The sequence below is a fragment of the Malus domestica genome, chromosome 06 (assembly GCF_042453785.1).
Source record: "Malus domestica chromosome 06, GDT2T_hap1".
Classification (NCBI taxonomy): Eukaryota; Viridiplantae; Streptophyta; class Magnoliopsida; order Rosales; family Rosaceae; genus Malus; species Malus domestica.
In genome coordinates, this window is record NC_091666.1 from 19327040 (window position 1) to 19397366 (window position 70327).

Genomic DNA, 70327 nt, shown 5'->3' on the forward strand with positions numbered 1-70327 from the left:
TCTTCCCTACCCAAGCCACCCCTTCATCCCTTCCACGACTCCACCATTTTCCCCCATCACTTATACACCTTTCTTTAACCATAAATCCCCTTCATCTTCCTTCTTTTATCATTAATCATTTGCTCCAAAATTTTCTCACCCCAGGTCGCAGGCCGATCCACCCCTTCCCCTATCACTTCTACACCCTTATCTAATCATAAGTCCCCTTCTTCATCTTCCTTCTACCATCACCAACCCTTAGCCCCAAATTTTTCCCACCCCAAGTAACACGCTGCAGCCACCCCTTACCTATCACGAAGGAATTGCATAAGGCAGGTATGATATCAGGCAGCAGCGACGATGCTGGAAGTCACGATTTGAGGAGGCTCGATGTTGCTGCAATCGAACATGAGCTTGGTGGGTGGATAAAGGTGGTCGAAGGAAAAGGTCGAACCGCTTGAAAACCAGATGGGGGCGGAGGTTAGGGGGAGTTGGTGTTTGATAGGGGATGAGAGAAGAGGCGGGTGATGGGGGATGAGAGAAGGGGGTGGGCTTGGGTGGGGAAGATGAAGGGGATTTTTGGTTTTTTTTTTTTTTAACTTTCCTTTAATTAATTTTTTTAATATGTTAAATTTTTTATTAAGTGTTTAGCCACGTTAGCACAAATGAGAACCCCATATTTGCCACGTCATCACTTAACGGTTAACTTAACAGATTTTTTTAACAGTTGTATGAAATTGAAATAAAATAATACTAAATGTATGAGATTGAAATGTTTTAAAGATGTTTAATGAGGTTGTAATTGCACTGAAACCTGAGGGGATAAAATGTAATTTACCCAAAAAAAAAGCTAGGGTTTGAAACCTGCTCTGTATACAATGTAGAAAAAGATATATGGGCTGATAAGTATGTTTCATTGATACGTGAATAAGTATATATACAATTACATTCCTTGCATAGCAAGAACTATTCCTACTAGTTAGGAATACAATCATAATTTAATTCTAATTATTTTCCTACTTGTCTAACACCACCTCTCACCCTACCTATTAAAAGAAACACTAGGGCAGGTAGGCACTGCAATATTAAGACAGAAACCTCCATGCAATTGTGAGGTGTGAAAGATAAAATCTTATATTGGACAAGGACCAAACTTTGAAGGATTTTATTTATTGTAAGAGTTTTTTTACATTAATTCACATTAAAGGAAAATAGTTTGAACTCGAAACACAATGAAAGACAAATCATTATTGACAATCGTGCAAGAGTTTATAAGAAGTTTTGAGTCACTCCTCACACTGTTAATTAGTTTATAGTAAAAACTCAATTTTCTTGTTCAATATGTTTTCTATGGTTAATTCTCTCTAGCGAGATGATTATTAAAAGATGAGAAAAACGTTGTTGGAAAAAAAAATGAGTATATAATATGTAGGCATGTTTTAGTGCAATAAGTAATTTTTTGGGTAAATTACACAAAATTATCTCAATTATGGGTCGAATCACAATCTCATATCTCAGGTTTTAAACATTGCAATGTCATACATCAACTTATGAATTCGTTGCAATGTCAGACCTCCGTTAAATTTTCTGTCAATTTGGTTGTTAAATGATGACATGGTAAGAACGGGATCGCTCTTTTGCCAAGTGGAATAAATTAATAATTTTTTATTTAACAATTTAAATTAATTAAAAAACAAAAAAAAATCTCTCCTTCTTCCTTTTTCCCATAACATGTTCGTCCTCCCCTCCTTTCTCCCCAGAACCCCTTCATAACTGGGGCTGAAATCTTCAAATTTCCCAATTTATTAGCAATTTTTGGAAGGAAAAAAATTGTTGGTGAATGATTTGGGAGCCCGTTCAGTTTGAGTGGGAGGAGGACAGAGGACCCCGTACTAGGTAGTTCTGCTTGACGGTGACAAGCATACTCGGGAGTTCTTAACGATCTAGTTGTTATTGTAATGAGTGGTTGTTTGCGAAGATGAAGAGGTTGTCGTCAGGCAAAAGGTGCAAGAATGGGTGAAGATTGTTCTCCTGGCCATGGTCGTTGGTCTCCACCAAACATAGGCAAAGCTACAGAGGGACATGGAGGGGCGGCCGCCCCTCCCCTCCCCAGAAATAAAGCCTAGGAGAGACTAAAATCAAGCCTAAAAACGAGATTCTGCCCCTCTACTTACTGCTGCTGCTCTGTTGTGGCGTTGTTAAGGCGCTGCGATAGGCAAGGAATTCCCTTTTTTCTTCAGAAACCCAAGCCAAAACAATGTCGTTTGGACCTGGGATGGAAAACATAATTTAAGTGAAACAATTCGTTTGGTTAAAACGAAGAACAAAGTAGCAGGGGACCCCTATACACACCCATCGACGCACTTTGTGATGAGGTGGCGATCTGCCATGAGATGAGATGGCAGGTTCTGGCATTCCAAAATCCAAATATGGTATATTTTTCTTGCTAAGTTTTTGGTGATCTATTTGTTATAGTTTCGATAACTAGCTAAGTTTTTAAATCCGATTAACAGGTTAATTAGATGCCATATATGGCCTATACTTATCAAATTTTATTACCACTAATCAAAATATTTGCAAGGAGCCTTTTATGGGTAATTCTATTAACACCCCCACAATCTTATGAAGACACCCCACACCTTAATTTTTTCACTAAAATTTCGCCCTTTACCCCTATTTAACTCAAGCTAGTAGATATTGAAAACCTCGGCCACCTAACTATTCCTTGCCAACGGCTACACCTCCTGCAAAGAGGCAAAAAGGCCCAACCAATCGTAATTTCTCTCTCTCTCACTCTCTATTGCATTTGCATCTGATACTCTAGAGGAAATGTCTGGCTTTTTATTTTTTTATTTTTTATGTTTCTTTGATAGTGAGAGACAAAGAGGGGCCACGATGGGGTGGCATGTGCAGGACGACGACTTCAACGACGAAGGTGATAAATGTATAAAGGAGCATCCGGGTTGGTGAGTCGAAGTGTTGGATTGTAACCAATGAAATGGGAGTTTCCAGCCGATGTTGATGGAGGTAATCATATATATTTGGTTGTCGAATTAGGGCTGCCAGGCATGCTTTTTGTTTTTTGGGGTGGGGATGTGGGGTGGCTTCAGAAGAACGAGGGACAAAGTAGGAATTTTTGAGAAAGTTTTTTAATGTGGAGTGTTGTCATAAAACTGTAGTGTGTGTATAAAACAACCCCTAACTAAAAGAGTTTGTATTTGTATAGATAATATGCATTTTTATTGAAATACATACAATATTATCTACATTAAAAAGTGTGGGGAATGTAAATGCACGTGAAAAAAAAAATGTTTCCTCTTGTAATATGATTCGACATGTTGTACTATTAGATTGTTAATCATATATGAACTATTAATTATAATGTAATCTTTATTTGAGCAAGAATTTGTCTAAAATAATAACACAACGTTCCTAATGGATATCGCCACTAACCTGTAGTGGTCTCATGGAGCTCATTCCTTTCATTTGTAAAACAACCATCTCAAAGAAGTTGTGAATTTAAGCTTGTGGGAGTTGCAACTTCTTATTTGAAGAGGTTGTGACTACAAAAATAACAGGAAAATAGTGGCTTCTTAATAAAAGTCACTCATTAAGTTGGGATATATTAAATAATCCCCTCACTCATGAATGTTGGAGAATCCGTACACTCCATCATTCATCAAAGGAATGATGAAATGGTACATCAATGATCGCGTGATGGCATGGTTGTTTATATTAAGAGATGTGTCTTTGTTTGTATTGATAATAAGTCTATTATGTGATGTTTTCATGACATAAAATATCACCGTCAACAATTGTAATTTGTTTGTATTGATAAATTAAGAATGACATTCATATTGTCTACTATTTAAAAGGATTTGATTGTCTACATTTTCTTGGGACCATTTACCCTTCGAAAGTTTGCCCCACCTCCCGACAAATCCTGGCTTCTCCACTGCCGCCAAGAACTGGAAGTAGAACATTTTTCGTACGATTCGTCATTTTTCTTGGGGTACAACTCGTAGAAGGATTTTCTTCCTCCTCTGACAATGACGCATCTGTCGGGGAGTATCTGGTTGGATAACTTGGATGCGTACTAAGGGCGATCGAAGATGAGGGGAAGACGAACGGGTTCTGGGGGAAAACGAAGAAGAGTGTTTTTTTTTTAATTAATTATTATTTTATTCCACTTACACGAATGAGCCTCATTCCTGCCACGTCATCATTTAAAAACCAAATTGACATAAAATTTAACAGAGGTTTGACATTACAACGAATTTATAAGTTGAGGTATGACATTACATTATTCAAAATATGAGGTATGAAATTGTGATTCGACCCATAGTTAAGGTAATTTTGTGTAATTTACCCAAAATTTTTGTCGATATTCACAAATATAGGAGGAAAAAAACATACACTAGTGGCGGATCCAGGATTTTAACTTAGGGTGGTCCTAATATAAAAGTTCAAAAAAAAAAAAAAAAAACAAGACGAAAATATCATTGAACAAATAAATGGCAAACTACAAATTTCATTCATAATCTTTGTGCTAAACAAGCTAGAAATACTAAATTTGTCCACGACGGGATCTCATACTAAATTATATGAACACTATGGCAATGCTAGAGATGCATATAGCAAAAATGCAGACACAAAGGCAATGCTAGAGAGGTGAACGAAAACATACCTTGCACTTGTGAGAAACGCACATATTGTAGAATATATAGTTTACGCCTTCCAAAGGTTGCAGCTTGATCAACTCACTATACTCTACAAAATAGTCCCTGCAATTCCACTACCACCTCAAGTTCATAAAACAAGCATGGAAACAATATCGAAAGAAAGCACAAATTTTTACACACCCTTTTAGCATCACAAACTAGTTGGACACTCCAATTCACAATACATATAGCCAACACATTACACACCATTTTCTAGACAATTTCTGCCTAATGAACACTATGCTTGTACATGAACCCTGCCCTTATTCCTTTATTATGATCCCAATAAGGCAGTGATAACAAAACATAAGTATGCTATCAAGTTCAAAATAATTTACACTATCGGGGCAGTTGGATGTTAAAGGAAACCAATCCCTAGTCCTCTCTTGATCAAACCATATTATCAAATCAACCAATTACCATCTTTAACAGTCCAATTAGACCACTTAAATAGTAAAATAAATACGATACAACCTCATTACATTATTGAAGAAAATAAAAGAATAATTGACACAGTTAAGTTTTAGTTCCTAATAAACCTTGCATTTCAAATTTGACCTCCTGACAATGGCCTTTGGATCAAACGGAAATTTTAAAATAGCTACAAATCAAATAGAAATATGTATAAAGAACACTCCTTGTGATCAATCACATACCTGAATTTCAGAAGACCAATCCTTCTTCACTAGAAGAAACTCAGTGTTTGCCAAATTTCGCACATCTCCGTTTTTAATCTGCAGAAATTAAACAAAATCATCCTATAAACTCTTTCAATTTGAAACTTTAAGAATGTGATTAAATAATTTGCATTAAATAATTTTGGTTGCTTTTGTGAAATGGATATTGGATGAAAACTATGAAATGCAAATAATTTAATATCAAATTACTAGACCCCCAACTTCACATCCACAAGTCACGACCCTTCCAATCATAATCCATTGAACATATCAATATGTTCCAACTAACACAACCATACAGGCATCATCTGTTTCTCCACCTAACTGCAAGCTTCTTTTTCAATTTTTTTTTCTCCAAATCATGGTTCAATTTCATGATTCAATTTCATGGTTCAATTTCAGTTTCAGTTGTTCTAGAACCAAATCATGGTTCAATTTCAGTTGATTGACTTATGAGTTGCTTGGAAAAAGTTATTCTAGGCTTATTTCTTCTTTTTTGGGAGGGGATGCAGAAAGGTTTTGAATGAAGTTTGAGTTATGTGAAACTATTTCGTATAACGGACAGCAATAAATCATGGACTGAGTGAAATTATCTTGGTTACTATCAGACACGGTAGATTCAGATAGTGGATTTAATGGACAGAGTTAATGATGCAGTGTAAGACAAATTGGAAGGCTAGCTTAATATGATACAATGCATTATATGTGAATTAAGGTTTTCAAACAGATTATAATAATAACACATTCTGCAGGCTAGAGAGTATCTCTCTCCTGCAGTGAATTTTCGGTTACGAGGGGAATCCAACATTTCCATCTCGTCTTCCTAAGCCACTTGAGCTAAGACTCGTGCACAGGTTTTATTCCACTTAGTCGTATAAAAAAGAAAACTAACATAACAATGAAGCAAATGAAATTTGACAACATCTTCATGAGTACTGAGACATGTACAAACCTGAAGGAACGAGAGCAAGAAGAGAGTGAAGTTCTGAATTGCTGTGCAGTGCAGATTCAGATTCAGAAACTAGAGTGCAGTGTAATCAAAATTACAATATCAGATTCAGAAACTAGAGTGCAGTGCAGAAGAGAGTTGATCGATGCCGACGCCGTAAGGAACGAGAGCGGACCTTGTTGTGTGAAGGATTTGGTAACGAGAACGAAGAGAGTTGAACGATTTGGTAAAGTGAAGTTCTGAACTTCTTGTGATTGCTGTGTGAAGGAGCTGAGTCTGAGGGTTCTCACGTGAGTGGGCAGTGAGGTTTTAAATTTTTTTTAATGACTTGGCTCAAAACGACGTCGTTTTGGCCAAGTCATTTTAAAAAAAAATTGGCTTTCTTCTTCCCCATTCTGAAATGCACACGACCAGAGCAGCCATGGCTGCTGTTCTTCTTCCATCACTGCCCAGACTTGGGTGGTCCTTGAAGATCCTCACAACCATTTTTCCGAGCTTCGGGTGGTCCCGAGACCACCCTGGTCCCTTAATAGATCCGCCACTGTACACTACTCACCATTCAACCTCTTAGTTATAGATGATTAGAATACTGCTACATTGTAGGCAAATGAGAATTGATTTGTATACTAAATAATGTTGTATGGTGTAAATGTTCATTGTAAAATGTGATCTACCAAGTATGAAAAATTGTCAAAGAAAGTTTCCTAGTACGTTTATTAGGTTGAAAGGCACTTTGCCTACAAAACAATCATCCAAGTAAGAGAGGAGAGCACACGGACGAGAAGAGGAAAGAAACACATCCAAGTTTACCTCTAAAGCTTCACCCCTGCATCTTCAAGTTTGTTTTTGAATCGTGTTTTTACTTTTTATATACTACTTACAAAAGATTTAAATTTTTAACCAACGAGTAGTCCAACACATAGGCATTATTTGTCTTGGCTAAAATCCAGCTTTGTCATTTTTAGTTGCAAACTCGTTATTTTTTAGATTCGAATCTAAAATCTCTTGTTTACAAGTTAAGATGAATACTAATAGATTATAATATTAAGTGTCGTGCAGCTTTGTCTCTTAGTAATAGTATAGATAACAATGACTAATTGATTAAAAATCATATTAGTGCTAAATTATGCTAGTAATCTTTGTATTTGTTTGGCATTTCCCTTTCTAGTCAATACCACCTCACTGGTAAAACGACGCATTTATACAGATTAACTAAACTTGCAAAAACGGCGTTTGGTGGGGCACCAATACTCTACGTTGAAGCACAACAGATATAGGAACTATTATCCTTAGACCATCTCCAACCGAAGGGTCCAGATGGCCAGAGGGCCGAAAATATCCCGAAAACCTTCTCCAACCGAGGGCTAGGCCAAAGGGCTATGGAATCTGAGAGGACCCCACGGAATCAGAAGGGGCTGGAAGGCTGGCTGCCTGGGGCTGGCCAGAAAAAATGGAAATCCTGTCGGTTCTAACCGATAGGAATACGTTCATTATTTTACAAAATTTGTTTCATATTTTTTTTTTAAATTCCATTTTTTTCCTATAACTTCTATTTCACAAAATTTGTTACATTTTATTTTAAATTCTATTTTTCACCTATAACTTCTATTTCACGATATTTGTTTCATATTTTTTTTTAATTCTATTTTTTTCCTATAACTTCCTAGGCCATTATACAACATTAAATTAAATTAAGTAACATGAAACAACATTAAACAATATGAAACAACATTAAACAATATGAAACAACATTAAATAACATTAACCAATATAAAAATTATACAACATAAAAAAAAACATTTAACAACATGAAACTTAAACAACATTTAAGTTGTAGTTTTTAAATAATAAATTATGTTTGGCCCTCGGTTGGATACGGTTTTTTATGATAGGGCTAAAACAAGCTCTTTAGCCCTTTGGCCCTCGGTTGGAGACGGAGGCAAATATAACCATGTACTATTCATTAAAATATTAATATTTTGGAGGGCCAGAGGGCTAAAACAAGCCCTCTGGCCAGCCCTCGATTGGAGATGGCCTCATGGGCTTGCATTTAAGACAATAAGGATGAAATCGGCGGTTAGGTAGGGAGCATCCTCACATACTGTACTCGGTTACAAACACACGAAACCCCACGGGCCACGAATTTGTTTTTCTTTGAACAAACAATGTTATCTCTATTAAGGTGAATGGGGTAAGCTAAGTCTCACAATAGGCTAACAATAATGTGATTCAAATTCACATTTGACAATAATCAAACTTAAGATTATAGGTGAAGAGAAATACTACTACTAATAGCCGGCTGAGCCCATTATTCTCCAAAATAAACGTAGCCGCTAACAGTGGCAAATCCAAAATTCCTGGTACGTTATTCTCCAAAATAAGCGAAGAGAAAGTTTCCTAGTATGTTTCTTAGGTTTAAGTGAAGAGAAAGTTTCCTGGTACGTTTCTTAGGTTGAAAGGCACTTTGCCTATAAAACAATCATCCAAGTAAGAGAGGAGAACACATTGAAGAGAAGAGGAAAGAAACACATCCAAGTTTACCTCTAAAGCTTCACCCCTGCATCTTCAAGTTTGTTTTTGGATCGTGTTTTTACTTTTTATATGCTACTTACAAAAGATTTAAATTTTTAACCAACGAGTAGTCCAAACACATAGGCATTATCTGTCTTGGCTAAAAGCCAGCTTTGTCATTTTTAGTTGATAACTCGTTATTTTTTAAATTCAAATCTAAAACCTCTCGTTTACAAGTTAAAATGAATACTAATAGATTATAATATTAAGTGTCGTGCAGCTTTGTCTCTTAGTAATAGTATAGATAACAATGACTAATTGATTAAAAATAGTATTAGTGCTAAATTATGCTAGTAATCTTTGTATTTGTTTGGCATTTCCCTTTCTAGTCAATACCACCTCATTGGTAAAATGACACATGTATACGGATTAACTACACTTGCAAAAACGGCGTTCGGTGGGGCACCAATACTCTACGTTGAAGCATAATAGATATATGAACTATTATCCTCATGACATCTCCAACCGAAGGATCCAGAAGGCCAGAGGGCTGTGGAATCTGAGAGGGCCCCATGGAATCGGAAAGGGCTGGAGGGCTGGCTGCATGTAGCCAGCCAGCCAACCTGGGGCTGGCTAGAAAAAATGGAAATCCTGTCGATTCTAACCAATAGGAATACGTTCATTATATTTACAAAATTTGTTTCGTATTTTTTTTTAAATTCCATTTTTTTCCTATAACTTCTATTTCACAAAATTTGTTTCATTTTATTTTAAATTCTATTTTTTTTCATATAACGTCCTGGGTCATTATACAACATTATATTAAATTAAGTAACATGAAACAACATTAAACAATATGAAACAACATTAAATAAGGATGAAATCGGTGGTTAGGTAGGGAGCATCCTCATATCCTGTACTCGATTACAAACACATGAAACCCCACGAGCCACAAATTTTTTTTTCTTTGAACAAATAATATTATCTCCATTAAGGTGGAGGGGGTAAACTAAGCCTCACAATAGACTAACAATAATGTAATTCAAATTCACATTTGACAATAATCAAACTTAAGATTATAAGTGAAGATAAAAACTACTACTAATAGCCGGCTGAGCCCGTTATTCTCCAAAATAAACGCAGCCTCTAACAGTGGCAAATCCGAAATTCCGGAAAAGTACAACGCCCATTTTGGGATCCCAAACGGCGTCGGTTTAAATACCGCGACGACCCACGTCATCGTCCTCAGAGCTTCCTAGTCTGAGACACAGCAGATAGAGAGAGAGAAGGGCCCTTGACAATAAGATTACCAAAACGCTGCGTTTCGCCTGGAAAAATCATGAGGAACCGGCGGTTTGCGCAGGTCACGACGAGCGACGACGAAGACGACGACGTCGTACCCCGGAGCCACCAGCAGTCGGCGGGGGATACATCGTCGCGGAAGAGGAAGCAGGTGAAGCTTCGAGAAGGGGACGACGAGGAGTCGGGGGAGGAGGAGAAGCAGAAGAGTAAGAAGAAGAGGAGAGGGAAGGAGAAAGAGGCCGAAACGGCGTCGGGTAGCGAAGACGAGGAGGAGGAGCCACACGTGGTGGAGGACGCGAAGCCGATTGGCGAGGTCGTTAAGCTTTCCGGGAAGGGAAGGGGCCGGAGGCAGCACTACAAGGCGTTTGAGTACGACGGGACCCGATTTGACCTGGTCAGTTCGCGTTTTCGGGCTGGGTTTTGGGATTTTGTGTTTGGTGCTTGGGTTTTAGGGTTCTGATTTTTCTCGCATTGTTTGATTAATTGGTTTAAATTTAAGAATTTAAGAAATTGTGAATTCTGGGTACTTTTTTTTATATCTTGAAACTTTTGGTGTTGGGTTTGTAGGGTTTGGCGAATTGGGTGGTTCTTTGGTTGAATTTTGTTTTTGTTTTGATTCATTGCTGCAAAGTAAGAATATTTACTATTTATTGTTTGGAAAATGTTGTTGTTTAAGCTGGCATTGTGGTATCATTTAATTTGGAACATCTCTGCCCCTTTGTAGGGCAATTTAAGCAACTAAACTTCCACTGGGAATCTTAGAATTCGAGTTGCATTTTTGTCTAAGACAGTTAACGATTGGATGAAAACATATTGTCCAAATTTCCAAAAGGGAATGATTGAGTTTTGTATGCAGACAAACTCGTTGTCGTCTTCCTGTGATTAGGGGGGCAATTGAATGTTCTGAAATTTTTGTCTATTAGTTAAACATAGCTTTTTTTTCCCCTATTTTTGGATATTTTTTATGTTTCCCCTCCTGGATGAACTCTACATGCGGTTTGTAGAGGAGAAGTAATTTTGCATGTTCAATTCCGAACCAGAAAATTTTATGTTGAAGCAAATAGTCTTCTTATGAGTTTGAAGCAAATAGGTCCTCAGCTGATATGCTACGAAAACATGGGATGAGTGTCAGCTCTAGGTACATGAAAGCTTCAGATTTGAGTGTTTTCCATAGACCTTCTGTGTTTTGAGTCTCCAGCAGCCATACTCTTCTTGTCCTTTGACAAGAAGATACTGTAAAATTCAAATTACATGTCTTTGTAAAGATTTTTCATTGCTTATCTTTTTCTTCTGTTTCTTGCTGTTGGTATAATGTATGCTTTCCTTACATACAGAAAATTGTCAGTGTTTCATGTTAAATGTGATATTTCTATATATTTTTATGCTCAGGATGTTTGACAAATGTTGTTGCCACTTGAACTTCTGTACACCTGTTGGTTTTGTGTACTGTCCTCTTTTTTTTCCATCTTGATATTGTGTGATACGTTTTTTGTGTGTCTATATATATATATATATATAATTTTCAAATGGTTTAGATTTTGAAAAGCTCATTTATTTGATTCAGATTCCCTAGGTTCTGAATATCTCTTGATTTTTAAATGAGGTATCACTTGTTTATTTCATTAATGTTTTGTGCTGATCATTTAATCACTCTGTAGGAGGATCCGGTTCTTCTAACTCCTGAGGATACAAAACAAAAGCCTTATGTGGCAATTATCAAGGTACATGCTTTATGAAATCATATTATCACTTTTGTACATGTATATTATTTTTGGTTCTTTTAAACATTTTGCCTTTCACATTGTTCAATTTATTTGCATTTCATTACTTGAGGTCCTAGTTTCTAAATATATAGTAGATCAGAAGTGAAATTCAGGTTATGACAAATTGTTCAGATTGTGAAACATGGTTATTTTTTAGTATGGTGATATCTTTTTGGTTGAAAACAATTAACTGTAGGGGATTTTATATGATGAAGATTTCTATGATTGGGTCACCCGCTTTTCTTCTAGTATATGTTGATTTAAGATCACGAGGAAACAACTATACTACTAGCAGATGTGCATTTTCTGGCAAAAGAACATTTATAGATGTAACAAAGATATAGGGGTCATATATACATGGTGACGGTCTCAAATACAGGTGAACCACATGGGGATAAGCATGCTGATTGCTTCATGTATTGTTATTCACTTCTCACCCTGTGATTCACTTTGTCCTCACCTTTGACTATTTAATTATACATCATTTGCTTGAATATTTTTCCTCAAGTTTCTTGGCATGTTGGTCTGTGTTCTATTACGCTTTTTGGTGGGCTTCTAGTTATTTGAAGTTATGGACAACAGATTTGCTTTCTGTTTTTTTTATTTGTATGCACTTATTCTCTTTCATGTCCTTCACATTCACAATGACTTAATTTTAATTTTCTGACTGTTGGAACTGGGGATTAATTAGGATATAAGTAGGACCGGAGGTGGGAGCATGATGGTATTGGGACAGTGGTTTTATCGTCCTGAAGAGGCAGAGAAAAAAGCTGGTGGAAACTGGCAGTCAACTGATACAAGGGAGCTGTTCTATAGTTTCCATCGTGATGAGGTTCCTGCAGAATCTGTAATGCATAAATGTTTGGTGCATTTTGTTCCGTTAAACAAACAGCTTCCAAGTCGTAAACAGCATCCTGGCTTCATTGTGCAAAAGGTGTATGACACCCAAGGGAAAAAACTCTGGAAGCTGACAGATAGAGACTACGAAGAGGATAAGCAACATGAGATTGACTTGCTAGTTCAGAAAACTATTAAACTATTGGGAGAACTTCCTGATATAGAGATTGCAGATAACAATGCTTATCAGGATGATCAGTTGAAGACTAAAAGGGGTCTGATTAAAAAGAATATATCACCCCTTGATGTTTCTAGGGTGGAAGAAGCAACTGCTAGGCCTGGTCACAATCAAAAAGCTGAAACGCCTGGAAGCTGCCCAACAAGCAACTCAGAATATCATTCCATTTTAGCAAAGTCCATGGCACTAACTGGAGACACACTACGTGACAGATGGTTGGAGAAACTTCTACAAAATATCCGGCACCACGTATGGAACTCTGCTGACACTACAAACGGTATTGAAAAGAGAAAATCTGGCTCTGATGATATTGATCAAGAAAGTGACCGTAAGTCCACAGAAGTTGGAAATGGATCTCAGGATAATCTCAAGGTATGTAGTGAATGCATTTCCCCCCTCAGTTTGGCTGCTCTATATTTATCCTTTGGTTTTCTGACAAATAGGGTGCACTGGAAATCGGGAGTGGAGTCTCTGGGAGATGTTATAACTCACACGTTAACTTTATTGTCTTTTCAGAGTGGCAACACGTCTTTTCTCTGGCCAGAGGATGCTGTTCGTGCAGTTACTTCTCTAGAGAAGGCCTCGCATGAGTCTCTCTCCTCAGATTTCCAAAAGTATAACCAGAAGTTGCGGCAACTGGGATTCAATCTCCAGGTCAGAAGGCTCGGTGTGCTCATATGCTCATGGTCATGCATATGTGTGCAGATAACATACTCTTGAAAAGACCTTCCAACTGTGTTTTAAGAATGATGCATTTTTCCATTCATAAATGAACATTGTATTTTTGGTTTGTTTGAGGTCCAAACTTTTTTTAGTCTTCAAACGTCTTTGTTTTCTATTCAAATGTCTTTTTTTCTCTCTTTTTATTCTTATATTTCTTCTCTTTGCAGAAAAATTCATTCCTAGCCCGTCGTCTGCTAAATCGAGAGTTGGAACCTTTAACAATAGTGAACATGTCACCTGAGGAGTTAAAGGTATGGTCTTCATCATGGCTTGATTTGCAGGTGGTTGATTTTTATGGTGATTCTCAAGGAAGATTAATTCTGATTCGATTTTGATCGGATCCAGTTTTCTTTAGCTGTTTTTGGTCACACTGGACATATTTGTAACATCTATGCTGACTAATTCTTCCTTGTAGTCTAACTTACTGTTAGCTAATTTTGGAGGGATGGAAGGTATTTATGCCAACAGTGGTTGTAGACACGTCACTTATATCTTTGTTTGTTGTTCCTTTCTTTTTTTTTTTTTATGTTCATGTAAGGTTTTTCTAGGAAAAAAGTTTGGTAAGGCTGTTCATTTGGTTGGTGGAGCATTTATCAAGGAAAGTGAAAGACGATAAACGTGTTTGATATTTGGGTCTTTGGGTTGAAGTGGGTTATTCATAGAGAATCTCTTTATGCTTTTAGCTTTAGGTCCAACTAGTCTTCAAAGCAGATAGCCATAGATAAATTGTTGGTACTCTTAGGTTTTAGGTTCTGCATGTTGATTTGTTTGTTTATAAAAATCAATAAACTTCAATTCCTTTTTGGCAACAAAATCTTGAATGCATATTTAACAATTTTTCAGTAACATCTAAAGAGGTCTATTTTGGTCGTGAGTGCTCCAATTTTTTTCATTGATAATGGAAAATTGCCTGAGACGGTTTGGTCACATGAAACAAAGTTCTACTGGTTCAGGACTGAGATAAATTTAATGAAAATGTATCCTATTATGGAATAGCACAGAAATTCATGTAAACTATTTCATTTCTGTTGAATTAAGGCATGTTTGAGTTGATTTGCTCTTTTCTTTTGCATATTTTTAATGATGTTCATAAGATTTACTAAAGAGTAATTTCGTGGATGTTCATATGTGGGGTTTTATTGCCATTGTTGGACTAGATGAAGAGAAGGAATATATTAGCTTTTGGTGAAAGATGTAGAGTCAAGATTGCTTCAGCAAATTCTCTAGGTATTTATGCCTTGGCTGGGAGTCTGGGACTCGGATTACTTGCACCTTTTCTCTCATAGTATGAAGGTGTCAGTTGAGAATAAAATAAAATGCTTCTGTGCTTCCCTCTGCCCTGGGTTGAGTATGTCCTCCTGAGATGATACCTTTTGAGTATCCGTGTATAATAAGCAGACAAGATGTTGTTGCAAATTGCAATAGCCAACTTTATACAAAAGTGATAATACTATTGTTGCTCTTGCTATCAAGGTTTTGATTTGTCATTAAACGTGACGTTTTAATGAACTTCAGGAGGGTTTAACAGCTGAGGAGAGAGCAAAGAAGGAGCCTGATGATTGGGAGCGTATGCAGGTGATTTTATTTGTACCCATTGTTGACTTCTTGCTCTGCAGTACATACGTTTTGTGCACATTGTTGACTTCTTGCCCATGAAACAGATGACTGACGCTCGTTGCTCAAGATGCTCAGAGTTCAAAGTGGGAGTTAGGGACATTATTCAAGCAGGACACAGTGCTCGCTATCAGGTTAGTGCATATAGAGATTAATATATGATATGCATCCAACCATAGTCTATAGGCAAGTGGCAATTGCTTTTGCCACTACATTTTGCTTTATAAACTGGGATAATCCACTGTTAGGAGCTACACAAAATAATGGGTAATGTTTGAGGTCTAATTATGGTGTCAAATAGTCCAGCTCCGACAAAAATACCAAAAGAAAAGATGTTTCTGGTATCACACCAATTGCGGAGTGGGAGTTAACCTAAGTAATCTGAAAGTCCTACCTACTGTCTATAAAGCAAGCATCAACTATGACTATTGAGTTGGCAACTCAAACCAATTTTCCCTTTAAATTAAAAGTTATAGCATTGGATTTCATACATGTATCAAAGCTTATGATCAGCGTATTACACATTGTGATCGCTACATCAGTTGTTTTGTTTCAAAGTTTGAATTGCATACGTTTAAGTCCCTAAACTTTTGATATTTTAGCTGTAGTCTGACTAAAATAGGTGGTGATGATGGATGAAAGAAGTTTTTGCGTTATCTCTATCTAACAAAGTTTTCTGGTTCTCATTGAGTCCTCTTTCCAACATTTGCTTGTTTATTTCACTGATAGGTGATATGGCCATTTGCTTTGTTAACTTCATTTGCCTTTTCGTTAAAAGGAAGAATGCATGAACATTGCTTTTTCAAGGGTAATTTAGATTGTGACAGAGCTATATCCCTAGTTGCTTGTTGCAACTTGAATTTACTTTTTTATTCATTTTTTTTTTTTTTTTTTTTTTTTAAGCTGGAGTGTATTGCCTGTGGTCATTCATGGTATGCTGCCCGGGATGCGGTTTCAATGCTCACAATTGATGCACCCAGTTCTAACAAGAATGTGGGGACGGCTCCTTTGGCCACTGCCAAGTTTGAAGATGTTGAAAAGAAGCTGGCGAGCCCACGTGAGCCTGACAAGGCAACCAAGGACACTCTAAGAAAAACAACTGAAGCATATATGCCGGTGTTGGAAGCGCAAAGATCACTTAGCAAGTCCAAAAAGGAAGAAAATTCTGATTCTGCAAAGAAAGCCGAGTAGAGATGCTGCGGTCTTGATAGTTTATGGATGTGGAAAATTTAGGTGGATGAATTATGTAGGAAATGCAGCCTTGGTAGTTTTTGTACAACCGTATACACATGCATATGTTAGTTAAAGCGGTCTTGAACCCCCGGGGGGTTAGGGTAGGTAATTTTGACTTGAAGTCTGTATCTGCTGCTGATGCTCCAAAGATAGAATTGCACTAACCGAGCAGACAAGTAAAGGAGATAGAGATGCCTTGTACTTGTTTTCTCTGTCACCATTATTCTGTTGAGTTTCGTGGGTGTTTATTTCGGAGTAAGATTTTCTTCCCTCTTTTTTTCATTCCCCTTCCCTTTCCTCTTATTTGAACGGTTACGGTTAAGTCACGTCAACATCTTATATTAACTTTTTATAAAAGATAAAGACAAAATAGAGAATGTGAGAGGAGGGGATGGAAGCGGATGGAAAGAGGAGAGAAGAGAATCCTATTCGGTTTATTTTCTTGTGTTTGCTTATGCGTGGGTTGGGTGTTATGTTTTTTTAGTACAACAATATAATGATGTATTTTACACCAAGGAGATGGAGTTCGGCTAAGTCATACAATAGGCAACCTGATTTGATATTGAATTTGTTATCCACGAAATTTGAACCTAAGATCTCTCACTTACAAGTGAAGAAGAATATTATCAGACTATAATATTGAACATGGGTTGGGTGTTTATTTGTTTACCCCGATGAGAGTTACCATACCAGTTACAAAATCCTTTGACTAATATATAAAGGTATTTAAGCCCAAATAGCCTTTGAGATTGTCATAATTTTGTACTTTGCTACCTGAGTTTGAAATCAATAAAAGTAATCCGCTACTGTCAATTATTTTTATTAAATAAGGATTAAAATAACAAAAATATCCGCAATTCAATAAATAATTCGCCAAAATAATTAGTAAAAATGAAAAGTAAATTTCACATTTTGTCTTTATTTAATTGTGATGTACTGACCAAAATGAATAATGGTGAACAAATTTAGAGATCAATGTTATCGATTTTCAATTTCAAATACCATTTTAGCTAAAATATAATGCTAAGGAAATTAAATTTACAATTCAAATAATGTAGTTATTAATAATTAAATTTGTACTTAAACATTGATTAACATTCTTATTTTGTGACATATCATTTTCGTCTCTCTATCATTACCTTACTAAGAGCCTAAAACTAAACAGGATTGCTTGACTCGAGTCCAAGATTCCGTGGGCTTGATGTGACCGACCGCTTGGCCCAAAACCAATCACATGCATATGCATTTACCCATTTTTCCTTTAGCTTTGGGGTCCATGCTTTTCCCATTCCCCAACAGTACCCAGACGTACGAGACTTGCCTATCATTTTCATTGACTCACTTGTGTCTTCTTTTTTTCATTCTAAAGGACCACTTGACTTAATAACCCTCCTAAACTAAACAATTTATAGCATGTGTCGATTATATTTCGTTCAAATTAATGTTTCAATTTTTAAAGTTTTATTTTAAATTTTCATTATTTTTATCGAAACAACCCATATCGATATCGATCTTTGATATATTTATCAATATTTTCACAAATTTGCATTTTGATATTTTCACTAATGCAGATATTTTAAATGCTAATTATACCACTTAAAAGTTGTTTCATTACACATTCTTTCGAACTAATTTTTTTAGTGTTGGCTTTGTGCTTATTCCCTTTTTTCTCCGAATTTTTCTCAAATCTAATTAGTTTGAAATCATTTAATAAAAAATAATACAATAAAAAAAGGAGATCAAATCTCCTGCACCCAAAATGGGTGTAGCCTTAATGCTGTCTCAATTATTGATTGACATATATTAACTTATGACAAGAAAGTTAAGAAAAGTTTAATTTATAAACATGTGTCTGTCAGCTTTTGAGGACGCAGAGAGACCACATCCATTTTGGACAGAGAAATTTGATCCCATCCAAAAGTGATCCTATTGAGAAGATTGCATTTGAAAATAATACTAGAGGGCTTTCTTGTCAACTAAGAAGTATCTAAATTTTGAAAATTTGAGGAGTTTTAGAGTAATTATAATTAAATTATAGTAGGGCAAGATCTGCATTTCACTAAATTAATTTAATGATTTGATTAATTAATTAATTATAGGGAACCGTCAGATTAATTGTGGGATTCCAGTTTTTGATATTTGCAATTTCCCAAAACCGTAGAACATAATAATTAATTTGTGGCAGTGCGAGGTAAAGGACACCAACCTTATTCTAATCAATGGCATCAAAATTCCAAAAATACCCCTTTATTTCAATGGTCCAGAAGAATGGCTTTATAGTCTTTCTAAACATGGGTGCTCTCTCCAAGGTCGCCATGTGTACAAATAAATTATAACCCAGAAAATTGAAATTAAAAAAGAAAAAGAAAAAAAAACACAAAATGAAAGAGAAAAAAGTAACAAAAAAAATGGAAAAGTTAAATCCACGTGACATGTTAGGGGTTCGATTCTTGTTGATAATGAATAGCAAAATGATGGTTAAGAAAAAGTTGAAATATTTATGTAAATCTTTCTCGACCTTTAAAGAGTGGACTGCATTAACGAAATCTTCAACTAATCCTGTTTTGAAAGAGAGATAAAAAAAAAATTAAAAATTAAAAATTAAAAAATTAAAAAAGCAGCATATGGTGAGTTGAAGGGCAAAGATTTAACTTTAAGAGTAGGCTGCAGCTCTTTGTCTCTTCAATGCTACGAAACTCTTGTTTGCACTCTTCCTCTTGTGTGTGTGACTTAGAGAGATTTTCACTGTGAAGTGTGAAGTCACTCTCTCTCTCTCTCTCTCTCTCTCTCTCTCTCTCTCTCCCCCTCTCTCTCCTGGCATGCTTTCTCTCTCTTATTACATTGTCTCACCCATCATCCACCTTTTTCTCTCTCTCTCTAGACCTCACTTTTTGTGTCTCTCATGCTTTACTGCCCTTGGCCTTGTTCTGATTAGTCTCTTCTTTTCCTTTTTATCTCGAGTGAAATATATATTTACACTTTTGGGAGTTTTGGGTTTTTTTTTGCTGTTGAAGATTCAAGGAAACTTTGAGTGGAAGAGATTGAAGAACATGATTGCATCTGCTGATAGCTTTGTGGGTTTTCCTTTGGCTTCACTTATCTGAGAGATCTGCTCTGTGGTGGGGTAAGCACATTTTCTGCAACCATTATTTTTTTTGGTTGCCTTCAAATGCAAGTGAAAATACAAGCAACTTCTTTTCTGGAATATATAGCTTTTGGCTGTACTGCTTTACTCATTTGGGTGCTTTTGAAGTCATTAGAATTTCTTGTGTGCTTTTGGGTTATGGGTTTTCATTTTTGGAGAGATCAAGTTCTGGTTTTTTGAGGTTTATGTGATCTCAAAGTTTGGAATCTTTGATGGGTTTTGTGCCTTTTCAAACAATGGTTTCTGCCAAGGTGAGGATCGTTCAACTATTTTTTTTTTCAATAATTTTTGGAATTTTGCAAATTATAGATCTAATTTTCTGCAGATAGAGAAGTGCATTGGAATCAGTATATCTGTGCAAGTAAATTGCTCTTTGAAATCTAATTTCTTCTGTTTTTATCAATTTTGCAGAAAGTGTATCCCTTTTCATAGTGCATTGTATTTAGACAGATTTATTTTGGCAGATGAGATGTAGTAACTGCCTTTGGTGTTAATTTTTGTTGCAGTTGAATGCTTTTCTTTGGTGTATTTATTTCTGTTCAATGTATTTGCCTGCCTATTTTGGGGAAAGAATTTAGGACTCGTTTGAAAGGGCTTTTAAAATGGCTGAAACCGCTTTTGATGAAAATGTTTTTGGAACCAATCCTTATTAAAAATGCAAGTGAATCCTGGAGAAACACTGCTTCCTACAAGAAGCACATAACTGGTGCTTCTTGCAGGTAGCACTTTTACTTCTAAACAAGCCCTCAATTTTAATGTAGAAACTGCATGTCATTTTTAGCAGTGTTGTTAGGATTAAATTATATCCTGCAGGTCTTGATCTTTGTTGATATTGTTTCCATCTCTGTTGCAGAGTTTCCGATCTGTCAATGGGATTAGAGATGGATTTCGATAGAAATTGCATGGTAGGTTTGAGTCCTAACACTGTGCTTCCAACTCATCGTCCTCATTCCCATGGTGAAAGAAGGAGCACAAAAGGAAAATTAAAACATAAAGATGATTTATTGAGCATAAAGGAGGATTTCGTGGAAATCAGCTTTCATCACTATCGCAGCGCTTCTTGTAAAAGTGTTCCATCTAGGCCTGTTGTTAACATAGACCTTAAGCGTGGTTCTATATATCAAAGCTCCAAAGAGGTACAAAATATTAAGAAAATGGGCACTGTTGAAGGAAGGAGAAAAGTTGGAATGCCGCGAAGTAGTGACACCTCTTTCTCTTACCGAATTGTTGACACGATGTGTAGTTCAGATGAGGAGAGTACACAGAATAGGTCTTCAGTGGTATCTTTGAAATCAGACTTGAACGCACCATCTGTTGGCCGGCCTCATGTTGAACCATGCTCATCAGATAGTTTGATTGATATTTGTATGGATCCCGGTTACAGGGAAAAGCACTCTGCTGAAACTTTACGAGAATTCGCAGTGGATCTGAAACTAAGAAGTGACGCGGTTGCTGGACCTCTAAATAATGGTAATGAACTTCTGGAAAGAGACCAAGTTCACACATTGCACAAGTCTTTCTCTGCTAAGGTGGAAATGCTCCAATCTCGCTCCCCACCAGAGAGTGCTCGCTCATCCAGGGTCAGCTCAAAGACTCGGTTCAGCCCTATTATAAAGATGTTTGATCCATTCATGAAGTCTAAGTCTTTGAGAACTCTGAGTTATGTAGTGGAACCTGGCAAATCCAAAATGTCTGAGCCGGCAAACATGACAAGAAACAGGTCACATAAAAAATCTTTGTTGCCAGTCTATTCAAATACAGCACAGAGTCCAGATTGTGATCCTCAGCGTATCAACCGAGATAGCCACCAATCGGTTGTTGCATGCTCGCCAGTTCACCTACATGGCCATCTTAAGTTACAAAATAAACACGGAATGCCATTTTTTGAGTTCTCGTTGAAGTGCTCAGGAGACGTCTTGGTGGCCAGGACATGGAAAGCAGATAATTCTATTAATTGGGTGTATACCTTTCACTCCATCGGAAGCAGAAAGAAGAGCAATGCCAGCGGTTGGGGATTATATGGTAGTGACAGAGATTCTTCAATGATGGGACAGATGCAAGTGTCCTGTTACCTATGTTCGGAACTCAAAGATGGTGTTTTTGAAAATTCAATGGTGACGGAGTTTGTGGTGTATGATATCGCTCATGCAAGGCAAACGTTTGCAGCCCAAGAAAACTCTAATAGTAGCCTTGATGATGTTAAACCTCCCAAGGGTTCTAGTCCAGGCACAGTTGGGGCAACTGTAAAGTTGGATGAGTCTTGTCCCACCAAGGTCAAACTTCAACAAAAACATGCTTCCGACAAGAGTGATAATGATACTTCAGCCTGGCCGTCTGCAGAATTGCATCCAAGCCTTGAAATTGCAGCCATCGTTATGCAAGTTCCGTTAGAAAAGAGAGAGAGTTTGAAATACAAGAGAGGGGATAAAATTAGTGATAAAGTACATCGAAACCTACTGTCTATGGGTGAACAGAAGGAGGCTGCCCCTGATAGCCAAAGTCCAGGAAACTTACAGGTGGTAGTACCAGCTGGAAACCATGGCACACCGAGTGCTGAAAACAGCGGTCCTTCATCGTTACTAGATCGGTGGAGGTTGGGTGGAGGCTGCGACTGTGGTGGCTGGGACATGTCCTGTCCTCTTATTGTCTTAAGCAATCCCCTCACCGAAAGCTCTGATAATCAACTATTGGCGGAGAATCAGAAGCTTATGGAACTTTTTGTTCAGGTTTGACGTTGGAGAAAATTTTCATGATCATAGCTTGAATTGAATAAATGTTCTTTTTGTTAAATTCTGAACTAAAAAGAATTCTAGAGACAACGGGTTTGATTTTGCTGGTTCCTCCCCAGTGAAGAATCGTAGTTGACTTGCTGCTAATTTCGTTCTTCATTCATTTTGTTCATGCTTGGTAACAGATATGTAGGGAATCTCATAAGCTATTGCTCGACTTTGATATGTTTGCAGGGATCGAAGGAGAAAGCACCAGCATTGACCATGACAATGGTTGAAGAGGGACACTATGCAGTTGATTTTCATGCCCGGTTATCTACACTACAAGCATTTTCTACATGTGTTGCCATTCTGCACGGTACAGAAACATCCGCAGCCGCAGGGCAGGAGAGGAACACACAGTTGTCACAATGCAGTTCATTGAAAGTAGTGATTGAGGAAGAAGTGAAGTACTTAATTGAAGCAGTTATGGAAGGGGAGAAGAAGGAAGTAGCTAAGAGGGTGAAAAAAATCCAACCGTCTTATGTACTCAACCCTCCCTTCTCTCCAATTGCTCGGGTGTAGATTTCCAGCAGCATCTATGGTTTGCTCCGGAGAATCCCACAAGGGATTTAGATATGACCCCAAGTCTAACCAGCACCAAGTGGAAGGGCATCGGCAACAGATGGCTGAGACGACATTTACACAGATACTGAGGATCATTTAGTATAAAAAAGTTGTGTGGCAAGGCTCAACAGGCAACTGAGTGAGGCGAAAAGGACTTGCTGAAGCGGGCGAGGCTTACCACAATGCCGGAGGGAGGGTTAGCACCATCAAGGAGGGTCTAAAATCTAGATCATTTAGAATTGTATCATTGAATATGTTCATCGATGACGTCGATAATCCAAATGCAACAGCATACGACACTGTCGATATAGAAACCTGTAGGGGAAGGATAAAGAAGTAAGCATATGAGAACTGGGAGATAGCAGTTAGCATAGCAGTCCTTTCTCTTTTGCAAATTTTTGTTTTTATCAAATTTGGTTGATTTGTACTTTATAAATTAGGAGGGAGAAGACAACATCCATGACTATTACTGCATAATATATACTTCCCACTTCCCACCATACTAGAACGACCTTCTCGACAACAAATAGGATTAAACACATCTATTTAGATATTATAAATCAATTGAGTAATTTAAGGCAAGAATTCTGGCCGTGTAATATTATAATAAACCCAAAAACAAGCAGGTGCTTCTATTTCCAATTTTGAAAGAGATCTAAGTTCGAATCTCCCTTTTTCATTTTCTTGGAAAAATTAAGGCGGCCATTTTCACGGAAAAAATTAAAATGAAAATGGGTTCGCCCTCGTTGGAATCATGACGTCAAAATTAGTTTAGACCAAGAGCTACCCTTTTTTCCGTATATTTTGTATGGATTTGAAATGCGAATAAAGTTACACTAGTGTTATAAAAATGGACAAAATTATACATGTATCGATACACATCCTGCACATACACCGACCGTACATCCTTTTCTTATCAACAACTTTCACATACAACAAAATTTGAATGCAATCATTCTCCTATAAAAGCTGAAGAATTCTTGTATCTCTGGTCATGAATGTTGAGCATGCAGTTCAGATGATGCTTGTGAAGATGGTGATGGGATTGATGATGGCGGCACTGGATCATTGTCCATCTTTTGCTTGTATTGAATTCTTTGAACATCGGTTTGGGGACTCTCCAAAGAGAACAATCTCTTGAAAAATTCATACGATGCAAAGAAGATCGCTCCTTGAGACATATACATAATCAATCTCGGAGTCAATCCCCTGACAATGACAATACGAAAATCAGTCATGCTATCGTCAGATCAAGCACACAGCTCAATGGAAATTTTGTTTGCAAGGGTTTCCCTATAAAATTGCTGGGTAGGACGAGATGAAATCAGCTCATTCATGATAAAAAGAACTATTCTTCTGACCTACGAATGAGCAGAAATGGAATAAGAAATACCTGTAGAGGCCTTGCAGACCTTCATTCTTTCCTATTTCTTGAAGGGCATGAATCACACCATTATACTGGCTCATAGACCCCGGAATCTGCATAACACAAACTTTTTAAGTAGCACAGACAACATATATAAATTTCATTATAGTATTTACAAAGCGTAAAGGTCCAGGTAACACGCGACCTGTTGAAACTCTACAGACACAAAATGTCAAAACAAATGTCCTCCCCAGTCACATTCTACTTCAATAGTCTCGAGTGGATAATATCTTACCCTTGCAATGCTCTTAGAAACCTATTTTGGGAAGCTAGTACAGAGTCTATGGGCAAAGTAGCTGGTGTGAATCACTAAATAAAGGCTGAGACATTTTGGAACATGAAATACCCCGACTGTAATTGTTCAACATCACAATAAGTTTAATAATAAATGCATCAAAATTGCAAACCTGAGTCTGCAATCTTGTCTTCACAACATCAAAAGGAGTTGTAAATAAAGCAGCAGTAGATCCCGCTATTCCTCCACAAACTAGCTGCAGGAGCGGAAAAATCATGTTAATAAGAATCAGATGATAAGAGAAAGAAAACACTAGTTAAGCCAATTGCAAGAAGGTAGATTATAGTTAAAACTGAAGATGTTCGGCATAGAGGAAGGAAACAAACTGTTTGTAATGTGGTGGGTTGGACACCAGCTTCTTTTGGAGACAGCATAAATTGCTTCAGGCTTTCATATGTGTAGAACTACAGTAGAGATACAGAGCTAAAATAAGACCAATAAAAATAACCATAGGCAGTTGAATGAATCCACAATACAAACAAAGCAAGAGGAAAAGTCTGATACTCTCTCCTCCCGCATGTTTTTTGTTGACTCAAATTCCTGTCTCTAGCACAAAAACTAAATCGTACATAGAAATAACTGACCTTGACAATTGAGTGAGGAACATTCCTGCATAGTACAGCTCCCCATCCAGCATACAGTGATGGCAAACCTCCCTTCCGAATGATTCCAACAAATGCATTCCTGAAAAAATAATTGAAAGGGGGAATCTGAATACTAACAAAACAGAAGTTCTATGCGTGGACCGTGCCAGAACCAGAGTTGATAGCTATAACGAATAAATGTCTAAAGCCGCTACAAAGGAAATGACATTGACTTTATAGTACTATTACAAATAAAAGTTCAAATACTTTAAAATAAAAATCTGAACGGATACAGCAATCAAAATAAATGGCTACAAACACTTGACTAAATACTATGTCGATTGTGATATAGGCAACAGATAATACAAGGATCTTAAAGATATACCAGCAGCTGTGATAGTGTGAACCAACTTGCATCTGCTGCTTTATACGCTCACTAGGAGTAAAAATAAAGGAAGTAGCAATGCTTGCACAACCGCCTGCCACGCAGTGGGCAAAAGAGTAATACTCCTGCAAAAATGAAATGGGTGTGACTTTGAAAGCCTAAATGCAACGCATTGGCAATAATTACCAATAAGGCCTACGAGTCTACAACTCCACAACATGTTATAGACTTTTTTTGTCCCTCCCCTCCCCACTTCCGCATGAGAATTAGAGTTGCAAATAAATAAATTAAACAAATTAATTAGTTGAGGGGACAGAGAAGTATAGGGACCAAGCCAGAGAGAAAAGCAAGATGGTGGAGATATTCACAGAGCAAAAAGTTAAGATGGTACCTTTGGAAAAAGAGGAAGTAAAGCTCCCTTGACTGATTCATATGTGAAAGTATAAACTGCAGAAATTGGAGCTGATGATGCAATGTTGGTAGCAATACCACGATAAAGTCCAGTTAAACCTAAAATCAATTTCACCGCTATCAGTTATGTGACATCTTAAGAGAATGCCTTCTAGAGGGTAGCAAAGATAAAATTAGTCAATAATGTTATTCTCCTGAATTCCCATAAATCAACTCACCTCTATCAGACACAATTGATTTTCCAATGTCGTATATAGACTTCTGCTCAGCTCTGCAGGATTGAACAACAGTCTTAATTGTATCAACAGGATGAAGACAAATGCTAACAAATACTCCAGACAATGCACCTGCAAAGGCATGCTCTTGCTTAGGAAGAGCATAACGACGCTTTTCACATGCTAATGCACAGATCTCTGCCTTGCATTCATCTTGGACAATATACTTTTCGGATTGTTTCTTTTGGTTCCCAAGTAGTTCATGATGATCTGTCTTAGGATGACATTCGTCAAACACATCATTACAGGAAACAATCGAGTCTATATGATAGTCAGTATATGGATTAGAGTATGGGGTCCTTGAAATACTATCATCCCCCACACTGCCTACAGAACTCAGGTAGTAATCAGAAGACAGAGAGGTGCTTGTATCCATCTCCAAGTTTCCATTCTCATATGATGATAAATGGTATTTGTAACATTCAATTACAGCAGGATTTTCAGCATTTGCGGCCAATTTCTCTGAATGACTAGTTGTATCTCCTGAAATAGATTGGCCTGCAATGCTCACTGTATCTCCTGGAATGCAGTACTGACCAGTTCTGTTATCAATCTCAGTAACTTTGACTGGGCAGTTTAACCCAGAAGAAATCATATCACCCATCCATCCATATATACTTCCCAATTGGTATGAGACTTCTAAACTTGCAAGCCCATTTCCCCTCCAAGATTCTTGAGACACACTCGCACCATCATGCAAAAACCTCCAAAATGATGAATGAGAATAACTTCTACTGCAAGGTTCGAACACTGAAATCTTTTCACTTACCTGCAGAAAATCTAAACTCGATTGGATTGTGGGTGGAAATGGACCAAAATTCCTGAAATCAACAGACAAGTACTCACTCTTGGCTGAAATAGGTGCCGTGTCATTTCCTTCCCCACCTATATCAGCCAAGATAACATCCTTCTGACAGCCACCGTCATTTTGGTTTGAATGTGCCTTGGGTTGAAAAAAACCAAGAGGACGACTTGCACAATCCCATATCTGGCCAACTGCTGTGATGAGCTCAGCAGTGCTCAATATCTCACGAGGCTTAGGCAGCAACTTTCTACTGCATTGCTTATTAACTTTATCAGAAATGGCGGAGGCAGATTCTTCATGAACAAAACCAGGAAGCCCAGAGGATGCCTGACCAACTGGGTACCACCTGTATTTGATCGAAGGTTGATCATTCTTATGCAGTTTGTTGCCCCCTGCCATTTTCTTAAATCTCTTAAGGTGTTCCTTGAAAAAGAAGAGTACAATGTCTTGAAATACAAGTAACTGCAAAGGGAATTAACAGATTGCATCACTGAATGGAACTAAAAACATAGAAATAACCATATTTAATCTCACTTATTGCCATTTGATCTCTCTCCCCTCATAATTACATATCATTGTATAAACTCTAATGAGAAGAATTCAGCTAACCACTTTCAGTAAGAACAACAATAGAAAACATTTGAACGGCAATAATGTTACTTACGAGTCAATTTCCTCCCATTTCTTATTAACTGCAGATTATATAAAACGAACTCGGCCCCAGCTTCCCCAATCCACAGGAGCACACTGACCCGATTAACGACACAGAAACCCTGAATAGTAATTGAAAATTCACAAAGTGAGACATAATTCCATCTCAATTAACACCCTCAAACATTTTGTCCAATAAAAAACCCTAAGGTGCAACACATTCAACTTTCGTATGAAATTCCATTAGACTTTATAATCCACTTATAGATGAAACATAATAATCTTCTAAAAGCATTCAATCAAGTGAAAATTGAACATAAAAGCATTCAATCATCGGATTATTTTCTCTTCCACCTTTCTCAGCAACCAAACAGGAAAAATTATCAAAAGAACAAATCATTTCTCCGGGGAAAGAATTGAACCTCAACAGAAGCGGCCGCGGGGAAGCCGAAGTCAGAACCTCTGTCTTTCTTATTCTGCGGAACATTTCCAGGGAAAAGAATTGGGGAAAATATTAGGGTTTAAGGAGCAGTGGTGTAGGGTTTTATATGGTGATTTGTGCGCAACATAAATTCAAAGTATGCCTTCATATACGCCTACGCTACCAAATCAGGATGATTCTAAATTGAGGAAATTCCATGGGAAATACACCCTAAAAATATTTGTTATTACAAATATGACACCCAGTTGCGACTCCCACCGTGGTGTCTAGTCAAGTTGCGACTGCCAAAGCGAACCGCAAAATTTTGTATCTCAGTATTTTTCAAACAATCGGAATGCATTTAAAGATTTCGAAAATACTAAATTTTCAATCTGAATTTTTCTTAAATGTTTTGGAACTTACTCTGATAAGACCAACTCTAATATTTGTTATTACAAATATGACACCCAGTTGCGACTCCCACCGTGGTGTCTAGTCAAGTTGCGACTGCCAAAGCGAACCGCAAAATTTTGAATCTTAGTATTTTTCAAACAATTGGAATGGCATTTAAAGATTTCGAAAATACTAAATTTTCGATCTGAATTTTTCTTAAGTGTTTTGGAACTTACTCTAATAAGACCAACTCTAATTTTTGGAGTAAGTCCTAAAATTTCTCTTCTATTCCCCTCAAAACACTCCAACCCTTGTTCTAAAATGGGGCTAAGTGCTAGAACCAAAAAAAATCCGAATTTCAACCAAGATTTAGCTCAAAATTAGTGGTAGAGCCCACATGTGAGAGTGAGAAGGAGCCTAACTACTCTTTTCCTCAAAACACCCCACCCATGTGGCCATGTCAGCCACTTGTCTACAAGAAGAAGGAGCCTAACTACTCTTTTCCTTAATCCAATGGCTCTAATTCAAATGGACCAAATGGTCCATATTTATATTTGTATTTTTTTTATATTTATATTTTCATTAAACCCAACGGTTGATATCTAATATGATCAAATGTAACGGTATAAAAAAGATCTAACGGCTCAAATTTAAATCCAAAGGCTAAAATAATTTAAAAAATAATTTAACTCAAAATTCACCAAAATTTGTATAAATACCTATGTATTTGTTCAAATATCTACCCAAACTCACTTTTCTCCTACAATTCTTCAAATGTTTCTTTCTACCATCTTCCAAAACCATTTCTTCCTATGTATTTGTTTCATGTGTTTTTGTGTGTATACATCTCTATCATGTAACATCCCACATCGCTCAGGGGAGTGGATCCTGTAAGCTTTATATGTATATTCTCATCACTACCTAGCACGAGGCTTTTTGGGAGCTCACTGGCTTCAGATTCCATTGGAACTTCGAAGTTAAGCGAGTTCACGCGAGAGCAATCACATGATGGGTGACCCACTGGGAAGATCTTGTGTGAGTTCCCAGAATTAAAACCATGAGGCCGTGGTCGAGGCCCAAAGCGAACAATATCGTGTTACAGCGGAGTCGAGCCCGGGATGTGGTGGGGGCCCGGGCCGGGATGTGACATCATGTGTTTTATATTCTTTCATAGTGTTTCATGAGTTTTATGTGTCAATTTAGTGATTTTTTAATATTTAAATATTTTTAGGTTAAAATGTTCATAAAATCAATTTACGATAGTCTACATAATTTTTTTAAAGTTAATTTAAAGAAAATTAGCCTAAATTCATTTTTTAATAATCTGAAGCTAAAATTTTAGGCCAGAAGGGTGAGCATAAATATTGTTTTTGGGTTAAAACCTAAATTTTCTGGGTTAAAAATTTTAGGTTTTACTCCAATGGTTGGAGATGGTCTAAGAAAACATACAAAAAATTTTTTTTATATAGTTATTTACTCAAATTATGGTTTTTTAATCCACTTGTTATTTTATTTTTTGTCATTTTTAGATACATTTTGTTCATTGTTTTTAGAATTAAGTACCTAAGATTGGGAAATTTCCTAACACAGAAGAAGGTTAAGAATTCATATAGGGTCTTGATGAGCTTGTTTCTGCTCATGTGATTTCCTCATTTGCCGATTTTTAGCTAGTAAAGCTACAAGTTTTTCTTTGTGGGCGGGGAAGATGGTGGTGACCACATTATGGCAGTCCATACCATTTCAACAACCTCCATGACCTTTTTCTTAATGTTGGTGGCTTGATTTGTAGGGTGAAGTATGTGGTTGTGCGTTGGGTTTGGAGGTAATGGCCTGAAGGTGATGGTGGTGACAATTACTTGGTGGAGGCCATGCTTTCATGACCTTATATTGATGTAGGATACAAAGTAAGCCCTAGTTAATTTAACAAAAATGTAGTTACGGGTTAGCGGATGTGACATTTTCAATAGGTTGGGTACTTGTTTGGAATGTTTAAAAGGTTGAGACCAGTTTTAAGTACTTATGTTTTTATACTAAATATACATTTATATATTAAAAAGAATAAGCATACCAATGTACCATAAAAATCAATTGAATTTAGACATAACCATTATCAAATATTTCAAAACAAAAAAAAATTATTGATGTACGAAAAAAGTTAGAGGCATATTAAAAAACTTATAAACTATATGAAATTTCGATTTATGTTTTGAAATTTCGGAGATTACTTCGATTTTAAAATTTTTAGATATGCTGAAAATTCTGAATTTAAGAATTGTAGTCTGATTCTGAAATTTTGAAAGAGAAATTGAAAACCTTGTTTTTGATACAAACCTTTCCAAACACACCCCTAGCCGGCGCATCACTCGTTGGTAAAAGTACTTGGCGACCAATTAAACCGCGGACACGAAATATCCCAATACGAGAGGGATTTAAAAAGCGTCTCTTTTTTTTACCCCACATCAAATTGGTAATAATTAAGCAATCGAATTCCTAATCCGAACTGGTTCAGTATTCACATCCTACAGCTAGCCGGTCATTCTATTTCATTTATCACTAACCATTACTCTCTCTCTCTCTCTCTCTCTCTCTCTCTCATACAGTGAAGTTGCACTTCATGGATATTATCACCAGAAACCCTAGCTCCGATGAGGTCTTTGTTTCTCCTCATGAACCAAAACCCTACATCCAGCACTTCATATGTTCACCAAGTCTCAACTACTCTGACGTTAGGGTGCACTTCACAATATATTCACGAAACTTCACAATATATTCACCAAGTTTCAACCACTCTGACATTAGGGTGCACTTCCCAGTGCCCACAATGTGTTCACGAAGTTTCAACCACTCTAACGTTAGGGTGCACTTCCCAGTGCCCACAATGTGTTCACGGAGTTTCAACTACTCTGACGTTAGGGTTTCCGTCTTCGATGTTGTCCGCCAACAAGAGAGAAGCAGATCCTTCTCCTTTCCGTTATCCGAACCGTCGACAACTACCACCGCTCGTAGTGAACAATATTAAGCAGGAAACCGACGACGACGACGAGGAAGAGAGCTGGAAATCAGGAAAACGCTGACCACAGGTGATCTCAGAAACACGTGCAGATTTTTGGAGACAAAAAGTTCGTTGGCGAACCGTCTGTTGCGTTACTGGAACTACGAGTTTGTCGAAAGAGTTTTGGGTATCAACAAGCAAGGGTGCCAGAGTTATAGTTCGCGACTGCAATACGAATTCAAACCAAAAATTGAGTGTCAGGTATTGGAAGAGCTCCCACAGTTACCTTCTCAATGGAAGGTGGGGCAAGTTTGCGAAGAGAAGGTTGAAGGAAGGTGGTGAAATTGGCCTTTACTGGGATGCTCCGACTTCCAGGTTCACGTTTTCGGTTCTCCGACGGGCAGACCAACCAACCAGCTGCTCTTCATCCTCGACAGTCTCGGTAGCAAAAAGGATCGGAGAAAGAAGAAGAAATTTTATTTATTGTCTTTTCTTTGGTACATTCCAATTCTTCCATTATCTTTATGGACGACTTTCTTAATTTCGTTTTACGAGGAAGATCTTGCAACATTTTTTTCTTCTTTCAACTCGTTTACCTTCTTTAATTCGAAAGAACCAGAGAATTTGATTTATGCTTATGTACTCAATATGTACGAACACATACAGAAAGACGGTAAGATTATACGGTACTTGAGCACTATCACGTGGTATATCATATTCACCTATGTTCAAACAATTGGTTGTAATATTATACCTAAATAAAGAAGAAATTAATCATTCATGCATATTTTAACATATGAACAGATTATGTAAGTGTAAGTATTTTATTACCATACAATAATTTTCCAAAATTATGATCCCATGCATACGTATTGCATGCCTGAAAAGTTAGACTAAAATATAGGCAAACTTTAATTAAAAATAAGAAAAATGCTAACGTGATTCTCTTAAGGTGAGACTCCAAAAACTTTACGCCACCTCATACTTTTGGCACAATGATTTATAATGTTGGCACGAGAATTGTGCTAAAAACTTGAGGTGACAGAGAGTCAAGGTCCCACTTTTGAGAGATCTCCTTAGCATTGCTCTGAAAATAAAGGGATTGCGAAAATAAAATAGAGAAAAATAATAATAAAACTAAGGGTAAAAGTGTAAAATGGAGAGATCCCAAAAATCGAAGTTTTTTATACTATTGATTCTTAAGTACATATGGTACAATGTCAAAGTCTGAAGTCTCCAGTTGCCATTTTTCAATATTAAGACAAATGGAAACTACTAATAGACTACTAGTAGGAGTAGAAATTCAAATCGCATTAGTACAGTGAATTTCTGAGAACAATGCCAGGGAAGTTAAACTCTATCACCGCGTCCAGATCACGTTTTTAATTCCAGCGTTTGGAAGACCTCACTGATGAGCTGCTGCCGGCAGCAGATTTCCGAGGACCTGTAATGCATTAGGGTAATGAGTAAAGAGAAGGGGCGGCTTCGAGAGGAGGAAATGAAGTTGGGAGGGAACGGAGGTTTGGAGAATTACAGTAGCAATGGTGAAAGTAGATGAATGGCTGCTAGTCTAATGCTTCAATACAACACAACTGTTAAATGCAGACAGAAGGATTCAGATACATACTTGGCAAAGCCTTTGAGGAACTCCTGATAACTGATGTCCGAGTAGCTTTTGTTTCTGCTAACTTAGGTGACGGCTTTGGAAGTTTAGACGGTGCAAACCTTGAATCCAGATAAAAAGAACAATTGAAGCATTAGATATGAAGGAATGAAGCGTGTTTAATGACTAGAGTCGGGTAAATATGAAACCTTCCAAGTTCCAACCTCAATTCAAATCACAATTTTGAAACTTTGACCAATTAACAAATGGTGCATCAAAAAGTTGAGAATTTCAGAAGGAAAAGTTAGCAACCTTTTATTCTGTCAACCAGCATTCTGGCAATTTAGAAAATGTCAAACATGACAAGTGCAGCCAGCAATTAATTAAATAGTGGCCCAGATAATTTCAGCAATTCATTATTGTTCTTACTAACAAAATAGCACGTTATCAATCACATGAGGTTGTGGAAATGGGAAACTCACCTTACTGTGCGCTGGGACGGTGTCTTCTCGCCTCGAGCAGCTTGAGTTTTCGTGACATCTGTATTTCCAGCATTTGTATTTTCTGTTGGTTTTGTAACATCAGGGAAAAGAGAAAACTCCATAAAACTGGCCATGGAACCCTCAGTTTCTGTTCCCATTGAGAGACCGCCATCAGATATGTCGCTTAATCTCTCCCCAGAATCTTCCTCACCAAAGCCCAAGAGCTCAAAATCTTCAATGATTTTTTGACTTGACTCATCTCCATGCTTTTGTTCAGTCGAGTGCTCCTTGTGACGTCTAAAGTCATCTATTGACTGCTCAGATCTGCCGTCAGAATGCTTTCCCCTACCTCCACAGTTTGGATGAGTTGAATGGCCATTATGATTTCTAAAGTCATCCAGTGACTTATCAGAACCAGCTTCAGGACTCTTTGTCTCACCTCCATGATATGACCGAAGCGAATGTTCCTTAGTATCTTTTAAGTCATCTGCTGACTGCTGAGAACTATCTTCAGAATGGTTTGCCTCACCTTCATGCTTTGTCTCTGGCAAATGTTCCTTGTGATGTCTAAAGTCATCCATTGACTGAGAACTACCTCCATTCTTTGACTGAGGAAAATCTTCCCTACGATTTCTAAGGTCATCTATTGACAGCTGAGAACTAACTTCAGAACGCTTATCACTATAATATCCTGAGCGTCTTCTACCTGGACTTTTTTGGCTCAGTCGAGGAGACCCAATTGAATGTCTTCTTGGAGAGGAAGACGCAAATCTTAGTGAGCTCATGCCACGGTGTAACCCATTACTATTAACCTTCAGCAATCGTTCAATCTCCTCATCTTTCTTAGCAATTGTGTCCCTGAAGGATGCCACCTGCAAGATTTAACAGAATTGCACAATTGAATAAAAACATTTTCTCTCTAATTCTAAGGGGATACAATATTTGTCAGCCTTGCACTGTTGCAATCCCAATATTTCATCTTGCCAGCTGATCATGTCAATATTATTAATCTGGGAACCTTTTTTTCTGGCCAAAGGAAAACCTCCTACAATCATTGAGGTTTTATTCCCAAAAGCCACAGTATTGGGAGGTCATAATGTGAACATGAAAAATACTCCTATGAGCTTCCATGGAACAAATGCTTTCAATCAACATATCCTTTATTACATACACGGAGTCACTGAGTATGCAAAGTATTCTCAACAGTCTACCAGGAATAGACCCGGAGGCAATGCTGTAAACAGCATCAAAATAGGGCGCCTAAACAGAGAAAGGCAAGTTCATGTTAAAACTATTCTCTATTGGTAGTTGACATGCTAAATAGGGCACCATCACACGTGGCAGGTGCATGCTCTGCTCTCTGAGCAGCAATTTGAAGTGGGAAGCCAGAAACACTTAACATTAAAGGAACTCCAGATGCAGTTAACTCTCGTTATAGCAAATTTATCCCATTGGTGCCTGCAATGCTCACTAAACCTCCACTGGGTTTGGTGAGCTTCTTTTTTGCCTTTGTTTGTTTTTTCTTTTCAACAGAACAGAGTTAATGACCAGCAATAGCATTCCTAGTTGACAACCCACTACTTTCATAGGAAACAAAGAAAAAGAATCAAAAGGACATTCAATTTTCTTTAACCTCTACTTATTTTACAATATAGTGAACTAATTTGAAAAGGTAACAGAAATTATCTTAACTTAATCCAAAAGGCAGAAAGGAACTACATCTAAGTAGACATATTCAAAAAATAAGTATTTGTACCTGTTCCATAAGTTCTCTCACATATCTTCCCTCTTTGTTGCTCCGGGCAGCACCTAATTCAACACCAGAAACCCTCTCTGCAAACTTCAGTGTACTTGTAGTTTCAGCAAAGGATTGAACATCCGGATTCAGCTGTACAAACATAAGTGTCTTTGCTTGACCACCTACAGTTAGGGAAGCAAAGCAATAAATAAACAATCCATAAATTGAAGATGGTGAGAATTATAGAACATAACTTGCATACTATAACAATGAACTTGTCATCAAGAATGAAACCAAATAATTGAACAAGTACCTAAAGAACTCTGAAGCACTTGAGTTAATTTGCTGTTTCTATACGGTACATGTGAAGACTTCTGTGCAAGAGCAAAAATCACATCCCCAAGAGCAGACAGTGATTTGTTTATATGCTGTGCCTCCCTAAGCCTATCTCCAGTAGCTTCAGAGCGATCCACTCGTTCGCTTCCAGCAAGATCCACGAGGTGTAGACTTCCACGCATTGAAGTGTCAGACTTCAAGTCCACGCCACGAACATGAACAGTCAAAACACTGCACCATTTTTATTGATTAAAAAGCATGTCTCATGGCAGAACAATTAATATAATGTCGGTCAAAAAAACTCTTTACTCAGAATATAACCTATGAGATCTGCTGCTTCTTTCATTTAGGGCCGTGGCACCAACTGCCCGGTTCATCAACCCAATATTCATTAACTTTAGGACATCTGCAGTTGAATTAACAGGATGCATGCTTGCATCAGGGACAGCCAACCCATTTGGTTGGGTAGTATTCCAAATCCCAAGTGTGTGCAAGTTAAAGGAAACCAAATCTTTTGTAATACCAAAATGAGGAATCGTATAAAATAAAAAAATATGAACAAAACTATTAGTCAACACAAGCACCGACTTCTCAACCGTGGCATTTGAAAAGGTAACACAAATTAACGGAATGAAGGATATCTTTTTTGGGGACCCTCACTTGAGAGTAGATCACGAACTTGTTCATTATATATCTCTACCATTTGAACACCAACTTCATAAGCTATGGAGTGTTCCCTGCTCTGAGATATTTGGAAAAGATCATTTAATGCTCGATAGTTGACACCCCAGTCATCTGTTGATGATACACTCGGCCCAGTCTAGAAGTAACACAAAAAATACGTCAAGACACGGGTAAAAATAATTTCAACTGTTGATCTGAGAAATAAAAAAACATACATAAACTCTTACCATGGTATATGTCTTTCCTGAACCAGTTTGACCATAGGCAAATATACAAACATTGTATCCATCAAGGACAGAACGAATCAATGGTTGGGTGTCTAAAAATACGTCCTCTGTTGACATAGGTAAATATAAGTTTGCCAATAGTAATGACAAAAATCAATGCCAACATCCGTGTTATACAGTATTAGATATTACATACCTTGTGTAGCTGCAGGACCAAATACTTTGTTAAATTTAAACAGCCTGCGACTGTCCTTTCCTTGTTTAGAGGGATTTGCAATAACTAGATCACCATTTTCACCAACATATTCTATGGTGGTTTGCTTTTGGCTTTGACCCGGAAGGAATGGTCTTATTCGACAGTACACTCTAATATTACCTTCATAAAAGAAAGCATCATAATCAACCAACCTGAAATCAATTCAAAATATGATAATAACATTATTATAATTGACAATATACCTTTCAAATCCTGAACCTCATTATACAATTTCCGATTTTCATCAAGAACAGCATGATACTTTTCAGCAGCATCTGTCAGTCCTTTAAGCTTCAAAGCTTCAATATGAAAAGCATAAATTGTGAAGAGATGCCCTTCTCAAAAAAACATTACAAATTACCAGAAAAATTAGAAATTAATTATCAGTCTTACCCAAGTACTTAAAATCTTCGGAGCAACTTCTTTTTGTCTTCAAGATTTCATGTCTAGTGGACTCCAAAGCGCCACTTAATTCCTGTAAAGCATCAGTATATCAGGTTGTAGAATCAACGTCAACACATTGAATCCATGAGACAAAATTAAAGTCAATAACGACAAACCTGCAAAGCTCCAGATTGGTAAGTTACGAAACTTTGATAAGTGCGTTCTTTATTTTTCCATCTCCCTGATTCATTTTCCAAAGATGCCTCTAGTTCTTTCTGGTTCTGCTTTGAATCTGTTAGTATGCTCTCAAGTTCTTTTAACTTCCTTTCCAGTTGAAGTTTAGCTTCTTTTGCATTTTCCTCTAACCTCTGGCAGTAACTTTCATGTCGACTTGTGGCCAATTCTAGTTCTTGTTTCAGTGTTGAAATCTCTGAATCCCTGTGATACTTCTCTTCCTTTAATCGCACTGCATCCTCCTCCTCAAGTTTTTTCTGCTCCTCTATATCAAACTTCTCAAGCTGCAAGAAAATAAGAACCATATTATAGCAATTATATAAAAGTTTCCTAAAACAAGAACTAGAAATCGCCTGCCTTTTTCTACATATGAAAACGTATCTTACAAATAATATCTGAGAGTCTTTTGTTTTGTTATTTAATCAGCATTTTCATAGTTTAGATGAGAATATTAAAAAGTTAATTATCCTTAATTCAAGAGCAGGCTCTTCAGCAAATCAGGTATACACACATACAACAACAACAACCACCAAGCCTTATCCCATTAAGTGGGGTCGGCTGTATGAATCCTAGAACGCCAATGCACTCAGTTTTGCACCAAGTCTTCCGTTAGCTCCAAGTCTATAGTTAGCAAATTAGGTATAGACACATAATAAACAGAAATGCAGTTTGTACTTTGTAGAGATAGAACTCATTTGTTTAATGCATGGAGACAAGATTAATAAAAATAAATCATGCATGCTTCCCCAACAAGTGTTATTTCATAGAATGTCAACCAAGAAAGCATATGAGAACAGCGTACATGTTACACATATTACACAACTATCTACACTAAGTCATACATTCACAGGTTGGGTTTGTATGGCAGAATCATTTTTCCGGACTTCTGTACCTATACCTTGAAGTAGGATTCTTAGGAAGAAGTGAAAAATAGCCATTCTCCGTCCAATATTTTAGAAATAGTTTAAGTATTTAATTATCAGGACACTAATGACTTTTTCCTTGGAAGCACAGAGTTAAGGGCACAGTCATTATTATGACTCATTTATGAAGTCAAAGCTAATGGGAAACCCACTTCTTTCCCAAGGTTTACAAAAAACTTTTTCATTTAGACATGGGAAGCAAAACCCAAACTAATTATACTAACCAAACATGAAAATAGAACACTAAACCCATTCCTTAACCATGATTCCATAACAAACACATATGCATAGTTCATAACTCATGCGGCTATATCATGTTAACAAAAAAGAACATATGGATTTGAAGGGATGAGATATTCAAAAGATGGGTAAAGGAGAAGATGTGCAAGAAATACATGTGTTTTGAAGAGTTTTAAGACAAAAAAAAGTCATTGAAATCAAAGAATCAACAGTAAGAAACACTTCGTCATTGCTAAATTCAAGATAGGAATAAAAGATTGAAATTGCACCTTGATATTCTGAAGCTGTTTCAGAACAACCTAAAGGAAGATGGGAAGAAGGAACAACAAATGAAAATCGATTAGATTAATATCAAAAATGTTAATTTAAATTTAAAAAGGGAAGCATCAACAAAAACCAAGGTTCTAAAAATCGCTAGGCGCTAGTCGGGCGGCGGGCTGGGGCCTAGCGCCTAGGCGGCTAGGCGGGGCCTAGGCGGGAGCCTAGGCGGACTAGGCGGATTTAAGTAAATCTATCATATTTAAGATAAATAAGTGTCTGCTTCTACTTGAAATATATATAATTTCATCATAAACTACAAAATAGAATGCATATATATCATGAAGTATTGGAACATAATAAAAACATGTGAAATAAGGATATAATGTTTGTTCATTCAAGTATGCAACAAGTCTCTTACAATTTATTGGAAAAAAAACAAAATGCAAAATGAAAGTTATGTATTTTCTGTCTAAGTGAGTTGCAACCTAGGCGGGTCTAGGCGGGTGCCTAGGTGGGCTAGGTGGGCTAGGCGGGTGCCTAGGCGGTCTAGGCGGTCTAGGCGGTGGGCTGGGGCCTAGGCATTAATCGGGACGGTGGGCTGGGGCCTAGCACCTAGGCGGGGCCTAGGCGGCGCTAGGCGGGGATTTTTAGAACAGTGACAAAAACATATTAGTCAGTGTACCTCATTTTCTTCGGTAGTCCCGGATGCAAGGGTTTCAAGTACTTTTATTTTCAATAGAAACTTCTCCTCACGGGCCTTATATATGTTGTTTTGCTACAAAAACCCAACATGAAAATTAAAACTAATGAACAGAATAAGAAAATGATATTTCGTGAGAAAAACAAAGCCTGAAGAATTTACAATTCTCAAGTTCACCGCCTGATTTGCGAATCTCTGTTCAATCACTTGCATGACTTTTCTTAGAAGATATGCTACACACTGAAATTTTTTATAACAGATAACAGTTAGAGATACAAAATAAAATGTACAGCACAAAAAAGAAAATAAATAACTGTGAATGGATTCATGAACGCTTTTACTGGTGTCCACGTATCCTCTTACGGCCATACATGAGGTACATCACCATTGTTTCTGTCGATACTGTCATCCAGAATCTTATTCCCAACATTGAAAAGTGATCGAGTAGATGCATTCTGCAACAGAGAAAAATTGCAATATGGAACTAAGTTTCACTAAGATACAGCGATAACTTATCATATGTACACCTAACAGAATGTAACAAGAAACAAAAGGGTCAAGAGATTACATCTAAACTGCTTGATTTGACTGATTCCAAAATCTTAGCATCAGAGAAATCAACAAAACTCCCCTGCTTCAGTTGCTGTCCAATATGATGTACTAAATCAGCTGATGGATCTGAAAACAAGGGGGGAAAGGAAAACAAAGTGATGTATTAACAATATTGTTGCACATATGCAAAAACAAAATCAAAATAACATGTGCAACCCGCCACTCCTTCACTCCGAACATCCGGTCTAACTTTATAAGGCTGTTGCACTTAAGTATTAACAAAAGTACCCCAAAGAAAAAGGGCTCACACCCCAAAGAAAAAGGGCTCACACATCTAGCTTCACACCCTACCCCTCTAACGCCTAGATTCACCCAGTTGAGCACTAATGCTGCTTGGCACACAGTCTACATGATCTCATATATGCAGCATATAATTGGAATAAAATCTACCACAGACCAGCATCATGGACAAAATTATTTTACTACAAAAACATAGAGAACAGTCATAGTCATAGATACCTTTCTAGGGAGGATTTCTCACTTGAAAGTGGTAAAAATAATAACTTCAACCCTAAACAACTTACCACATTTTAATTTTATGTATGCTCTTCTTGATCATGTTTTCAAGCAAAGCTGAGAAAAAAGTTGCCTAAATTTTTAACAAGATAAATCCAAAAACTAAGTTGAGTTCCATTATTGTGATTTCTCTCATGTGCACCAGTTAGATGACCACAAAAAACTCTTGAAAATATTAAAGCATCTAAACCGAGATATTCAAGTAAAATTTCTAAAATTTGTTCCTACATGTAGGTTCATACTTCATACAAGTCTATGATTTCCTACCTGTCATATGAGATGTTGAGTCACTTGAATTTCCTTGAGTATCTTGTCTATTTTGAGTAGATTGTAGTCCAAATGTTGAGATATCCCCTCGGGAACGATAAAGTCCCTCTAAAGATTCTACCTCCACCAAATCACTTTCTGTCCTTGTTAGGTGTTTACTGTTCTCTCCCCAAAAACCAAAATCAAAAGAAGATTTAAGTGCACCAAGGCATTGCAAAACTGGCACAAGAGATCCCTGCAATTAATCCCAAACCATCAATTGATACAAGGAAATTAAGAGTTAGTTAAAAAAGATAGTGAAGAACCAAGGGTTATTTTACCACGCCAAATACTGGTACTGGACAATCCATCCAGTATAATTCTGAACGAACCTAGGACTTATTATTGGGCTGGTCAGATAGAGATATATATTATGGTTTTATAGGGAACCAGAACAAGCTTCCTCTTGCAGTTGGTACATACACCCCATGTAAAATAAACCCAGAACTCTGTGGATAACAGATCTAAGGCCAAGTTGGCCACACGATGCTTAGTTTTCATTTTATTGTATGTAACTAAAGGGACCAGGCTGCGCAGTTTCATGATTGTGCTGAGGTTAAAATAGCTTCTATGAAACCAGACGTAAATAATCCACGGGTTTGGAAAGGGTTGAAAACTGAAGTAATCAGAGAAATATCAGTTTAACTACCTGCTCTAGGTCTATTAGGTCAAAGCGAGGGAATCCTAATTCATCCACAGCTGACAGAAACCTCTTGACATTTGCGAAACCGGGGTCCGAACTCCCTCCCTAAATCAGGGCAAAAAGCATTCAGATGAAGAATACAACATAAAAAAAACCAGGTACTACCAAATACATAACTAATAAAACTTAAAAAAAACAAAAAAAAAAATAAAAAAAATAGAAGGAAACAACCTTAACAATCATGAAGCATAGAAAAATTACATTAATACACAAAGATGTTTGCAAGCAAACAAACCAGAACAGTAATCCTACCATTTCAACTGAACCAGGACACAACTTATTTAAAATTCTGCATAAAACAGTCCCATCAACCAAGCAGGCTCTGAGTTCCTCCTCAGAAGCATCCAATGGCAATCTTAAATAAGGAACAATAAAATTCAACCACTCAACCAGCGATAATATCTGGTTGTCTGCAAAAAGGAAACAGAGTTCAAACGTAAATCATGGGAAGAAGGAGCTCCAAATGGGACCAATTTTGTTTACATAAGTCCAGATATATATATATATATATATATATATATATAGAGAGAGAGAGAGAGAGAGAGAGAGAGAGTTTACTACCTTCAATTGTGCTGCCGAAACTTTCCACTGGTTCAGCATTTGCAGTTGAAGTCCCATTTAAATTTTCAAACCCCTCCTTTTCATCTATGTGTGACTTTGACCCCCCATTCTCATCTTTGTGTGACTCAAACTGAGTGTTCATGATATAATCTCCAGGAATGTCCTGTTCTTGTTATCAATTGAGGATACGCAGGTACAAGGAAACAATAATACAATGCGCATACACCAAAAAGAAAATACATTAGTCTCTGTAACGGGTAAGGAACAAAAATCTTAAGAAGAGGGGGACAAAATCCATCAACAAATTTCCCAGAGGAAACAATGAACGCCCATTGTGCACATGTCCCATTATGCATAAATAAACGAATCATCTAAAGTACCATTCCTCAGTTGCAAAGTTAGTAGTTCATAACTTCATGCTGTCGTGATGCATTGGCATTCCAACTACGTAATCAAATAACTTAAGAAAGATTGAAAATTTCATATACCAAATTCAGCAATTAAATAATTTCCACCAAGTGCAGCCAATATAGTATCGTTTTTGTCCGCTGCAACTTAAATACCATTACATAAAAAGAATTCTGCTACATAACATTGAACATCGCTTCAACCACGCCTCAAAGTGGACTATTTGTTGCTTTCCGATGTTGATAAAACAACAAAAACCCCACACATGAAAAAAGAAAGCAAAGTTTATATAGTACATCGATCCTTTTCTTCGTATACACTTCATATAATAAGAAAATCACACTCAACTAGCACACACACACACATTCAAATATATGTACATATATAATTATATACAAATATACATAGAATTGGCTGACATTAAACAAATTACATATCAAATAACTACTCTCCTCCTACCTTTACCATATCCTACCCTCAATTTTCCCAGCAACCATACAGACCCAAATCATCCACCAACAAAAAAAAAAACATCAAAAACCCAAGAAATGACAATGAAATCCCAAACAAAATTCCAACTCAAAATCTCACCTTTCAAATTAGACAACTTCCAGCTGCATTGTCCAATTCTGAAACCCCAAAGAGAAGAACCACAAATCCGACTATCAGATCGGCAAACAAAAACCCTAATTTCAGCAAATATGGGACGAACCTGATTGGACCACAACGCCAGAGAGATCACACCACAGAGAGAGAGAGCGCTTCCCGGAGGAATTCGAATTGAAATTCCTCCGAAAATTGCAAATGCCGGAAGGGAAATAACAAATGCTGGAATTCTGGGGACCGATCCGTTTAAGAAAAATTCAGAAATTAAAATTAAAAAAAAAATAATTTTGTAAATTTTTTTCTTTTTTTTTAAAATTCGATTTTTGAGAGCCGAGAAGAGAGAGGAAGCAAACGTTGGAGACAATAGGGAGTGAAAAGAAAGATATGGGGGATTCGTTGGGAACTTGGGTTATAATTTCCTTCTAAATTTTTATTTCGGACTAAGGGCCTGTAATTTTTGTCATTTACCGTTTGGTCCCTCCTCGAGTTTTGGAGTGAGGTTCCCGCCTTGGTATTTTTGTCTTTGTCGTTGTTATTCGAATTTTAAATTTCCAATTAAAGCCTTTCTGTTCGGACAACCAAAACTAATTAATTAAAAACGTAAATTATTATTACTGTTTTTTAATTTAAAGCTCACGAGTCAGCCTGCGCGTGGCTGTCTACGCTCTCCCCGCGGTCGCTAGCACAGGTTAAGACAGCATCATGCTTACCTATTCCACTTCCGTATTAAGTAATTTGTTGGTTTGTTTTAGAGATGGAGTATGATTTTCTCCCTTCTTATTCTTATCTTTTTCCATTCATTTCTCTCACACATTGCTTTTTATCTTATTATCTTTATAAAAAAAATAAACATAAGACGTTAACGTGGTTTAACCGTGACCGTTCAAATACAATGGGAGGAAAGGCGAGAGAATCCTCCTGTTTTAGAGATTGGCATAACTCATCAGTTTGGTTTCTAAGATTGAAAATCAATAAAAGTGGTCTTTTGAGTTTATCCACCATCAATCATTTTGGTCATTCCGTGGAAAATTTCTATTAAACAAAGATAAAATAATTAAAATATTATCAATTTTGTCACTAAATTGATAGTATTTTTGTCATTTTGATCATGCTTTAACAATTTTTTTACAAAATAACTAAAATGATTAATGGTGCACAAACTCATGAGTCATGGATTTCAAATCTCAGAGACTAAAGTGAGGAGTTATACTAATTTCAAAGATCATTTTGGCTAAAAAGTCTAATTTGTTTAATACATTAACTGTCAATGATTAATAAGGAATATTTCTTTTTAAGAATAAAACTCAATTTCACATTTTGCAAAATTTTAAGGAGATATTTCACCATAAAAGCACAAAGGTAATGATTTAATTAGTTATTAATTTAGGTGTTTTTCTTTATTTTGTTTAAAGTTATGATGAAGTAACTGTCTTGAGCATTCAGTTAAAAAATAGGAAAAACTAATTAAAATAGCCTGAAAACTTTGAGTTTTAACTAAAAACACAAAGGTAATGATTTAATTAGTTATTAATTTAGGTGTTTTTCTTTATTGGAATCTACAAACTGTGCAATCAAAACCCTTACCCCCAATGTTTTAGTTGGTGAAACTGTGGCCTTGTATGATTTCACTTGTACAAATTTCAATAGCAATAGAGTGTCGATTCTAGTTAACTACAGCGTTAGCGATTCTAAGTATTTAAGAAAAGTTATAGTTTTTGTACTTCATAATGGTATGAAGGACTCAATGTTGGTATGTGCCCTAAACCCTGATGTAATCCTTACCTTATATCGTCATTTTTTAGAACTACACTAGTGATTTGATTTTCTTTCCCAGAGATATGTAGGCAATCCTTCTCAAATTCAATCACACCCCCTTATCAATTAATTCTATTTTGTTCATCAGTAACGAAGTTATAAAGTTAAATGTTTTATGTCTATCTCTGTCTCTTCAAATCTAGCTCGATGTTCTAGCCTCAACTCTTCGCTTGCTTTTGTAAGGTCTTCCTGGTAATCTTTGGCTTTCATGTCCTTAAGCACGGCATCATCAATATATTTGTGTATTTCCACCTCATGGGTGTTTTTCAAAGCTTGCAGCTCGGCTTGAATATTTTGGAGTTCCTATAATGATAACAATCGTCGTTCTAGCTCTAGCCTCGCCTCTAATTCTTGCTTGGAAACCCGCTCAAGTTTGCAGATCCCCCCTGTTTGGTAGAATAAGATCATCTCGGTTCATACATTGGCCTAATTTACAAAAGTAAGAAAGAAGAATAGAAGCGCTAAACTAAGTTCACAAAGAGAAGAATGAAGGTTACCTCATAGTGGCTTCCGTAGCCCCGCATCATGACTAAAGATAATGTTGGAAGTATGCCCACAAAGCCACTCATTTGATGTAATAGCTTTTGGAATACTTATTGTATTAAACTATTATATGTTTAATGAAGGGCAAAGCTTATTGTTAATCACTATTTATTGTATCATGTGTTTAAGCAATAAGAGAATCCAAGGAATGTATTTGATCTAAGAGAGAAGTGATTTAAGTAAGTTAGATTAACGAGACCTTTCTCTTATGTTCGTTCCTAAAACGTTCCTAGCCATAGGATTGCCAATTGGGCATTGACAATCCGCTAAGGTTAGTATGTGTTATGTCAACTCAAGCGTGAGTATGACAAGTCTCAAGTCATTTAGTGTTGGACACTAAGACAAACACATAGGTGCTTGAAAGAATAATCAAGTACACTGAAGAACGATCAAAAGAGAGTTCGAACATACATGTCATGTAAGAACTCGTAAGTTGCAATATGCAAAGTAGTCCTTTGACCTGAGGCATCATAGATGTCTAATGGTTAGGTCCTTGATCTTTGATCATGTCAAAGGCATTCCATCAAGAGTGTCCACGACATTGTTGGGGTTAAGCTATCTAGTCATGTAGGCATATGAATGCACAACAAAGGATCTCTAACCTTCCATGGTGGAAGGAGAATATTATAAGATATGATTCGGGAGTCTTTGGTCAAAGCATACGAATATGACTTAGGAAGTATGTTCCAAATCATATTCAATTGAATCATATAGATAAGTATTACATTGGATAGTAGACATGAAACAAACTATCACTCAAACAATGTGATTAAGAGTATTGTATTAGAGAATGACCGTATTGCGTTGTAGTTGTAACTGGATAGGTTCTCCAACCAATTCTACTTAGCTTGGGTAACCATGACATGCTGCTAGGTGTCACTCATGGTTTGTGGAAGCCCTAATGATTAGCAAACACTAATTTTAAGGGAGAATTGAAATGTGGTTTCAATTCACAATCGATCGTTAAGAGTAACAATCGCCTACTACCTCGCTAAATGGAACCTAATGGATTGTACACCGAGTAAGGATGAAAGTGAAGAAATTAAATGAAATGGATATGCAATTAAATGGTTTAATTGAAGAATGGTCATAGTTAATTAATTATACGAAATGTTTGTATTGGGCTTTTAAGTTGTTTTTGGACTTCGGGACCCAAAAGCATTTTGGTCCACAAGGCCCATTATGTTTAAGTTGTATGACAACTAAAGCAAAATGGGCAATTAGCCCAATAACATTAACATGGCCGGCCATAGGGTAAGTGGATGCAAACTTGGATTAATTACAAGTTTGCCACTCACATGTGATGAAGTATAAATTCAACTTTATAGCTTTATTTTCATTTAGGGTTTTCTTTGAGGCAAAGAGGAGAAACATTTTTCTCTCTTTTCTCTACAAGGAGGCCGGCCACTTAGAGAGGATTTAGCTAGCAATCTTTTCTTCTCTAAGTCATCCATTTCATCTTCACACCTCATCCTTGGTGTGGAGACTTAGAGACACCAAACCTTTGGTGTTTTTGGAGATCCTTTCCTTACATCCTCAAGGAGCAAAGGAGCACAAAAGGGAAGGAAATCACAAGGAAGATCCAAGGAACTAGGAGGTGACTTGAAGGCCCTCCACTTGGGTGAATCCCTTGTGTAAACAAGGATGAACTTCAAGGGTAATAAATCTCTAAATCTCACATTCTCTTTAATGTTGTTAAAGAGTCTTATGGTTCACCATTCACTAGGCTTTGAAAGTCATGGGTTTTAGAATTGTTTTTGAATGCATGCCTACTTTAATGTGTTAATAGTTTGAATATGTGTTCAAATATTCTCACATGTTCTTAGCTAGGAAATTTTTTTTCCTTCAAGTGGTATCAGAGCCTAGGCCTAGTTTATGGTGAATCCTTTTGGGTTTTGTGATTTTTCATGGTTTATGATTTAAGTGTTGTAAATGTTACAAGCTTTGTTCTTGCTTTTGAATAAATTTTGCTTGAAAATTTAGCATCTCAAATGTTGTAGATGTAGTTCATTAAAGCATGAATATTGGAACTAAAATTTGGTGCCATGTATGTTGGGAAATTCGGCCAAATCCAAAGGGTGGATTTTTGGGTTCATGTTTGTCTTGTTAAAATGGTTTTAAAGTGACTTTTGGAACCCCTAAGTACCCTAGGATATTAACCATCTTTTGTGTTGTGAAAATTTGAGTTTTAATGAGTGAAAACATTCATGGAGCTCTTATGAGTTTTCATGTGTGTTCTTCAATGTTCTTAAGTTTCTTACCAAGAACAAAAAGGGTTTGGAATTTTGATTCAAAGTGTTTGGTGTTTTTCATAAAGTTTTGGTTTATTTATGATGGGTGATGGATTATTGGTGAGGATGATAAATGCTATTAATGTTTCACAAAACATTTTCTTACAACCCATCCCATTCACCTTTATCCTCACCCACCTATTTCACTTGCATGCACCACTTGCATAAAACCCTTTCACACTCTTTTTCACTCTAAAACCGGCCAACCCCAAGTGGGGGTGATTTTGGGCCTTTTATGCAATTACATAAAGTTTTGATACTTTTGTGTTTTTGTATTTTGGCCCAAAAGTTTACGTTTTTACGTTAAGGCCCAAAAACTCTAAAGGACAAATTGTTTTGCTCCTTTAATGATGTTTTTACATTGTTAAAAATTTTGGGTTCTAATTGTAATTACATGAAGTTGTGAACTTTTGTGTTTTTACAAAGTGACCCCAAAAGTTTATGTTTATTAAATAATGGCCTAATTGTTGAGGTCATTGTTTTTGGCCCAAATAAAATGAGAACAAAATGGTTTTATCTCTTTAATGAGAATTGGATTTTCATTTCAATTAGTTCCATTTAAATCAATTCTATGAATCCGAAAGTTGTTTTCTTAGTTAATGTGATTGATTAAGAAAAGGGTGATTATGAACTAAAGGCCTCGATAATTGAGCTATGTGATTGGCCGATTTACATTGTGAATGTTTGGGCTAAGTAGTTTAAGATTTGAATGTAATTTGATTAGTTCAAGTTTGTTGTAAATGGACATAAGTCCATCTAATGTGTTGTAAAAGGGCATAAGCCTTTCTCTTTATTTCAAGTATTCCTGTTTGTTTATTTGTATGCAAATTGGAATAGTTGGGTCCAACGCCCAATAGGAAATAACGGTTTAATTAGATTAAACGCGTAACTAAAATCAACAACTATCTACCTTAAACCCAAGGTCCAACACAAGGCTCGTGTTGGATCAAATCAAACAGTTCATAATCATCCTAAGACCTAATATGACTATATAGTCCATATGAGGATGCAAAGCATTCGTTAGTAGTTCCATATAGTCTCGCTTGTTTCATCGAAATAGTGAGAGTATTATATTCTACTAAATCATATTAACTTGGACCAATGGTTGTGATAGGTGATGAGTAGATTTTATATTATATATTTTACCCTAATCTTAGTATATTTTGGTTAATATTTTAGAAGAATTTTGATACTTTGAATTGTATTTTCAATATAGGACTTTCGACTTCCTCTGGAGCAAAACAGGACCAAATGGACGAATTTTGGAGTAATTCCAGTTGGAGGACGTTCGTGAGTCACTTAGCTTGATCGTATCAAAATTTGGGATTTTTCCACCAAACGGTTATTTTCTGGCGATGAAATAAAGAAGCAGTGCGCAGTGCTGGAAAATGACGTTTTTGGGCTTAAATGACGTTTTTGGAGCCCAAGATGACCTCGGATGGGTTCGTGGCCTTCTGGAAAAGTGTTCAGAATATTCCAAACATCAAATCCAGCTATATTGGGCCAGTTTTGGAGCAGCTTATGGGCCAAAACGTGGCTGTTCAGATTTTAGACGAATTTTACTATTTTTATTTAGGGTTTTTTATTAATTTTAGTTGGCTAGGGTTTGGGTGGTGGCTTAGCAAATATATTGCTTAGCCGTCTACAGTTTTTGATGACGCATTATTTTATGCAATATTGGAGACAGAGAGAAGTGCTAGGATTTTGAAGATTTTCTACTTGAAGGTGTTTTCAATCCTTTTCTTAATAGATATTTCTACGATTTCAGTTATGAATATGCGGAACTAATTTCTATTGCTAGGGCGAAGCCTTGAGCCTTAGCATGAATATGTGATTTTTATTTAATTTCTTATGATTGATTGCATGCGGACTTTGAATTGTTAATCACCGGGATAAACACTATCTAATTGTCGTAATGCCTGATCACCATTAGGATCTTTAGAAAAGTAATTTGATGCAATTTTGGTCGGAAGGTTCCCTGAAATTGACGCTGGCTTCTTGTGATTAATAATTGTAATTTCTTTTAGGATGAATATCACGTCTTAAGGATTGCATGGTTTTTCAAAGGATTTTCATAAAGCATAATGAGTCTTTCATGTTTAGATTTGATCCGAACGTCCGGACGGGTTGCATGTTAGATATACGTTCTATATTGGAGGTTCCAAGTAGAATATGAATTAGGAAAATCTAACCTTCAAAGTGGCATGTGTAGATCATAAGTAATGGGTAAAAATTCATAGGATTGCTAGGTGATGGTGGAACCCTAGTGCTTTCTTAATTTGATTTTTCTAAAAACTGTTTTCTTTTCTCTCTAGCTTTAATATTGCAGATTATCTATTTTAATTCATTAAATTCGTTTTTACTTTAAGTAGGTTATAAAATCAATCATCCAAATTTCTACTTTACAATCATTAATTAAAATCTGATTTGTTTCGAATTATTTAATAATCCCTGTGGAGAATGACCTTGCGAGATCCGTTTATACTACAATAACCTTGTGATTCTTGCAAGTAAAATAGAAGGTTTTTATCGCATTCACATGAGTAGTAAAAATCCCTATCAAGAAAATGGCGCCGCTGCCGGGGATTATTTAAAAAAATTCCTACCAATCAGATTTTCAATTAGTTATTGCTGTTTATACATATAAAAAAAAAAAAAAAATATTTACTTTTCGTTTTCATTTACTTTTACAGATTACAACAGTACAGATTTCAGAAACTGTGCGAAACTGTGCATGGTCAGCACTCGTTCAACAGTGCAGAATTTGATTCCATTTGATCCAGAATTTGAGCAGCATTTAAGGAGGAAACGCAGGGAGAAAAATTTGCAGCGGGTTCGTCCACTGCAGGAGACATTTCTGGAAACAGTATCTACTGGGGACCTGCACAACAAAGAAAAAATGGCGTTTGTAATTCCAGAGGCAGGACTACCCCTGGGTGATTCACTGACTGCCCATACCACAAACATACCCAGTTGCATTACATATCCGGCAGTGGAAGAAGGGACTGCATTTGAAATAAAACAGCACATGTTGAATATTCTACCTACGTTTCATGGGTTTTCATCTGATGATCCTAACATGCACATTGCAGAATTTTTAATGGGGTGCAAAAACATTTTGGTGAGGGGATTTTCGGCTGAATCTATTAAGTTGCGGTTATTTCCATACACTCTAAAGGATCAGGCAAGGAGATGGCTCCTCACACTCCCATCTGGAAGCATTACAACTTGGGCCCAACTCAGTGAAAAATTTCTAAACAAGTATTATCCAGCTTCTAAGACTCTTGACATGAGAACTCAGATTTTATCTTTTGCCCAAAAACCAAACGAAGAGTTTCATGAGGCGTGGGAGCGGTTTAAAGAGTTGATTAGAAAATGTCCGCATTCGGGTATTAGCACAACTGATCAAATGCATATATTTTTCAGAGGGTTGAATATGACTACAAAAACTCTTGTCAACGCTTCTTGCAGAGGTACGTACAAAGACAAAAATGCACAAGAGGCTTGTTTGTTATTTGAAAAAATGGCAGAAGATACTCAGCAGTGGGCAGTGGAGCAGCCACAATCTAGGTCAGCTTTTGAGATGTCTACTGGTTCTCCCTATGTTACAGCACAAATTGAAAAAATGGAGAAAAGGCTTGACGCGAAATTTGACATGTTATTACAGAGAATGCCAGGTTCTCAAGTTGCTGTACAGCAGCCTTTACAAGCTGCCTGCAGCATTTGCAACATGATAACTCACGATTTTATGAGCTGCCCACATAAAGAGGTTTCACCAGAATTTACAGCAGAGCAGGTTAATGCATTTAACAATTTCCAGCGTCCCCGATATGACCCATATTCTAATTTCTACAACCCAGGTTGGAGAGATCATCCTAATCTAAGGTGGGATAAGGAACAGCACACTAGACCTCAATTTCAACAGCAGGTACAGCAACCTGCTGCACCTAAGGCTGCCTGGGAGGTTGCGATTGAAAAATTGGCAAATACTACCACTCAAGAAATTCAAAATCTGCAGGCATCAGTGAAAAACATGGAAAAACAAATGGGGCAGATTGCGTTGCAGGTTTCTGGAAGGGCTCCAGGTACATTTCCCAGTCAAACCGAACCAAATCCTAGGGGAGGTGCAGATTGCAAGGCAGTTAGAGTTCTACGTTCCGGAAAAAGTTTTGATAACAGGGATGAAAATTGCTTAAAAAATTCGCGGGTGACTTCACAGCCAAAAACAGATTCGGGGAATGTTGAAAAATCTGCCAATTCAAAGGATTCTGAACAGACAGTGAACAGTTCCGAAGATGGTGCGGTTATTGTTGAGGATCGTGTTTATGAACCACCTATGCCTTATCCCGAACGGTTGAAGCCTAAAGTTAAAGATCAACAATTGACAGATTTTATGAAGACTTTGTCTAAGGTTCAGATTAATCTACCGTTAATTGATGCTATCAAAAACATTCCGTCTTATGCCAAGTTTTTGAAGGATGTTTGCACAAAGAAAAAGAAGCTTGTGGATTTTGAGAAAGTGATTCTTACAGAACAGTGCAGCGCTGTTCTGCTTCACAAATTGCCCCCAAAGAAACAAGATCCAGGGAGTTTTACAATTTCATGCACAATTGGAAGTTCTCATTTTAAACGTGCTTTAATTGATTTAGGCGCTAGTATTAACTTAATGCCTTTTTCTGTTTTTCAGAGACTAGGACAAGGAGAAATCAAGCCTACATCAGTTATTCTACAACTTGCGGACCGTTCAGTTGCTTATCCAAGGGGTATTATAGAAGACCTAATTATTAAAGTGGATAATCTCTACCTTCCTGCAGATTTTGTGATTTTGGATATGGATGAAGATATGCAAACACCGATTATTTTGGGACGTCCCTTCATGGCTACAGCTAGAACGTTAATTGATGTAGAGGCTGGGACACTTACACTTAGAGTGCAAGATCAATCTGTTGTGTTCGGTTTATTTGAAGCTACCAAAAGGCCAGGTGATGTGCATGACTGTATGCGTGTTGATGTGCTTGACAGTTTATTACATGCTGAAATTATGCCACGTTTGACATCTGATCCATTGTTAAATGTGTTGCATGGGTTTGAGAATAAAAATACAGAAGATGAAGAGGGTTTTGAGTATGTTTATGCTTTGGAAAGCGTTCCTTTTCAACCTCCACGTTGGAGGCACGTTTTTGAGAGTTTGGGGGAACCCAAAAAGCTCTTGCAGCCTTCTAAGGTACAGTCACCTAAACTGGAGTTAAAGGTGCTTCCAGAACACTTGAAATATGCTTACTTGGGTGCAGATTCTTCGCTGCCAGTTATTATAGCTGCTGATTTATCATCAACAGAGGAAGATAAATTGTTGCGCATTTTAAGGAGTCATCAAGATGCAATTGGCTGGACTATAGCTGACATTAAAGGGATCAGCCCTACAATTTGTATGCACAAAATTTTGATGAAGGATGGAGTAAAACCTGCCATTGACGCTCAACGTCGGTTGAATCCAATTATGAAAGAAGTTGTTCGTAATGAAATTATGAAGCTTTTGGATGCTGGGATGATCTATCCCATTTCAGATAGTAAGTGGATTAGTCCAATTCAAGTGGTGCCAAAGCGTTCTGGTATTACAGTTGTGAAAAATGATAATAATGAACTCGTGCCTACTCGTTTGACTACAGGGTGGCGTGTGTGTGTTGATTATAGAAAAATCAACGCTGGTACTAGAAAAGATCATTTTCCATTACCATTTATTGATCAAATGTTGGAAAGGTTGGCTGGTCGTGCTTTCTACTGTTTCTTGGATGGCTATTCAGGGTACAACCAGATTCCAGTTGCCCCTGAGGATCAAGAAAAGACAACCTTTACTTGTCCTTTTGGGACTTTCGCATATAGAAGAATGCCTTTTGGTTTGTGCAATGCACCTGCCACATTTCAACGTTGCATGATGAGCATATTTACCGGGTTAGTTGAACATGTAGTTGAGGTATTTATGGATGACTTTTCTGTTTTTGGGGATTCTTTTGACCAATGTTTGCAGAATTTATCTCTAGTTCTGGAAAGATGCATTAAGACCAACCTGGTTTTAAACTGGGAAAAGTGTCACTTCATGGTTAGGCAGGGTATTGTCTTGGGCCACTTGATTTCTAACAGGGGTATTGAAGTTGATAGGGCTAAAATTGATGCAATTGAAAAGATGCCACCCCCGACAACTGTTAAGAGTGTTCGATCTTTTCTTGGCCATGCTGGGTTTTATAGACGGTTCATCAAGGATTTCTCCAAGATTAGCCGACCCTTGTGTAATTTGTTGGCGAAAGATGCTCCTTTTATTTTTGATGAGGCTTGTTTGGAGGCCTTCAAGAAGTTAAAGACTCTCCTCACTACAACACCCATTATTGCAGCTCCTGATTGGAGCCTACCTTTTGAACTGATGTGTGACGCATCAGATTGTGCAGTGGGGGCAGTTCTTGGACAGCGGAAAGATAGACTTCCCCAAGTTATTTATTATGCTAGTCGAACCCTCAATGATGCACAACTAAATTATGCGACAACAGAGAAGGAATTGTTGGCAATTGTTTTTGCTTTGGAAAAATTTCGTTCGTATTTAGTTGGGGCTAGAGTGATTGTTTATACAGATCATGCAGCTTTGAAATATTTGTTGACTAAAAAAGATGCTAAGCCTCGATTGATTCGTTGGATTCTTTTATTGCAAGAGTTTGACTTAGAAATCAAAGATAAAAAGGGCAGTGAAAATGTGGTGGCTGACCACTTGTCCAGATTGATTATTCCAACAGCTTCAGAAGAGGATTCCCTACCACTGAGGGATAGTTTTCCAGATGAACAGCTATTTGCAGTCCAATTCTGTACAACATGGTTTGCTGATATGGTTAATTATTTGGTTAAAGGGGTAGTGCATCCAGATTTAACTATTCAGTAGAAAAAGAAGTTTTTATCTGATGTGAAGCATTATTTCTGGGATGAGCCATACCTATTTAAGTATTGCCCAGACCAGATTATTCGCAGATGTATTCCTGAAGCCGAACAAGAAAGTGTATTAAGGTTTGCTCATCATTTTGCTTGTGGAGGACATTTTGGGCAGAAAAGAACGGCAGAAAAAATTTTGCAAAGTGGGTTATTTTGGCCTACACTTTTTAAAGATGCATATAATTGGTGCAAGGCTTGTGATAGGTGTCAAAGGGTCGGCAACCAGTCCAAAAGGAATGAGATGCCCCAGCAAAGTATTTTGATTGTTGAATTATTTGATGTGTGGGGTATTGATTTCATGGGACCATTTCCATCTTCCCATGGGAATCAATATATTTTAGTCGCTGTGGAGTATGTTTCTAAGTGGGTCGAGGCCATAGCAGCACCAACTAATCAGGGATCAGTGGTCCTGAGATTCCTCCAAGGGGTTATATTTCCGCGTTTTGGAATTCCACGCGTTATTCTTAGTGATGGGGGAAAGCACTTTATTAATAAATCATTTGCTAATTTATTGGCAAAATATGGGATTAATCATCGTGTGGCTACACCTTATCATCCACAGACATCTGGTCAAGTGGAAGTTTCAAACAGAGAATTAAAACGCATTTTGGAGAAAACAGTTGGTTCAACACGAAAAGATTGGAGTTTAAAATTAAATGATGCATTGTGGGCCTACAGGACAGCTTTTAAAACTCCTATTGGGATGTCACCATTTCGACTCGTTTATGGGAAAGCATGTCATCTACCTATGGAGCTTGAGCATAAGGCATTCTGGGCAATTAAAGAGTTAAATTTTTCATATGACTCAGCTGGGGAACAACGTAAATTGCAGCTCAATGAGTTGGAGAAAATTCGTCTGGGTGCTTATGAAAGTTCTCGCATCTACAAGGAAAGAACTAAGGCGTTTCACGATAGTCAAATTTTACGGAAAGAATTTCAGCCAGGGCAAAAGGTGTTGCTATTCAGTTCAAGGCTAAAGTTGTTTCCAGGGAAATTAAAATCTCGCTGGACTGGGCCGTATTTGGTTACTAAAATCTTTCCTCATGGGGCAGTTGAAATATCTAATGAGGCTCAAGGCAACACATTCAAGGTGAATGGTCACAGGCTGAAACCATACGTGGAGTCACCCTTTGATACTGCATACGAATCTTTGACTCTGAAGGCACCAGTGATCTAGCCACCGGACTTCCGCAACGTCTAGCTACAGACTTAAAATAAAGCGCTTATTTGGGAGGCAACCCAATTCTCCTAAACTCTTTCCTAATTTTAATTTTCGTTTGATTCTCTTTAATAAAAAAATAAAAAAAACATACATATAAAAATAATTCAAAAAAAAAAAAAAAAAAACGAAAAATTCAAAAAAATGGAAGATTGCAAGTTGATTTTATTTACCCATTTTATTTTTATTTTTATTTTCAAATTTTTAACACATATTGGTTAATTGCAGGTTGCGAACGTGGAAAATAAAGCGCGTCCTATGCTGGAATCCTGCACCCAGCAGCAAGTCTAACGTTCACATCAACCATATCTACACTATGCTGGAAATTTAAAGCAGTTAACAAGTCATTCACAGATACAAGTTTGGGGGAGATTGTTGCAGATCCAGCACAGAAACAGAGTTTAGAGCAGTTAATTTTCTGCAGCTCAGTTGTGCGATGCATGGAGGAAGCACAATTAAATCACAGATCCATACACCACAGAACTGAGTACAGCTATTATTACCAGATCTACAACAATTCCACTTGCAAGGATATGAAATTTTACCTCCCAGATTCACCGATCTGGGTTCTTAGAAGCTTGTCCCGTTTTTGTCTATTGCAGCTGAGGTCTCGCCGTCCACTTTATTTCCCACGGATCTATCAGTGACCACATTTCCTGAACAGTTCACAACAAGAAGACTAATGACAATTTGATTTTCATGATCCAGGTTATGTATCACTTAAAACACACAAGCTTGTGAAAGTCATATTTTCTTAAGGTCTTATTAGTGTTGATATTTGTTCATCAGTCTCCCGCACTTCAAGTTCACTTTCATCATATCATGTTAATCAGTATGTTGTTCGTTCGATTCATGTTCAAACCCGCATATACATATGGTTTTTGTTATCATTTTTCTAAGTTCCATGGACGAAATAAATCATGACATTTAACCAAGAACAGGGATGAGTTTATACCTTCATAGTCGAAAGATCAAAACCTTCATGATGGGCCATGCTTTATGTCCAGTGGATTTTCAGTTTGAGAGTTCTTTCTCGGGTCTGTCACAGATCTGAGTGTTGTGCACACATACCACACCATTATAATTATATGCATATGTGATGAAGCTATTTTTGTCATTAACCTACGGAGTACAAGATTTTTACCTTTTGCAGGAACCAGATCTGCAAGGTTGTAGCTGGTTTGCGTTTTCTTTGTCATGGCTAAACTTCCAGATCGAGAACCTGTGCACATAAACAAAATACCACATCAGTCTACACATGCAGTGTGGAGTATATGAGACGCACAAATGGACAATGTTTACCTCTGTGGTAAGGCTGTGTTCGGATTTTTGCAGAGGAAAGTGTGTGTGGTTGCGCGGCTAAGGGTGAGGAGGAGTAAGGAAATGAGAGAAAAATGTGAAAGAAGGAGAGCTCTTTTTCATTTTAGAGAGCAATGGGGTCTGAGAGAAGAGAGAGAGAGTTGTGAAATAAAAAGAAAGTAGAGAGATAAAATGGGGTCCGAGAGAACTAAAAAAAAAAAATAATAGAAGGGCTTGCTGTGAAATGGAGAGAAAGCATTTTCAGATCTGCAAGGAAGAGAGAGATATGGGCAAGTGGGTTGATCTTAACCTTTTAGTTGGAATCCTAAGAAGTGGTCGCACGGATGCGCGACACGTGTCCAATTCTGGCATTTTTCTTGTCTGTCCGAGAACGTGGTCTTGAACTAGGCAAAGAAAGAGCCGTTTGGCTCTTGGTTTAATCAAACGCAGAGAGTAGGAGGGCGTGGTGCTCGAGGTCAACCAGAAAAAAAAAAAAAAAAAAAAAATTCAAGTTGCACGCGGAACCTTTTCATTTCCCAGGCCATATAGGAGGCCACGTCTCCTAGCATGCTCTTCTCAATGCAAGGCCCTGATGGAAGCCACGTGATGGCCTGCTGATTTCAAATATGGTGTACAGCAGGCGTGCAAGTTGGAGATTTTCATTGCATGGGCTTTGTGTGGCTTTTATTTGGCCACACTTATATCAACCACAACGTCACTTCCAAAGCCAGGTAGTTTTTTTTTCTTTTTCTTTGGTTCTTGTTACTACTTTTCCTTGTTATAATTATTATTTGTTAGTTTAAGTTTATTTTATTTTTGTCATTTTTTATTTTAGTTTCCACACCTTGAGGACAAAGTGTGAAATAAGTTTGGGGGTGGGAAAGTAAATTTTAGTTTTTTTATTATTGTGTCCGTTTAAAAATTTTCATTCGTGCTAAGTTAATATCCATAGATTATTTTAAACGTTAGAACAAATGGACATGGTAAAGATTAATCCCACATTAGAGTCTTTTCTATTTATCGTTGCTTAGACACTAATTCATGAATTATACTTTGAACTTTGCACATCACACCAACATGGTTTGTGGGGAGTGAGATTGAAACACTTGCTTTTAGTCTAAGTTTATTTTTAATTTTTGTTTTAAGTAAAGTCAGTTATTATTGTGAAAAAAGTAATAATTGTCTCACCCGAGGTTTTGCCTAGTAACCGGGCCAGTCCTGCCTAATCAGCAGTGATTCTCGCGTCAAACGGTAGAGCTTTGGCATGGGGCAGGGTGGTTAGTTGGTTTCGTAGCCTTTTCAGCTTGGGTTAATAAGTCCTTAGGGGTGTTCTACACCTAGTGCCCTAAAGCCCTAGTGGTTTGGGAGTCATTGACCTAAAGCTCGCTACATGGGTTGGATTGAAAGCTTAAGTGAACCGACATTGCACGACCACTACTGTTACTGAAAAAAAAAAATGTTATATACATGAAAAAAAAAAAAGAGAAAAAAAAAATTGAAAAAGAAAAAAAAAAGAAAAAGAAAGAGAGTTATATTTAAAGTTAGTATGTGTGAAATAAATAAGGACGAGAGGTAAGGGTTTTAGTCGAGTCCCCTTAATTATGTTGGTTCACTTTACACCAAAGGAAGTTTGTGAATTCTTTTCTAATTGATTCTAAATGGCTTAGACTTTGTGGTGGGATTAGTTGGAACTTTTGAAAAGATGTTCTAGTTTTTAAAATTTGCTATGGATTGCAACTTTGAAGGTGAAAATTTTTGTCAGTTAATTTTAGCTAGTTGTCTAGTTTATTAAGTTTTTATTTTGTTTGAGTTTTGTTTTGCTTGAGGACAAGCAAAAAGCTAAGTTTGGGGGTATTTGATGAGTAGATTTTATATTATATATTTTACCCTAATCTTAGTATATTTTGGTTAATATTTTAGAAGAATTTTGATACTTTGAATTGTATTTTCAATATAGGACTTTCGACTTCCTCTGGAGCAAAACAGGATCAAATGGACGAATTTTGGAGTAATTCCAGTTGGAGGACGTTCGTGAGTCACTTAGCTTGATCGTATCAAAATTTGGGATTTTTCCACCAAACGGTTATTTTCTGGCGATGAAATAAAGAAGCAGTGCGCAGTGCTGGAAAATGACGTTTTTGGGCTTAAATGACGTTTTTGGAGCCCAAGATGACCTCGGATGGGTTCGTGGCCTTCTGAAAAAGTGTTCAGAATATTCCAAACATCAAATCCAGCTATATTGGGCCAGTTTTGGAGCAGCTTATGGGCCAAAACGTGGCTGTTCAGATTTTAGACGAATTTTACTATTTTTATTTAGGGTTTTTTATTAATTTTAGTTGGCTAGGGTTTGGGTGGTGGCTTAGCAAATATATTGCTTAGCCGTCTACAGTTTTTGATGACGCATTATTTTATGCAATATTGGAGACAGAGAGAAGTGCTAGGATTTTGAAGATTTTCTACTTGAAGGTGTTTTCAATCCTTTTCTTAATAGATATTTCTACGATTTCAGTTATGAATATGCGGAACTAATTTCTATTGCTAGGGCGAAGCCTTGAGCCTTAGCATGAATATGTGATTTTTATTTAATTTCTTATGATTGATTGCATGCGGACTTTGAATTGTTAATCACCGGGATAAACACTATCTAATTGTCGTAATGCCTGATCACCATTAGGATCTTTAGAAAAGTAATTTGATGCAATTTTGGTCGGAAGGTTCCCTGAAATTGACGCTGGCTTCTTGTGATTAATAATTGTAATTTCTTTTAGGATGAATATCACGTCTTAAGGATTGCATGGTTTTTCAAAGGATTTTCATAAAGCATAATGAGTCTTTCATGTTTAGATTTGATCCGAACGTCCGGACGGGTTGCATGTTAGATATACGTTCTATATTGGAGGTTCCAAGTAGAATATGAATTAGGAAAATCTAACCTTCAAAGTGGCATGTGTAGATCATAAGTAATGGGTAAAAATTCATAGGATTGCTAGGTGATGGTGGAACCCTAGTGCTTTCTTAATTTGATTTTTCTAAAAACTGTTTTCTTTTCTCTCTAGCTTTAATATTGCAGATTATCTATTTTAATTCATTAAATTCGTTTTTACTTTAAGTAGGTTATAAAATCAATCATCCAAATTTCTACTTTACAATCATTAATTAAAATCTGATTTGTTTCGAATTATTTAATAATCCCTGTGGAGAATGACCTTGCGAGATCCGTTTATACTACAATAACCTTGTGATTCTTGCAAGTAAAATAGAAGGTTTTTATCGCATTCACATGAGTAGTAAAAATCCCTATCAATAGGCCCAAGTTCTTTTAATAAGATTAAAATGTTTTTGATGTAGCCCAACACTACTCCCTCAATAAAACGAATATTAAGTTGATAAGCGAGAGATGCTTTGAACATCTCTTCGTAGGCCTTCCACCATGGTGGGCTTCAATTGTTTGTGACTCATACACCGTATTCGTCCAGTTCTGGGGTATGCAAAGTATGTGCTTACATTCAGGAGAAGCCTATAAACATATGATGAAGTGAAGGTAGGCAACGAGTATGGTCAATATGATATTCTTCTGAGGCCATTCTTGAACCCCTACTTGAACTAGCATGGTGGGAATGACTTAACTAAGTGCAATGGTGCCAATATGATATTCTTCTGAGGCATCATTTTCTAGAGGCCAAACTAGATGGGTAATTACAAAAAGTTGTAAATGGCTAAAGCGTTATCCTCTCATCATTATTATTGGTAGCCAATATGATATTCTTCTGAGGTGGGCTTGGTAATGGTGAGCCTCCCATACCCCGCTAAGAGTTCAACATAACTCTCGAATTCCATTGAGGGATGTGGAATTTACCGAAAATAGTGGGTGGTACTATTTGATTTAAAACCTAATCAAATAGTTTTAAAATCAATAATCTAATACGATTTCTGTTATGTTATGTAGTTAACGACATGCCTAAAATAATACCCACCATTATACTTGACAAAAGGGACCTTAGGGGCCAACGTTTCCTTGCTTAGTATCGCCACATTGAGAATGTCTCAAAGGTGAAAGACATTGTATGTGCTTAAGCAATCCCCTCCTCATGTACCTCCTACGAAACTAGCTTCAAAGGATGAGTGTCAAGATTATGCTAGACACTATGAGGATGACTTACAAACCAAATGCTTAATCCTCACTTCACTTAGTGAGGAGCTTATAAAGCTACATAAGCACATGGACACTTCTTGTGCCATGGTTGAAAGTTTGCATAAGATGCATGACATTGAGACTAGTAATATACGATTCTCAAATGTTTGTAGTCTAATGAATGCCAAAATGGCAAAGGGGACATCGGTCCATAAACATGGACAAAAGATGGAAAAGATCTTGAAAGTTTAGGAACTTCCATCGATGGGAAAATGGCCCAAGACTTTTTCTTTGCATCTCTCTTAGACGATTTCACTAAGTTTATTGTAAACTATAAAGTGAATAGATTCGATCATACTTCAACCGAGATGATTGACATGTGTTGTAAGTTTGAAAAGGGTTTCAAAAAGGGCAGTGGGAGTGAGAATGCAATAACAAGGAAAAGGTTGCATAAGAAGAAGGCAATAAAATCCAAAGGAACATGCTTTCATTGTGGAAAGGATGAACGTTGGAAGAAGAAATACAGGGTGCGCATTGTGAGCCTTATGACACGAACTTTTGAAGAGGCTATTTCAGTCATAGAGAGTGCTTTTACAGTGAGCTCCAATTCCTGGATATTTGATTCAGGCGCTAGTCAACATATCTGTAATACGATGCAGGGACTAGCAGGGAGCAGGTCACTGCGCAATGGGGAGATGGTTGTGCTAGTTGGGAACGACACTAAAATCTCTGCAAAAGCAAGAGGCACTTACATTCTTAAACTACCCTCTGGGGAAGTCCTGGAACTTAAAAATTGTTTATATTTTCCTTCATGTATAAAGAATTTGATTTCTATCTATAAGCTTTTACGAGACGGGCACTCAGTATTGTTTGACAAAATGAGTTGCACTTTATACTTGAACGGTCGTATTATCTCTCATGCTAATATGATAGAGGGACTTTTTCACCTAGAGACAAATAGTGGGATGCACTGTATTGAAAGCGGGAATATCTCAAAACCCAAAAGGGCTAGAGAATAAGTTAACCAAGAAAGGATGTGGCATCTTAAACTTGGACATGTGAACCTTGATAAGATTCACAAGATGTCGAAAGACGGATATCGCCGCCCATTAGGTAATGACCAGATGGGTACTTGTGAATGTTGCTTGAAAGGGAAGATGACCAAATCTCCATTCACTGGGAAAGGAGAGCGTGCCACTGAAATTCTAGGGTTAATCCACACTGACGTATGTGGACCTATGTCTACTACATCGAGATGAGGCTTCTCCTACTATATCACATTCACCGACGATCACTCTCGGTTTGGCTATGTGTATCTTATGAAGTACAAGTCAGAATCATTTGAAAGGTTCAAAGAATTCAAGAATGAAGTTGAGAAGCAAATTGGGAAACAGATAAAGACCCTAAGATCAGATCGAGGGGGTGAATATCTGAGTAATGAATTCCTAGACTACCTCAATGAGTGTGGAATAGTATCACAGTGGACTCCACCAGGAACTCCTCAACATAACGGAGTTTCTGAAAGGAGAAATCGAACCTTGATGAACATGGTTCGTTCTATGATGAGTTCCGCTGACTTACCAATTTCATTCTAGGGATATGCACTACAAACAGGAGCTTATTTGCTAAATAGAGTGCCTTCCAAGTCAGTTCCACAAACGCCATATGAGATATGGCATGGCAAAAGCATAAATCTTAATCATATTAGGATTTGGGGTTGTCCGGCTTACGTAAAAAGGCTTGAAGCTGACAAGCTTGAAGCAAGATCAGTTAAGTGCTATTTTATGGGGTATTCCAAACAGACTTTGGGATACGAATTCTATAACCCTGACGACCAGAAAGTCTTTATCGCCAGAACTGCTATGTCCCTTGAGGACGAATTTGTTCTCAAAGGAAGTAGCAAGAAAATGATAGAATTGAAGGAAATTAATGAGATTAATGATGAACCACAAACAAGCACTCGACAAGTTGACAACCCTATTCCTAAACCCCTAGCTCCACGTAGATCTGAACGGGTTAGTAAGCCACTTAAAAGGTATGGCTTAGATAATGACTTTGGGGAATTGCACCTTCTAGGTGACAATGACACAAAGGAGGACCCTAGAGACTACACTGAAGCAATGTCCGACATTGATTCAAAGAGATGGCAAGAGGCCATGAAATCCGAGATGGATTCCATGTATCAAAATCAGGTTTGGACTCTTGTAGACCCTCCAGAAGGTATAGTACCTGTTGGAAACAAATGGGTCTTCAAGAGGAAGATAAGCGTTGATGGAAACATGGAGATTTATAAGGCTAGACTAGTAGCCAAGGGTTATAGGCAACGAGAAGGGATTGACTATGAAGAAACCTTCTCTCCTGTAGCCATGATTAAGTACATTCGGATTTTGCTTGCTATAGCTGCGTACCATGATTATGAGATATGGCAAATGGATGTGAATACGGCCTTTCTGAACGGCTACCTAGAGGAAGAGCTCTATATGACTCAACCCGAAGGTTTCATGTCCAAGTCTGAAAAGACTAAGGTATGCAAGCTTCAAAGGACTTAAGCAAACCTTCAGGAGCTGGAACATTCGTTTTTGATACTGAAATCAAATCGTTTGGTTTTACTCAAAACGAAGACGACGATTGTGTTTATCAAAAGGTCGTTGGGGATGCAGTTGTATTCCTAGTATTATATGTAGATGACATATTACTATTCGGGAATGACACTGCAGTACTTTCTTCTGTAAAAGTGTGGTTGTCCAAAACCTTCCACATGAAAGATTTGGGAGATGGATCTTATGTACTTGGGATAAAGCTCTATCGTGATAGATCCAGAAAATTAATTGGATTATCCCAATCTATGTACATAGATAAGGTGCTAAGTAGGTTCCAGATGGAACAATCTAAGAAAGGTCTTCTTCCTGTGAGACATGGAATTCACCTTTCTAAGTCCATGAGACCTAAGACTCCTGAAGAGATACGGCAGATGAATGATATTCCTTATGCTTCAGCCATAGGAAGTCTCATGTATGCTATGATATGCACAAGGCCTGATATCGCATATGCTGTGAGCATTACTAGTCGATATCAATCTAACCCAGGATCAGAACACTGGACAGCTGTCAAGACGGTCCTTAAGTACTTAAGAAGAACTAAGGACATGTTCCTCGTTTATGAAGGAGCAACAAAGTTGCGAGTGGAAGCCTATACAGATGCAGATTTCCAATTTGACGTCGATGATAGAAGTTCCAACTCTGGATATGTATTCACTCTGAATGGTGGGGCTGTTAGCTGGAAAAGCAAGAAACAAGATGTAATTGCTGATTCCACAACGGAGGCAGAATATGTCGCTGCAGCTGAAGCCGGCAAAAAAGCGTTCTGGATGAAGAAGTTCATTACTGAACTTGGAGTGGTTCCAACCATTACATCACCAGTAACTTTGTACTGCGATAATAGTGGGGCGATAGCTCAAGCCAAGGAACCCAGGGCTTATCAAAAGAACAAGCATTTTGACAGGCGTTTTAATATCATTAGAAGATATGCTGCCGAGGGGAAAGTCAACATCCTCAAGGTTGCCTCAGCCGATAACTTAGCAGATCCACTGACAAAGCTAATGTCTCAAATCCAACTTGACCGCCATATGGAAAAGATGGGTATTAGATACATGAGAAGGTGGCTTTGAGTGCAAGTGGGAGATTGTTGGAAGTATGCCCACAAAGCCACTCATTTGATGTAATAGCTTTTGGAATACTTATTGTATTAAACTATTATATGTTTAATGAAGGGCAAAGCTTATTGTTAATCACTATTTATTGTATCATGTGTTTAAGCAATAAGGGAATCCAAGGAATGTATTTGATCTAAGAGAGAAGTGATTTAAGTAAGTTAGATTAACGAGACATTTCTCTTATGTTCATTCCTAAAACGTTCCTAGCCATAGGATTGCCAATTGGGCATTGACAATCCGCTAAGGTTAGTATGTGTTATGTCAACTCAAGCGTGAGTATGACAAGTCTCAAGTCATTTAGTGTTGGACACTAAGACAAACACATAGGTGCTTGAAAGAATAATCAAGTACACTGAAGAACGATCAAAAGAGAGTTCAAACATACATGTCATGTAAGAACTCGTAAGTTGCAATATGCAAAGTAGTCCTTTGACCTGAGGCATCATAGATGTCTAATGGTTAGGTCCTTGATCTTTGATCATGTCAAAGGCATTCCATCGAGAGTGTCCACGGCATTGTTAGGGTCAAGCTATCTAGTCATGTAGGCATATGAATGCACAACAAGGGATCTCTAACCTTCCATAGTGGAAGGAGAATACTCTAAGATATGATTCGGGAGTCTTTGGTCAAAGCATACGAATATGACTTAGGAAGTATGTTCTAAATCATATTCAATTGAATCATATAGATAAGTATTACATTGGATAGTAGACATGAAACAAACTATCACTCAAACAATGTGATTAAGAGTATTGTATTAAAGAAGGACCGTATTGCGTTGTAGTTGTAACTGGATAGGTTCTCCAACCAATTCTACTTAGCTTGGGTAACCATGACATGCTGCTAGGTGTCACTCATGGTTTGTGGAAGCCCTAATGATTAGCAAACACTAATTTTAAGGGAGAATTGAAATGTGGTTTCAATTCACAATTGATCGTTAAGAGTAACAATCGCCCACTACCTCGCTAAATGGAACCTAATGGATCGTACACCGAGTAAGGATGAAAGTAAAGAAATGAAATGAAATGGATATGCAATTAAATGGTTTAATTGAAGAATGGTCAAAGTTAATTAATTATACGAAATGTTCGTATTGGGCTTTTAAGTTGTTTTTGGGCTTCAGGACCCAAAAGCATTTTGGTCCACAAGGCCCATTATGTTTAAGTTGTATGACAACTAAAGCAAAATGGGCAATTAGCCCAATAACATCAACATGGCCGGCCATAGGGTAAGTGGATGCAAACTTGGATTAATTACAAGTTTGCCACTCACATGTGATGAAGTATAAATTCAACTTTATAGCTTTATTTTCATTTAGGGTTTTCTTTGAGGCAAAGAGGTGAAACATTTTTCTCTCTTTTCTCTACAAGGAGGCCGGCCACTTAGAGAGGATTTAGCTAGCAATCTTTTCTTCTCTAAGTCATCCATTTCATCTTCACACCTCATCCTTGGTGTGGAGACTTAGAGACACCAAACCTTTGGTGTTTTTGGAGATCCTTTCCTTACATTCTCAAGGAGCAAAGGAGCACAAAAGGGAAGGAAATCACAAGGAAGATCCAAGGAACTAGGAGGTGACTTGAAGGCCCTCCACTTGGGTGAATCCCTTGTGTAAACAAGGATGAGCTTCAAGGGTAATAAATCTCTAAATCTTACCTTCTCTTTAATGTTGTTAAAGAGTCTTATGGTTCACCATTCACTAGGCTTTGAAAGTCATGGGTTTTAGAATTGTTTTTGAATGCATGCCTACTTTAATGTGTTAATAGTTTGCATATGTGTTCAAATATTCTCACATGTTCTTAGTTAGGACAAAATTTTTCCTTCAGATAACAACTAGGCCGATTGGGTTCGGACGTGTCATCCCATACCCGAACCCTTTTACCTTTCCCAAACTCGAAACTGTAAAATTCCTGGATGAGTTTTTCCCTGTTACCAAACCCGTCGGATAACAAATTTTTTATCAGGTAACGGTTTTCCTCATTATGATATTTATATATTTATTTATATCATTAATTAATAAAAAAAATTTAAATAAAATGATATTAAATAAATTGTTATTATTAATACAGTTGATACAATACATCTAATAAGTAATATTAAATATTTATATTACCAAGAAAACATTTACTGACACACCCCGACCCAGAAGGTCCACTAGGTCTCCGTATCGAGCTGTGCTAGCCGACACCAAGAAGGTGACGATGCCATAAAGTGTGATGATGTGGAAATATTGTGAATAAATTTAAACCTAAGGGTGCCTAAATACCAGAGTGCACTGGTGAGCGGGAATGAACCCACTTCACATGTGACGTTATAGCATAAGCAAGTACAGAAGAGTGAATTAAGAATCGTACCCTCGAAATAATCTCCAATATTAAGAATCGCCACAATTCCTCGACGATAAGAAAGCTCAGCTAAGAAGACCTGAAGGGTGAAGACAAGATAAAGGTGAGTGGCCCAGTAGATAAAATTTTAATAGAAACCATATAAATTTCTATAACCCCTCGCTACAACGCCTATATAATTTCCGGAATTAGAATATAAAAATATACCTCGATATATATCAGTTCAAGTCATGCTTCACATATTTATAATCATATGCTAACTTATCGCATATTCATCACGTCTGCTAACTTATCACGTATTCACCACATATGCTAGCTCATCACGTATAATCATTATAAGTATGCTAGCATTTCACCACATATAGGCTAGCACCTAAGTCAGAGTCACCTCCAGTGACCTATACGACATATTCATATCTTATCAATCATGACTAGCATGCAAGTCGGAGTCACCTTTAGTGACCTATACGACATATTCATATATCATCACATATCTCATCAATCATGGCTAGCATATAAGTCGGAGTCACTTCTAGTGACATATACGACATATTCATATCTCAACACATATCTCATCAATCATGGCTAGCATATAAGTCGGAGTCATCTCTAGTGACCTATACGACATATTCATATGTCATCACATATCTCATCAATCATAGCTAGTATATAAGTCGGAGTCATCTCTAGTGACCTATACGACATATTCATATCTCAACACATATCTCATCAATCATGGCTAGCATATAAGTTGGAGTCACCTCTACATATTCATATCTCAACACATATCTCATCAATCATGGCTAGCATATAAGTCGGAGTCACCTCTAGTGACCTATACGACATATTCATATCTCAAAGCATATCTCATCAATCATGGCTAGTATATAAGTCGGAGTCACCTTTAGTGACCTATACGACATATTCATATTTTATCACATATCTCATCAATCATGGCTAGCATATAAGTTGGAGTCACCTCTAGTGACCTATACGACATATTCATATCTCATCACATATCTCATCAATCAACTAATACCGTATACTTACTTAAACTTACCTAAACTTTCCTGAACTTACCTGTGTGTCCTGCGTTCACCTTTGTACTTCAGAGCGTTCCCAATAATTATGAGCAAGGAATATACGTATGGATATGCCATGATGAAAATCTAAAATAAAGACATTTCATAGTATTTCCAATTATATAATACAATGTACTAACTATCAATCACCAAAACATAAAGTTAAAACGCACATTTTTCATCAATCTCCCTCACATTGCTCAATTCCTTAAACAAGGCTATTGTCTCAATTATATAATCTCATTTCTTATATGGTTACATCTAACGTCTCGCTAGATTGCCTACGTACCCTAAACAGAGATCAAGCCATTCGTAGTTCATAATAATTATTTATAGTAACACGCATATGGATATATCACGATGACATCTAAACTCAACCATCTCATAGTATTATATATATACATATATATATATATATATATGTCATGGCACAAATTTCTCAGTTTTATTTAAAAACATTTATAGAATTATCAATCATGAAAATATGATAAGCAAGGAAAGATCCACTCACCTGGAGTCCGCGCTACAACTTCCTAGCATAAACATCGAGGCAACACAAACGATTGGCGCCTGTGACCAATTATCAAACCATATCTCATAATTCTCGTTGATACAATACATAACTTACATCACACATACGTCTACGTCATTCGGTCCAGAAGATCTACTAATCAGATCTCTGATCCGTACTTCCAAGGATCCACATTATGCTTCTAGAATAACATACTAAAGTTTCGAAACAATCCAACGGTCGGATCTCCGCCAATTGCCAAAACCAAGTGGCGGTTAACATTTTATTTTACGAACTTACATATCCAAATCGAGAAGATCCGTACGTGGGATTCCCAATCCGTAAGTTTCTATGGTCCTCAAATATTATGTACTATAATAAAACGGTCAGATCGTCGATTACTATTCTAATTGAGTGGTGGACCTTAACAGAACTTCGCCGGATTCTGCAGATTTTGTAGATTTCCAGGCAATCATTGGAACTCCATATCTCACTTGTTTCTCAACCAAATTCAACCCATAATATACCAAATCAAAGTTAGAGAAATGTAGAACACAATTATTCCAGCTTGGAGTCCAAATGGTGGCCGGAGGTGTCGGGAAAATGGTCTGAAAGACGGCTGTCCGAGGGGAAAACTGGTAATTGGCCGGAATTTATGGGCAACCTTTCAACGTCCATAACTTTGTCAATACTCAACAAAATCAAGTGATTCAAAAGCGGAAATCATAGTTTTCGACGAGGCAAAGAGATTGGTACCTTGCACAATGGATAATTCTCCTTGGTTTGGCCAGAAAATAACTTAAAAGTGGCGGAGGTCGCCAGAAACTGGGCAAACTTTAAATCGTTATAACTTTCTCATTTCTCCACCAAATCACACGATCCAAACATGAAAATTCATCTACACAACATGAAGAATCAATTTATACCTGTGACCAAGGCCAAATAGGCCAGGAAGAGCTTCAATTTT

At 37.2% G+C, this 70327-nt stretch overlaps 5 protein-coding genes, 2 long non-coding RNA genes and 1 other non-coding gene across 14 annotated transcripts; 3 read left to right on the top strand and 5 right to left on the bottom strand.

Moving 5' to 3' along the window:
- Positions 1 to 4395: 4395 nt before the first annotated feature.
- On the bottom strand, positions 4396 to 6865 carry LOC103418378 (uncharacterized). 2 transcript variants are annotated; one of them, XR_526733.3, is made up of 4 exons: positions 6330 to 6865; positions 5357 to 5434; positions 4667 to 4763; positions 4396 to 4432 (listed from the first exon to the last, which is right to left on the bottom strand). It is a non-coding gene; the product is annotated as an uncharacterized lncRNA (long non-coding RNA). The 2 variants fall into 2 exon arrangements; XR_003774489.2 differs by lacking the exon at positions 4396 to 4432 and having other exon boundaries at positions 4495 to 4763.
- Positions 6866 to 9967: 3102 nt separating this feature from the next.
- On the top strand, positions 9968 to 16829 carry LOC114825637 (ASI1-immunoprecipitated protein 3). 2 transcript variants are annotated; one of them, XR_011582013.1, is made up of 9 exons: positions 9968 to 10533; positions 11798 to 11860; positions 12594 to 13349; positions 13494 to 13631; positions 13868 to 13951; positions 14858 to 14927; positions 15216 to 15275; positions 15362 to 15448; positions 16218 to 16829. XR_011582013.1 is itself a non-coding variant. In XM_029104649.2 (8 exons), the coding sequence occupies exons 1-8, from the start codon at positions 10177 to 10179 to the stop codon at positions 16503 to 16505; spliced, it is 1833 nt and encodes a 610-aa protein (XP_028960482.1). In that variant the 5' UTR covers positions 9968 to 10176; the 3' UTR covers positions 16506 to 16829. The 2 variants fall into 2 exon arrangements, 1 of the variants encoding a protein (XP_028960482.1); XM_029104649.2 differs by lacking the exon at positions 14858 to 14927.
- A 2394-nt stretch (positions 16830 to 19223) lies between these two features.
- LOC114825638 (uncharacterized) lies at positions 19224 to 23527 on the top strand. Of its 2 annotated transcripts, none has more exons than XM_029104652.2 (3): positions 19224 to 19671; positions 20546 to 22418; positions 22656 to 23527. In XM_029104652.2, the coding sequence occupies exons 2-3, from the start codon at positions 20562 to 20564 to the stop codon at positions 22983 to 22985; spliced, it is 2187 nt and encodes a 728-aa protein (XP_028960485.1). In that variant the 5' UTR covers positions 19224 to 19671; positions 20546 to 20561; the 3' UTR covers positions 22986 to 23527. The 2 variants fall into 2 exon arrangements, with proteins under 2 accessions (XP_028960485.1, XP_028960484.1); XM_029104651.2 differs by having other exon boundaries at positions 19232 to 19943.
- Positions 23528 to 23847: 320 nt separating this feature from the next.
- On the bottom strand, positions 23848 to 28457 carry LOC114825639 (uncharacterized). 2 transcript variants are annotated; one of them, XM_029104653.2, is made up of 10 exons: positions 28282 to 28457; positions 27873 to 27981; positions 26347 to 27670; positions 26109 to 26227; positions 25718 to 25842; positions 25333 to 25432; positions 25075 to 25152; positions 24861 to 24944; positions 24421 to 24506; positions 23848 to 24236 (listed from the first exon to the last, which is right to left on the bottom strand). In XM_029104653.2, the coding sequence occupies exons 3-10, from the start codon at positions 27605 to 27607 to the stop codon at positions 24020 to 24022; spliced, it is 2070 nt and encodes a 689-aa protein (XP_028960486.1). In that variant the 5' UTR covers positions 27608 to 27670; positions 27873 to 27981; positions 28282 to 28457; the 3' UTR covers positions 23848 to 24019. The 2 variants fall into 2 exon arrangements, with proteins under 2 accessions (XP_028960486.1, XP_028960487.1); XM_029104654.2 differs by lacking the exon at positions 27873 to 27981 and having other exon boundaries at positions 28282 to 28434.
- A 4371-nt stretch (positions 28458 to 32828) lies between these two features.
- On the bottom strand, positions 32829 to 43851 carry LOC114825640 (kinesin-like protein KIN-14J). 3 transcript variants are annotated; one of them, XM_070823508.1, is made up of 23 exons: positions 43552 to 43831; positions 43431 to 43468; positions 42432 to 42594; positions 42123 to 42280; positions 41817 to 41915; positions 41129 to 41363; positions 40302 to 40411; positions 40105 to 40188; positions 39896 to 39973; positions 39716 to 39808; positions 39042 to 39071; positions 37552 to 37893; positions 37385 to 37466; positions 37195 to 37290; positions 36932 to 37111; positions 36736 to 36842; positions 36465 to 36644; positions 36146 to 36309; positions 35802 to 36055; positions 35507 to 35670; positions 33751 to 34622; positions 33293 to 33390; positions 32829 to 33109 (listed from the first exon to the last, which is right to left on the bottom strand). In XM_070823508.1, exons 3-23 carry the CDS (start codon positions 42571 to 42573, stop codon positions 33048 to 33050), a joined length of 3630 nt encoding a protein of 1209 aa, XP_070679609.1. In that variant the 5' UTR covers positions 42574 to 42594; positions 43431 to 43468; positions 43552 to 43831; the 3' UTR covers positions 32829 to 33047. The 3 variants fall into 3 exon arrangements, with proteins under 3 accessions (XP_070679609.1, XP_028960488.1, XP_070679610.1); XM_029104655.2 differs by having other exon boundaries at positions 36146 to 36310; positions 36466 to 36644; positions 43431 to 43851; XM_070823509.1 differs by lacking the exon at positions 43431 to 43468 and having other exon boundaries at positions 43552 to 43837.
- A 7529-nt stretch (positions 43852 to 51380) lies between these two features.
- Positions 51381 to 51485, bottom strand: LOC114825694 (small nucleolar RNA R71). The gene has a single exon (XR_003774525.1). It is a non-coding gene; the product is annotated as a small nucleolar RNA R71 (small nucleolar RNA).
- Positions 51486 to 55304: 3819 nt separating this feature from the next.
- LOC139197041 (uncharacterized) lies at positions 55305 to 56531 on the top strand. The gene has a single exon (XM_070823511.1). The coding sequence runs from the start codon at positions 55305 to 55307 to the stop codon at positions 56238 to 56240; it is 936 nt and encodes a 311-aa protein (XP_070679612.1). The 3' UTR covers positions 56241 to 56531.
- A 104-nt stretch (positions 56532 to 56635) lies between these two features.
- LOC108169772 (uncharacterized) lies at positions 56636 to 57788 on the bottom strand. The gene is made up of 4 exons (XR_003774490.2): positions 57585 to 57788; positions 57427 to 57504; positions 57238 to 57332; positions 56636 to 56938 (listed from the first exon to the last, which is right to left on the bottom strand). It is a non-coding gene; the product is annotated as an uncharacterized lncRNA (long non-coding RNA).
- Between the last annotated feature and the right edge of the window lie 12539 nt (positions 57789 to 70327).

Excerpts from the sequence above, each read along its gene's own strand:
- LOC114825637 (XM_029104649.2), top strand. The coding sequence starts at position 10,177 with ATGAGGAACCGGCGGTTTGCGCAGGTCACGACGAGCGACGACGAAGAC. Across the intron at positions 13,350-13,493 it reads GATCTCAGGATAATCTCAAG|AGTGGCAACACGTCTTTTCT; the intron begins GTATGTAGTGAA and ends TTGTCTTTTCAG. Across the intron at positions 15,276-15,361 it reads ATGATTGGGAGCGTATGCAG|ATGACTGACGCTCGTTGCTC; the intron begins GTGATTTTATTT and ends CCCATGAAACAG.
- LOC114825638 (XM_029104652.2), top strand. The coding sequence starts at position 20,562 with ATGGGATTAGAGATGGATTTCGATAGAAATTGCATGGTAGGTTTGAGT. Across the intron at positions 22,419-22,655 it reads TTATGGAACTTTTTGTTCAG|GGATCGAAGGAGAAAGCACC; the intron begins GTTTGACGTTGG and ends ATATGTTTGCAG.
- LOC114825639 (XM_029104653.2), bottom strand. The coding sequence starts at position 27,607 with ATGGCAGGGGGCAACAAACTGCATAAGAATGATCAACCTTCGATCAAA. Across the intron at positions 25,843-26,108 it reads TACTTCCTCTTTTTCCAAAG|GAGTATTACTCTTTTGCCCA; the intron begins GTACCATCTTAA and ends TCATTTTTGCAG. Across the intron at positions 25,153-25,332 it reads TTCCTCACTCAATTGTCAAG|TTCTACACATATGAAAGCCT; the intron begins GTCAGTTATTTC and ends TCTCTACTGTAG.
- LOC114825640 (XM_029104655.2), bottom strand. The coding sequence starts at position 42,573 with ATGAACACTCAGTTTGAGTCACACAAAGATGAGAATGGGGGGTCAAAG. Across the intron at positions 37,291-37,384 it reads CGAAGATTTTAAGTACTTGG|CTTTGAAGCTTAAAGGACTG; the intron begins GTAAGACTGATA and ends TTCATATTGAAG. Across the intron at positions 36,645-36,735 it reads CAGGAAAGACATATACCATG|ACTGGGCCGAGTGTATCATC; the intron begins GTAAGAGTTTAT and ends TGTTACTTCTAG.
- LOC139197041 (XM_070823511.1), top strand. The coding sequence starts at position 55,305 with ATGCCCCAGCAAAGTATTTTGATTGTTGAATTATTTGATGTGTGGGGT.